The following is a 60,948-nucleotide window of genomic DNA, read 5'->3' on the forward strand; positions in this document are numbered from 1 at the left end:
CTGATCTTTTGTGCCCCTGCTCCTTCTTTTGTTGCCTTTTTGCTCTACTGGCAAGATGTTGTTTGTTTCCAAATAATCCATCATGTTATCTGCAATAATGCCTGTGAGTAATTTGAAGATTGTTGGCAAGCATGTTATTGGTCTATAGTTTTCAGGTGTTGTTCCTTTAGTTGGATCTTTCTGAATCAAGTATGTTTTTCCAGTTGTCAACCATTCATCAATTTGTCCCTTTTGTAAAATTTCATTCAGTTGCCTGGCCAATATTGCATGTAAACTGGTCAGATATTTGAGCCAGAAACCATGTAATTGGTCCTTTCCAGGTGATGTCCAATTCTTTACCTTTTTAACTCGATTTTTGACCATCTCAGTTGTTATTTCTAATACTTGCATTTGTTTGTTGCCAATGCTTTTCTTAAAGTCATGTATCCACTTTGCTTCCTTGTTGTAGTCCTTTGCATTTTCCCACAATTCTTTCCAGAATTCAACTGTGGCCTTTTTTTCTGGTTTTTCACTTTTGGTGTCCCCATTTACATTAAGACTTTGATAAAAACGCCGTTGGTCTGATCGAAATTGCTGATTTTGTTTATATTGGATGATTCGTGCCTCATATCTTTCAATTTTTCTAGCTGTTGCTGTTATCTGCTGTTTTACAATCTCTACAGCTTCATTGGTGTTTCTTGTATCCAATCTATATCTCCTGATTAGCCGATCTATGATTTTGTTGTTTTTAAGCCGTTGCTCATGCATGTTCTTTAAGTTACTAGCATCTGCCCTTAATTTTTTTATTTTTTGTTCTAAACGGATTTTCCACTTTGGCTTTGATGCTTTTTCTGTTGTATGACTAGGTACTTTAATTTTAATGCCTAGTTCATTAGTGACTATTACAGCTGCACTGTACATTAACTGGTTTGTTTCCAAGATGGATCCCGGTTCAATTGTTGAAAACACTGCATTAACCATTTTCATGATAGGGGCCAAAATTTTCTTCGGCACAGTTTTTAGTGATGGTAAACGTTGCCTTTCCTCATTAAGCAGAAAATGCTCCATGATCTTATCCTTCAATTCTTTTTGTTTTTGAGTTAGTTCATCAGTTGGTTCAGTGATAACTGGTTCTAGTGGTGGTGATGTTATTTCCTCCCCAAGAGCTTCTTCTGGGAGTTCTACTATAATGTCTTTAGTTGTGTCTTGAATATCAGTTATTTCCGCTTGTGATATTGTTTTGGGGGTTTTGCAATTTGCCTGAATTTCCTCATGTTCAACTTCACTAATCACTTTATTCCGTATAATAAATCGCCTTTGATCTGCTAGTCGTTGTTCACTAACATTTGAATCTGGATATTGTTGTTTCCATAACTCATACATTCGCTTTAAATAGCCTATTTTTTCTGGCTCTGAGTTGTAGTAACAGGCCATTATGGCACGGTTTTCATCTGCACTATATTTTTGTCGTTTTGTTGGCTGGTCCACTTGTAGCCCACTTGTCGATGGATATCCAGGGACCCCAACATCCGCCGCGGCCCTTGTTAACCCGCGCGACGACCGATGCGGTATGGAATTCTTATTTGTTTTTTTCACCATATTATATGGGTTGGCGGGGGTTTTTTACGGGACCAGATGCCAACCTGATCCCAACCTTCCTCCTTTCTCATCCGGGCTTGGGACCGGCAATGGCGGATTTGTTGTTGTTGTTGTTGTTGTTGTTGTTGTTGTTGTTGTTATTATTATTATTATTATTATTATTATTATTATTATTATTATTATTATTATTTCTGGCTCAAATATCTGACCAGTTTACATGCAATATTGGCCAGGCAACTGAATGAAATTTTACAAAAGGGCCAAATTGATGAATGGTTGACAACTGGAAAAACATACTTGATTCAGAAAGATGCAACTAAAGGAACAACACCTGAAAACTATAGACCAATAACATGCTTGCCAAAATCCTTCAAATTACTGACAGGCATTATTGCAGATAACATGATGGATTATTTGGAAACAAACAACATCTTGCCAGTAGAGCAAAAAGGCAACAAAAGAAGGAGCAGGGGCACAAAAGATCAGCTTCTAATTGATAAAATGATATTAGAAAATTGTAAGAACAGAAAAACGAACTTGAATATGGTCTGGATTGATTACAAAAAGCATTTGACTCACTGCCACATAGTTGGATCATAAAATGCTTAGAAACAACTGGCATTAGCAAAAATATTACATCCTTTACTGAAAAGGCGATGAAACAATGGAGAACTGAGTTGGCAGTAGGGAATGAGATCTACGGAATGGTTAATATCAAGCGAGGAATTTTCCAGGGTGATTCACTTTCACCTCTTCTCTTCATCATCGCAATGATCCCACTATCAGTAATTTTTAAAAAAATGAAATTAGGCTACCAAACAGCCAAAGAAGCTGAAAAAATTTCACATTTACTATATATGGATGATTTGAAACTCTATGGAAAGTCAGAAATAGAAATCCAATCATTGACAAACACAATCCGAATATTCAGCACCGATATTTCAATGCAGTTTGGCATGGAAAAATGCGCCACTGTATCCATAAAAAGGGGCAAAATCACTGCATGTGAGGGAATTGAAATACTCAATGGCCAATTAATTAAATGCAAAGAAAATGAAGCCTACAAATACTTAGGCATTCTGCAGTGGATAACATCAAGCATGGAGAAGTAAAAACTATTGTCAGGCGAGAGTACACCAACAGAGTTAGGAAAATTTTGAAATCTAAATTGAATGGTGCAAATACAATCAAGGCCATAAATATCTGGGCAATACCAGTTATAAGATACACAGCTGGTATAGTTAACTGGACACAAGCTGATTTGGACCTTTTGGACTGAAAAACCAGGAAACTAATGACAATGCACTACAGTTTACATCCACGTGGTGATACTGATAGAGCCAAGGTGGCGCAGTGGTTAAATGCAGCACTGCAGGCTACTGCTAGATCAGCAGGTCAGCAGTTCAAATCTCACCAGGCTCAGGGTTGACTCAGCCTTCCATCCTTCCGAGGTGGGTAAAATGAGGACCCAGATTGTTGGGGGCAATATGCTGACTCTCTGTAAACCGCTTAGAGAGGCCTGAAAGGCCTATGAAGCGGTATATAAGTCTACTGCTACTGCTACTACTGATAGACTCTACCTGCCCCGAAAATCAGGTGGCAGAGGATTATTGCAAGTGAAGCAAACAGTTGAAGAAGAAAAACATGCACTGGCTGATTATTTAAAAGAAAGTCAAGAACATCTATTAATCGAAGTAAAGAACAAAAATCTACTGAAGGCCCAACAGATGAAACAAGAATACAGAAAAGAAGTGATAAAATCAAGACTGGAGAGTTGGCAGAACAAAGCACTGCATGGCCAATTTCTGGAAAAAATAAAAGATAAAGTGGACAGTGAACAAACTTGGTTATAGTTAACAACAGGTGCATTAAAGAAAGAAACAGAGTCACTAATCCTGGCTGCGCAAGAACAAGCTATCCGCACAAATGCCATTAAGGCCAAAATCGAAAAAACCTCTGATGATGCCAAATGCAGACTTTGCAAAGAAGCTGATGAAACTGTTGATCACATACTCAGCATTCTGCACAAAATGAGCTACAGGGCTCAGCTCCCTCTGCTAGGCAACCAAGGCATGGAGCTGACAAGCTACTGAAAGAAAAAGTGAAAAAAAATCTGGACTGAATATGGAAAGGGGAACTATGTGGATGGGGTCCCACTCCCACCAAGCCACATCATGCCCACCAAACCATGCCCACAGAACCGGTAGTAAAAAATTGAATTTCACCATTGCCTTGGAGGTCTTCCGGTTCAACCTCCTACTTACATAGGAAACCCTACACCACTTCAGATAAATGGTTATCCAACTTCTTCTTTAAAACTTCCAGTGTTGGAGCATTCACAACTTCTGGAGGCAAGTTGTTCCATTGATTAATTGTTCTAACTGTTAGGAAATTTCTCCTTAGTTCTAAGTTGCTTAGTTTCCACCCATTGATTCTTGTTCTACCCTCCAGTGCTTTGGAGAATAGTTTGACTGCCTCTTCTTTGTCCTGAGATATTGGAACACTGCTATCATGTCTCCTCTAGATCTTCTTTTCATTAAACTCGACATACCCAGTTCCTGCAAGTATACTTCCTGTGTTTTAGCCTCCAGTCCCCTAATAATCATTTCATTTAACAATTTCTATAGACAAATCAGATATGTTTTTTCTGTGCATCTTTCTTGAAAAGTATATTTTACCTGTGGAATCTTGTAAATGCTGAGAACATTTGATGTGGACTGACAAATGAAAGCAGTAGGTCCAACAAGAACAGCTAACACATTGTCCTTGAGATCACACTTGTAGTTTGGGATCAATTTTCCCTTTGAAGAGAGAAGTTCTATGGAAGCCAGATAGATCAATCTTGCCAAAAAATAGCTACTACAGTCATGTATGCCCAATGTGATATTAGGCAAGATCTGGAGATTTTCATTGATTTCTTTGATAGCAAATTCCAAGGCCAGGATATGCTGAAAATTCTGAAGCTGAATTCTGAAATGGGATTTGTTAACAAATGTTATTTCTTTTACAATACTTATGATTCCAAATAAGAACTTTACTATGCTCTGGTTTATTTTTTTAATCAAATTCAGGAGGTTTAATTTTATTGCTGTAAATCAGGGAAAACTCTATACAGTTTTAATAAAGCTAAAGCCTTATCTGAATATAATCTAAGGACAACATTCATTTGAGAGCCTCATCTTTTCAGATTCTCAATGCTCAAATTGAATTTTCTATCCCTGTACATATTTTGCTTTCTATCCTTGTACATATTTTTTAACATGCCAATGCTATAGATGAGAAAATATGAATCAGATGTACCTGGATTTTCCATACCATGTGAAGAGCTAAATTCTGATGCAAAAATGCAGGAAAGGAAAGGAAAGGAAAGCTATCTAAACTTTTAGATGGAAAACATTATTTAGAAGAAAATACTAGATTGAAGAGTCCATTCCTTTAATATGTTATAATCTGTCATCACTCATGCAAGGATTTATTGCAATTCAAAAATGTAACCTATGTTTAATAGAATTATTTTTAATTATATTATCCTCCCTTATCTTTTCCACTATCTTACTACCTTTTCATTTCACAATTTTTCATCTATTAACACTATTAGTAATGCTATTTGTTATCTAACATTTAAAAAGTTACAATTCCAGGAAAGGGAATGGCATGTAAATTCAGATTCCCTTCCTGCACTTTTAAAGCTATTCCCTTGTGCTGCAATAGTTTCTACCACCCATCCAAATCAATTCCACTCTTTACTTTTATATATCAAATAACTGGGAAGAATGAGCCAGTTATCACTTAGCTACATAATAAAAATAATTACGTTAAATCATCAACAATTTCCTTAGATGGCTTCTTTATGAATGTTATCTTGCTGAAAAATATATAAATCTGAGAAGTTATGCCACCAATAACCAGATCTTCTGAATGGTATTTCTTGTGATTAAAAAGGAGTGGGTCCCTCATAGTACATTTACCAAGAAAAATATTGCAGGTGACATGAGGCAATAACATTAGTAGGGTTGCAAGGAATAAAAGCATTCTGCAGAATAGGCTGCAACATAATGTGCAAAGAATAAAACTGAGAGCATCTTATCTCTCTACTCTCATCCTACACAGAAACAAGGTAACGTATAGTGTAGTTTTAATTCACTGCCATAATCTATTTCTTGTATCCCTTTTGGGGCTTGGAGTTAATAATGGAGAACTTGATAATGATAGGGGAAATCATCCCATACTTGTGGAATCTTTGGCATGATGTGCCTGGGGAATATGCTTTATTTTATATTGATTGTTTTAAATAAAAATGTCTGCCAATTTTGCAGTTCCATGACAATTGAAGTCTGCAACTAAAGGCAAAGTATTTGAGGGTGTTTTGGGAGGGGGGAGACTTAGAAAAGGTCAGCTCCTTCTCAAATTTGTAAAAGTGAAAACTCAAAAGGTGAATGAAGAAATACTACAATGTTACACTTTTTTCCCAATTGAAAGAACGTCTATGTCAGATCTGCAGCCATATTCCTTTATGGATCTCTGGCCTGCCACACTTTCTATTATATTACTATGCTGTTTCTAATGGGGAGAAATGGGAAGGGGGATGATACAGTGTAAAATGCTATGTAGCCAAAATAAAATTCCTTTCTAGAATCCAAAGTCATTTTTTGTCTCTACACCACACTACGCCTGCCACACTTTCTATTATATTACTATGCTGTTTCTAATGGGGGAAAATGGGAGGGTGGATGGTACGAAGTAAAATGCTATGTAGCCAAATTAAAATTCCTTTCAAGAATCCAAGGTCATCCTTTTTTTGTACACTTCTCCACCTGACAAGAACTGGATGGGTGGAACTGCCAGCATTGCAGTGGAAGATTGGACCATGTGATGGACTTGTGGGTGTGGGGGCAAGATCATGAACTTTCAACTGGGTGGAGGAAACCCAGGAAGTTCAGATTCATGTTTTCTCATATGTGCCAACATGACTCTCTTAATAAATTGGAACTTTGAGCAATACTTTGCCTTGGACTCTGATTTAATTTTGGATGTTATTTGGAACACTGGCAGTCTAATTACAAATGGAAATGTCCAGTATATATTTTGAATAGAATGGTATAACAGAGTTGGAAGGGACTTTGGAGGTCTTCTAGTCCAACCTCCTGTTTAGGCAGGAAACCCTACACCACTTTTGGTTATTCAATCTCTTCTTAAATACTTCCAGAGTTGGAATATTTACAATTTCTGGAGGCAAGTTATTCCATAGATTAATTGTTCTGTCAGGAAATTTCTCCTTAGTTCTAAATTGCTTTTCTCATTGATTAGTTTCCACTCATTGCTTCTTGTCCTACCCTCAGGTGCTTTGGAAAATAGTTTGACTCCCTCTTCTTTATGGCAGCCCCTGAGATAGCAGAATACTGCTATCATGTCACCCTTAGTCCTTCTTTTCATCAAACTAGACATACCTACTTCCAGCAACCATTCTTTATATGTTTTCATCTCCAGTCACCTAATCATCTTTATTGCTCTTCTCTGCACCCTTTCTATAGTCTCAACATCTTTTTTACATCGTGGTGACCAAAACTGAATGCAGTATTCCACGTGTGGCCTTACCAAGGCATTATAAAGTGGTATTAACACTTCATGTGATCTTGATACTCTCCCTCTGTTTATGCAGCCTAGAACTGTGTTGTTGTTTTTTGGCAGGTACAGCAAACGACTCTTCACTAGTACTCCAAGATCCCTTTCACAGTTACTATTATTGAGCTCACATATTTCTTTTTCTTTTTAGATATTCCAAACCAAATATATGCAAGCAGTTTCTTGGTGCATGGAGACATTAAATGGCAATTCTAAATAATATACTTATTTCTCTGAAAGACATAGATGTAAAGATCTAGCAAGTTCCTCTCTATTATTGGATCCATATATAACTCTTCGGTGGCATGCTTCCTACAGAAAAGCTTACGTACTTTGTAAGAAGTTTTAAAAAATCCTAAATAGACCCTTCAATATGGTGGTTTTGATTGAGCAGTCTGATAAAATATCTGAATGTACTCTACCAACAAATTAAGGAAAAGACCCTGAAGTGGACAAAATGGAATAGGGACAATATTTTTCAATTGGATGAATATAGTATGCAAATGTATTATAAAGTCTTCGTGAATATGAATTCAGAGTGCATTTCTGTAGTAAATGGCACATTAGACATGGATGTCATTAGAAGGGGAAAAATCATTCTTCTAAGTTTATTTGCAGAGTATTTTTCTAGTCTATAAACATGATTTCTGGCAGCCTATTCTATTTGTCATGGGTTCTTTGGTTTTTTTTAAAAATACAATAACCACTTAACAAATTTTCATGGATGGTCAAATTCTGTTTAATATTTTAGTACATTAGCATCAGTTCCTTTCAAAAGCCATTGCTATAAAGACAAGAAACCCAAATAATTAATATTGAATTTATGGCATTTTTCTTCATGGTAGATTCCTCATTTGAAGTTTATTTCTGGTATCATGCCAAAATTTCAACAAATCTTACTCTTCAGAGAATAGGGAGAGGCGTTTCAGATTAATGTTACTTATTTCATGAATTAGAGAATTCCAGGATGAAATTTATGTATTATACTTGATTGTAAAAGTGAGCCTTTCTTCCCGAAGTGACTGAAGCTCTATTGCAGTGAATAGACAGCAATATAAACTTCATAAAACATACAGTATGATCCAGTTTATCTTTTTATCAGCTGTTCCTTTTTGTTTAAATCAGGTCTCAAGAAAATAATGTAGCATTTAGGGGAAAAGATGCAACACAACAAGCCAGCTGCAGAAGCCAAAATGGAGAAGATCTCCACAGCTACTGTATATTTGCCTTTGGTGCTCAGATAGGTTGGAACAAATGATATCCAGACACTACAAAAGACCAGCATGCTGAAGGTGATGAATTTGGCTTCATTAAAGCTATCAGGTAGCTTCCTAGCAAAAAAAGCTACAGTAAAACTGATAGCAGTCAATAGCCCTAAGAAGCCAAGAACAGTATAAAACATAGTGGTTGAACCTTCATTACATTCAAGGACAATTTCTTCAGGCATTGAGTGCATATCAGAATCAGCAAATGGGGGGGAAATTGTAAGCCACCCAACACAAATCATAATTTGTAGCAGGGAGCAAGCAAGGACAATAGAGATAGCTAGTCTTTTTCCTACCCATTTCCTTATTTGGGATCCTGGCTTGGTGGCCATAAAAGCAAGAACAACAATGGTTGTTTTCCCCAACATACAAGAAAGGGCTACAGAAAAGAAAATGCTAAAGGCAGTTTGTCGCATGAGACATTTCACTTGGTCAGGTTGCCCAATGAAAAGCAAAGTGCAAAGGAAAGAGAGGAGGAGAGCAATGAGAAGAATGTAGGTGAGGTTTCTGTTGTTGGCTTTGACGATGGGTGTGTCCTGGTATTTAATGAAGATCCCCAGCACCATAGCTGAGATGACAGAACAGAAGAAAGCAACACTTGTCAAGGTGATTCCCAAGGGTTCTTTGTAAGACAAAAATATGATCCGTTTCAAAATGCAACGGTTTTGAGCTTTGTTTGGATATTGATTGTCTGAACATTGGGAACAATCACCTGCATCTGTAAAACAAAATGGTTGTGCATCAAGTATAACAATTATATAACCAGAACATTAGATGGACTGAAATGAGTTGATGGGATTTAATTAGTTCCTAAACATTTTATAGCAATTTTATTTATTATGGAATATTTTAAAGAAGGATGAAGAATATATGTGAATGTACTAATGCATACATCTCTGTATTTCTCTCTCTCCTCCCACTCTTTATGTATGTGTTCATCTCTCTCACTCTGTGTGTGTATGAGTGTGTGAGAGAGAGAGGGAGGGAGGGAGAGATATTTGTGGTGCTGGTAGTGATATTTATAGTTGTTATTTTTAACCATTTAGTTGTGTCAAACTTTATTCTATTCTTTAGAATAGAATAAAATAGAAAAATAGAGTTGGAAGGGACCTTGGAGGTCTTCTAGTCCAACCACCTGTCTAGGCAGGAAACCCTACACCACTTCAGACAAATGGCTATCCAACGTCTTTAAAACTTCCAATGTTGGAGCATTGCTATCATTTCTCCCCTAGTCCTTCTCTTCATTAAACTAGACATACCCAGTTCCTGCAACTGTTCCTCATATATTTTAGCCTCCAATCCCCTAATCATCTTTGTTGCTCTTCTCTGCACTCTTTCTAGAGTTTCCATATCTTTTTTATAGGCAATTGCTTTTTCATTATAGGCAACTGTTCTCCACACTACCTGTCAAGCATAGCTTCTTTCAATTGTTGTTTGTTCAACTTTGCATCAGATTTGATGTTCTTCTTTGTCTACTAACCATAATCATTGCCTTATTCAATGAATTCACACACATAGTATGACAAAAGTAAATCAGATGTAGTCTTGTGATTTTAGCTTCCACTGTTGTGTCTGGTTTTATATGATTTAAGAGCTCTGACATTAATATGTATTGGCCAATAACCAAGTATACTTTTTTCTCATTATCAATGTTGTAACTATTTTATCTTAGATTTTAAAAAATAGCCTTTGGCAAAATCCAGGGCTTCTAGCACCATAGTGTAATAAAGAAAAAAATAGATGTTAACTATTCCAAAGTAAAAGAAAATGATCTTATTCACTAATTTTGGGGATCACTGTATTGAGACTGTGGCTTTTCTCAGTTGCTATATTTTTCATTTTTTTTATTTGAGATGTCATGTTTTCTATTTTATTTATTTTCAGTGAACAATTGTTCACTGCTTAGTCACTTGTTGAGATGGGTGGTTTTACAAATTTATTAAGCAAAGTAGAACACTGGGTAAAAACTTATTTTCTATTTCCAAATGTCAGAAGACCATGTAGGCTGATGAAATGTTATCATAGGAGTAAACACTTTGCAGTTGCTTCCTTTGTTACATCTTAATTCAGACATATTTTTTACTGGAACTGAACAGCTATTGGATGATGCCAAACAAAGATATAGATTCGTTCAAATGCACAGATAAATAGTAATTCTATATCAGTAGCGCATTCTCAATTCAGAGCAAAGAACTGCACACTTTTTTGAGATTAGTGCTCTGATCACAATACATACAAACATAAATACAAAATATCTACAAACTTATCAGTGGTGAGATTCAATTTTTTAAAATACTGGTTCTGTTGGCATGGCTTGGTGGGCATGGCGTGGCTTGGTGAGCGTGACTTAGTGGGTGTGGCAGGGGAAGGATACTGTGAAATCTCCATTCCCACCCCACTCCAGGGGAAGGATACTGTAAAATCCATAATTCCTCCCAATTAGCTGGGACTCAGGAGGCAGAGAATAGATGGGGGAGAGGCTAGTCAGAGGTGGTATTTTCTGGTTTTCCAAAATACTTAAAATTTCCACTATCATTTCTCTAGAACTGGTCAGAATCTGCTGAATACCACCTCTGAAACATACACACAATACATACACAAATGAAATTTCTTACCTGTCTTGTTTGAAATCTTCCCTTTTGCACATGGAAGACAATCATAGCAACAAAATGGTCTACCTTCTATTTTAAACTTGCTGTAACCTGAATGGCAATTGCCATTGCAAACCGAAAGGGGCAGTGTCTGTTAAGAAATGAAGTCAGAATGTTGTTATTGTCATACTTGTTGTTATATAAAGTCTGATTAATTTAAAATCTGCACTTCTCTGTAATTTGCTAGTATAAAATAAACCACATAGATTGCTTAACCACATAGCTACATTTCAGAAAATTTAAAAATATATTTGGTATGTATTTCTACTGGGCAAATGTTCTGCACATCTAATATATTTAAGAAATAATGATCCCATATCAAAGTCTAATTTGTTCTGATCTCTGGTCTAAGACTGCAATAAATTGACTGATTGAGTCATATTGTGTCTCTTTAGTGTCAGTGAACATTAGTGAATATGTTTCTGAACAGATATTGGTAAAGTAAAAAATTGTGTTAAATCCTAGCCATGAAAGCTGCATTCTCTTCTATAATCAGATTGATTTAATCATGGTGACTCAGATGGATCATATCTCTCAATCAGTAAGAAGAAATCAAATTGTATTGATACTTTTAAATTCTCTGCATTTTTTTTACTGCCAACAATGGTAACCTTTTGGAATATCTTTCAATATGGAATTAGGGACGAGATTGCAAAAGTTGAAATAACTTCCTTCTTGTTTTTGTTTTTTTTTAAAAAACACGAAATGATCCATCAAGGATTTGGAACTGGGATGGATGGTAGCAGAAGAGGACTGCAGCATTGATATATCTCTTTCTGTGTTTTTTGCATAGTGGTGAACAATCAGTTCTTGTGCTTGAAGCATTGAGAACCTGTGATTTCTTGTGGCCAAAACCTGTTGAGTCACCCATTAGATCAACTAATTGCCTTAGTGGACTATTGCCTATGAGAATAAGCATAACAATAATATTAGCACAACTGGAGTTTTTTATGTAGGTCAGGGATGTCAAACTCAATTTCATTGAGGGGAACATCAGGGTTGTGTTTGACCTTTGGGGGCCACTGCAGATGTAGCCAGCTTGATGTCACTCATTCCCGGGGAGCCTATGGTGACCTTAGTGCTCTGCTCACAAAAATGGGCTTCCAAGTTCCGTTTCTGTTGCGACGGTCTCCCGCAACCCTCTGCCAGCAAAAATAAAGCTTAAGAGTGCCACCTGTGGCCCCTATGAGCTCTGTTTTCAGCTGCAACAGCCTCCTGCAACCCTCTGCCAGTGAAAATAGAGCTTGGAAGGGGCCACATACAACCCTCCTAAGCTCCATTTATACCAGCAGAGGTATTGCAGACCAGTCTTTTGCTGTTTTCAGGGAGGTCTTGTGGGCCAGATCTAAACACCCCTAGGTCTCCAGGCTTTGAGTTTGATACCCCTGATGTAGGTGACCAGTTCCATAAATTGACTAAATGATGAGGCAATCTGATGACTGGTAATGGTAGTATTGGAAAAGGAGTATCTCATTTTGAATAAATAGCTTTCAATAACAGGAATACAGACGGTACACCTGGATGTCACTGGATGGATATTATTAGAATCATATTTCAGAAAAGGAGTTGTAAAGTGGAGAAATATCATATAGTCAGCCAGTTTTTTGCTTGTGGAATCAGACCCTGAATTCGCGGTCTCGGGTTTGCTTGATTTTCAATTTTAATCCCTTTGAGTTGTTTAAAGCAGGAGGATTTGGGTACTTAAGCTGTTAACAGCTGTGTCATGAAATAGAGGGGAGGGGGGACAATTGATCTTCAGCACTGGAAAAGATTAATATGTGCCTGTGCTGAACAAAGGAGATGAAAGAAAATGCATGCATTTCTTTAAACTCTAATGCAATAAAAAATATCTTCTTTTCCAAAGGAAGTAAATGTTTTAGTTCCACAAAAGAGTTGGCTAAATAAATTTTCTTTTAACATTTCTAATGCCCTGAAGATAATTTTTGATCATGTAAGCTTTAAATAACTAATGTAAGCTTTAAGTAACTAATCAAAACTCAGTAATTCTCAGCCTCTCAGCCTCATCACTAGACTGTCCAGATATCAAACTTTGATACCAATCAGAAGAAGGAAATAACTACTTTGACACCAGAGCTGCTAAAGACTATTCAATACTATAATTGAAAAACTGACATAGAGACACAATACACATAATGCAAACTAATATAGAATCTGGACATTCAGCTTTAGGTAAATCAATGTCATTGTTGAGAATTGAACTCAGGACCTTTCCAGATGCCCCCTGTAGGTGTAAAATTCTCTCAGCACATAAATATTGTTTAAATTTGGCCATATTTCAAAAAGGTCTATTCTTAAATCCTGTCTGCTTTTTAATTATTTAACTGCAATCTCTGAAACAGTTGCCAATCTAGAAATTTTACTAGTTTTCAGTTAAATAATAATGACTCAATGAAGGATAGTACTGTACTTGTTCATAGTTTCTTTCAAGAGTCTGCTATTTCTTTCTTTCAAGAGTCTCCTAAAGGCATGATAAAAAATAGAGGGAGGAATTATTTCATAAAATGTATCAATTGAGTAAGAGGCACCTTGTTAAACTCATTTGGCCAGGTCATGTTCTCCACAGAAATGGTGAGCAGCTTATCCTGGGAAGCTGTGGGATCTACCCTTCCAATTTTGACCTTAAGGAAAGTCTGGTTTGGTAGTGCGATCCAGTTGAGGATATCAAATCCAGTTCCTAATTCCCCATTTTTGTTAAAGACAATTTCATCTCCAACACTGTTGTTAAATGAAAGTGTTCTCAAATAGTGATGAAGCTAAATAGAAAGAAATCATATGAATGAATGCACATATAATATACTACTATTTTATACCCTGTTTCCCCCAAAATAAGACCTCCCTGAGTAATAAGCCCAATCGGGCTTTTGAGCGCATGCACTAAAATAAGCTCTCCCTCAAAAATAAGCCCTCACCAAAATATTGCAACACAGAAGCACACATGAGGTGACCATGCTCGCAGCCACCTGCACTTCAAAAATAATAAGACCTCCCTGAAAATAAGGCCAAGTGCTAATTTTGGCTGAGGTGGTGCAGTGGTTACAGTGCAGCACTGCAGGCTACTTCCGCTGACTGCAGTTCGGCTGTTCAAATCTCACCGGCTCAAGGTTGACTCAGCCTTCCATCCTTCCGAGGTGGGTAAAATGAGGACCCGGATTGTTGGGGGCAATATGCTGACTCTGTAAACTGCTTAGAGAGGGCTGAAATCCCTATGAAGCGGTATATAAGTCTAACCATTATTGCTATTGTACCCCCCTTCCCTGATTTGAATTGTGAGCCGCCCTGAGTCCCCTTCGAGGGGAAAAGGCAGCATATAAATATAATAAAATCAATCAAATAAAATCAATCAATCTATTGCTATTGGAAGTCAAAAGAAAATAAGAATGTCAAATAATGTCATATTTTCAGGGAAACATGGTATTATTGCAACCTGTGGGTAGTGATCCTTTTATTTATTGTGATTGGTCAATGTAATAGCAAGTTGACACTGTTTTATCAACTTACTCTTTGAATCCAAGGTGGCGCAGTGGTTAAAAGCAGCACTGCAGGCTACTGCTAGATCAGCAGGTCAGCGGTTCAAATCTCACCGGCTCAGGGTTGACTCAGCCTTCCATCCTTCCGAGGTGGGTAAAATGAGGACCCAGATTGTTGGGGGCAATATGCTGACTCTCTGTAAACCGCTTAGAGAGGCCTGAAAGGCCTATGAAGCGGTATATAAGTCTACTGCTATTGCTATTGCTATCAATTTAATGATTCATATCAAAACAATGCTTTATACTGAATCAAGTCAAGTAGTTGATTAGATATAAATCAAGTTAAATAAATGATTCCAATCACACCTATAATCTAAATAAGATCTAGTCTGACTTTCAAAATACCCACAGTGCAATAGTTGCAATGACACACATTATTGCAAAATTAAATGTAATTCATAAAACTATGAAGATACTAGATTAGGAAGTGGCCTGTATAGCACTATTCCTATATTTCCATTGGCTATGTTCTCAGATCAATTGTTCATTTCATCAAAAGAGAAGATCAGTAAGATATATGGTACCTGCCAGGCCTCTTGATTCACAGTCACTAGTCTCTCATTGGCTGCCCTAACTTTATATTTGAATCTGGGCGAAAGAACGGCTCGCAATGCATTTCCCACAGCATAGACTGCATTATAGATGCTGTAACTTTGCCCAGTCATGGTGGTATCAAAGATAGCATTAGGAAGACTCTCCAAATTCTCTTCTCCAGTGCACATTATCTCAATGTCCTTATCCAAACTGGGGAAAGAACACAAAAATGCCTGTTCCCAGAACAATCTTGTTAAATGGTCTTCCTTTTCTGCAGTTGGCTTTCTCGTTTGTACAAAATGTTTGAACCCAGAAATCTCCTTGGAGGACACTGCAAAAGATATGGCCCCATGGAAGAAATCCATCCCTCGCATTCTTTGAAAGGAAAGGGAGGTGAACTCCATCTGGGCTGTCATTATCCAAACTTTATCTTTCCTCTGGATTGGTATCTCTTCAAAATCTGAAGCATAGGGGAACATTCTGAAAATGACCGTGACCTGGTTTTCACAATGTAAGATCACAACGTTGGAAGTGCCGTTCATGATAACCACGAACATTTTAATCAATTCACGAAATGTAACTAAAATGTCGTCAGAAAATGTCTCCATGGCCAACTGTTCCATGAACTCAAAGCACACCCCTTTCTGGGGAAACGTAGTGACAGCATTCTTTACAAACCTCTCTCCACTCTCGGTACGTTGAAAAACCAGCCCAATCCATTTCCACTTTAAATACAATAGCAGGCTGAGAATCCCTTTAATCTCAATGCTCTGATCTGGGAAAACTTGATGAAAGAAAAGAGCATGTATATTGTCCTCTTTTGGGGGGGCAGGTCCATAGAGGAGCTAGATAAATGAATTAAACAGATGATAGATGTCCAAAATGCAATACTGATGTTTTTCCTAAACATTTATGAGTTTCGGTATTTGAAATTAAACATTATCATATGTCCAGCCCAGAACTGAGGACATCTTTTTTAAATGTATAAAAGCGAACATTATTACAAAGCCATAGTTCTAGATTTAACAAATAAGTTCTTCATTCTTGATTCAGGAAAGATTATAATGAAACTGCATCACACTTGGTAAAATTTTGTTGGGCCTAAATAATGGAATACAAAATTATCTTCTCCTTCATCTGGTTCCCTGCTTATATGCCACAGCATAGAGGAGGTAGATAAATGAATGAAACAGATGAGGGATGTCCAAAATGCAATAGTCATGTTTTTCCTAAATATATGTGAATCACAACATTTCCAATTAAACAACAACATACCTTCTGTCTAGCCCAGAATTTGATACAATTTTTTTTTCCCAATGCATAAAAGTGGAGATCAAAGATATAGAACTAGACTTAAGAAATAAATTCTAAATTCCTGATACAGGAAATGTTGTAGTGAAAATTGACTACATTTTGAAGTCCTATTTCCCCTGAATAATTGTACACAAATTAGTTCATCGTTCATTTGGGTTCCTGCTTATATGGTCCAGCGAAGGAAGTTAGAAAATCAAAGAATGGCCATATAAAGATCAATGCAACATCATTGTGTTATGTTCAAGTAATTGCTCCTAACTAATAATTTTCTGAATTGCTAAGTCTGGTTTCTAAATCCTTAATAGTCTCAATATTAAAATATAGTGAAAACAAGTTAAGATGGTCCACATTTTTATATCAGTGAAATGTTTATGCCATATGTCAGTGAAATTAAAATGTTTAGTATGGATTTGGATACAAATTTAGGCATTGATCAAAAGCATGCACAAAATAAATAACTAGAAATATCCTTGCCTCTTTATTCATGTTTTGAAATTACAACAATTTCCAAGTCAACTTAATATAAGAGAAAAAATAGTTTCCTTCCTCATTCCCTCCACCCTCCCTCTTTTCTCTTTTAAGTAGAACTTACCTGGGGCATCTTGTAAATATTCAGAATGTTTGACATAAAGGAACAGATGTGAGAGTTAGGTCCTGCAATAACAGATGTTGCCGTATCCTTTACATCACACTTATAGTTAGGAATCAATCTGTCCTGTGTGGAGAGAAGCTCAATTGAAGCAAAAGTGGTCCCTCTTGCAGTGAAATAACTATCAGAAATAAGAATCCCCAGAGTTATGTTAGGTAACATGAGGGTCTTTTCATTGATTTCCTTTACAGCAAAAATTAAAGCTAAGACATGGTGGTAATTCTGTAGGAAAAACCTGCAGTGAGATGTTTAAAAAATAAAAACAAAATTCACATATTTTATAAGTCAGCTGAAGACAATGAGCCAAAATAAATGGACAATAGCAAACATACGATATGTTTTTCACAATAGAGAAAAACATACGAAGAGATTTGAACTCAGGCCTGATATCTTTACTGTTTGAATACCAAACCAATCACATCACATCAGTAATTTGCAGCTTATAGATGTGCCAAGATACACAAATATGAAAATGGATGCTATACTTCTGTGGCAAGTGGAATTGAAATGTTTCCAAAGCCATTTCAGGATTTCTCATGAATTTCAGGACAATGAATGGTGGTGTGATGAAGAGGATGGGAAACTCTTTACAAATGGTGCTTAGTTTTAAAACCCTGTTCAGCTATTATGAATAGTTTTCAATAAAGATACATTGGTTAAGAAAAGAAATTTTCACCAATAATATTAAGATATTCAGTTAGTAGACTTAATAGTACTATTTCCTATTATGGAATCATTAAAACCTTAAATGTTGGCTTTCAGCTATTTGCAAAAATGGTCAAATAAAATGCATCATTCATGATCTACAGAAAGAACAATTGGCAAAAAAAATCAACCAAATATGAAATATATAGACCTCTAAATTTAGAAGTAATTAAAATGAAATCACTGTGTTTAACTTTGGTCTCCTACTTGGAAAATGTTGATGTTGTTGAGACCAATGGCAGTGGCCATCTGCATCCATGAAAAAAAAAATCTGAATTGATAAGAAATAAAACTGATACCCCTACTGATAATAATAATAATAATAATAATAATAATAATAATAATAATAATAATAATAATAATAATAATAACAACAACAACAACAACATCTGGCAGAGTCTGCAAACAACAACAGCAACAACAATAATAATAATGCAGTAATAATGTGGCAATTGGGACAAAGGCTTCCCTTCAGTTCGGTACTCCATTCATTCTTTACTAAAGTTATTATAGTATCACACTTTTTATTAAATACAGAATCTATCTATATCTGTATCTATCTAAATCTTTATCATCCATCTATCTATCTATCTGTCTGTCTGTCTGTCTGTCTGTCTATAATCTTTCTATCTCTATCACCTTTCTATCTCTATCTTTCTATCTCTATCATCCATCCATCCATCCATCCATCCATCCATCCATCATCCATCATCCATCATCCATCATCCATCATCCATCATCCATCATCCATCATCCATCATCCATCATCCATCATCCATCATCCATCATCCATCATCCATCATCATCTATCATCTATCATCTATCATCTATCATCTATCATCTATCATCTATCATCTATCATCTATCATCTATCATCTATCATCTATCATCTATCATCTATCATCTATCATCTATCATCTATCATCTATCATCTATCATCTATCATCTATCATCTATCATCTATCATCTATCATCTATCATCTATCATCTATCATCTATCATCTATCATCTATCATCTATCATCTATCATCTATCATCTATCATCTATCATCTATCTATCTTTCCCTCCCTCCCTCTCTCTATCATCTATCTAGCTAATCTATTTGCACCACATTTAAGACCAATATTTCTATACATGAAGTCATTGATCAGTTCTTCAGATGGATGCTTTTTAAACTTCATTGATTCAGACATCATGTAGGACTGGGGCATAATGCCAGCAATGATGAGATCTCCTGAATGATAGTATTTATGCTTAATAAGATGAAGCTTGCCCATAGAACATGTTGTGCTCCTAGGAGAAATATGGCAAACAATGTCTGGCAGTAGTGCTGTCATCACAGTCATGAACAGTAACATCTTTAAAAGAAGATATACACCAGGTACCGATTCCTTGTGTACAAACTAAGCAAAAGAAGTCATTGATTAGAACATCCCACATATATTCTTCTTGTCTTGTTGGATCAGAAGCTAGAATGTTCAATGTGAAGAATCACATTGCCAGTTTCATCACTCTATTCCCAACCATGAAGGAAGCAATGGAGTCCCCTTTAATATTAGTTAATTGTTGTTATTTTCTATAGAACTATTCAGGGATTTGAGAAAATGTTCAAGTGATTCACACTCTTGGTAGCTACAGGGGAAATAAACATGATACTTACTGTTATGATCGGAAAAACAAGTAGAAAATAAATGATGACATAAACCTAGGTTTCATTGATCTGTGAAATAGTAAGAAAAAACTTGCTGCAGTAGAATTCGAATTAATTAGAAGTAACATGTAGTTTTGAAGTTCTATAGTTGTAAACAAGGAATATCAGTGGGAACCAGGGAGGATTTCAAATTTTTACGACCTATTCTGTGGATGTGGTCTATTTTATGGGCGTGGCTTGGCAGTCATGTGACTGGGTGGGTATGGACAACTTAATGTCACTCACCAGGAGATATCATGGGTTGGGTAAAATGTGGTGAAGCTCACTTAACAACACCCTTGCTTAGCAACCAAAATTTTGGCCTCAACTGTAGTCATAAGTCAAGGACTATCTCTGCCTTCCTTGGTATGGCAGCCTTGTCCTAGTAAACTCCTTCTTCTTTCTGGCAATTTTCCTCTCTGTTAGAGGCACCAAAATAATCCAGACAATGTAAGGTTTCCTGCTGCAGCAGGGTTTGACTAGATGACCTCTGAGTAGCCTTCTAGTCCTAAATTGCTGTGCTGTTTTTCTTCCTTTCTTCCTTTCTTCCTTTCTTCCTTTCTTCCTTTCTTCCTTTCTTCCTTCCTTCCTTCCTTTCTTTTTTCCTTCCTTCCTTCCTTCCTTCCTTCCTTCCTTCCTTCCTTCCTTCCTTCTCTCTGTGGGAAGTGACCAACCCCAACCCCCAAAAAATAAAATATTACTCCCAGAAAGGCTCATTCCACATTCCTGCCAGATAGAGATAATGAGATAATGACCCTATAGAAAGTTTGGCTCCATTTACAAGCAGGGAATCATAAAAACTCTTTTAGAAACACAAGCCCATATTGCACAAACCCAAAACTTCAAAAACATAGAACCATATAAGAATCCTATCTTTTATCCAGTTTGTTATTTAGCTGGCCAAATGTCATTTTGCAAATCTTCTTCTGAATAGCTTTTCAATTTAAAGCATCTTTCAAATTAAAGTTTGCAGCATTAAGACTTGTGGACTTCAACTCCTAGAATTCCACAGCCAGGCATGTTCAGTTCTGATTTAAAGTGACAGCATTTGTTTTTCTCCTTTGCTGAATCTCCCAGCTGCAAAGTGAGTTCTTTTTTTTCTCTCTTTCTTTCTCCCTTCCCTTCCCTCTCTCTCTCTGCCTCCCTCCCTCCTCGCTTTCTCTATCTCTATCACTTATTTTTAAAGTTTTTTCCCTTGCCTGAACCAGCAAAAAAAAAAAACAACTTCAAAAAAAGCTTCTGACAAAGTTTGGGGGCATGGCCAGGCCACCATTACTACTGGTCCTATCTGGTACGCCAGATTTTTACCACCTCTTCTGGCACACCTTACCAGGAAGATCCCACCTCTGATTGGGGACAAGATCTAAACTGAGCTAAAGAAAACCTCAGAAAAGAACCATGAATAATCAGGAAGACACAACAACCTGTAACATTTATTTTGCTAAAGAGTAAAGAGTACTTGTTTTCCTTTATTTAAAATTATTTATAAATCGTATTATTTTTCATAATAAAATATTTATATTAAAGTTGATAAATAATTAGAAAATATAAAATATTTGTTTGTTTGTTTAACAATTTATATGAACCCCCTGTGCAATTTCTAAAATTAAAAATCCACAATAACAACAGCACAGCAGTAGCTGCAACAACAAGAAAAGTCTTTATACTGCCCCCCCTCCACTCCAATATTCTATGGCAGCATTGACACAATAAAACACTCATCTGATCTGGTGGAATTTCCATGTAGAGTAGTACAGAGAGTAAAGAGGAAATCCAGCATTAGAGGTAGGAAGAGAATGAAGCTAGAGTCTTGAACCTTTTATTTGCCTGTTTGCAACAGTGTGCAGTATGCACCCCGCCAACAGAAGTGTGTATAGTCAAGGCTATGGTTTTCCCAATTGCAATGGATGGCTGTGAAAGTTGGACCATAAGGAAGGCTGAACGCCAAAAACTTGAGGCCTTTGAACTATGGTGCTGGAGAAGACTCCTGCGAGTCCCTTGGACTGCGAGGTTATCAAACTGGTTGATCCAGTAGTAGATCACACACACCCCCCCCCCCAGCTGCTTTTTAGAAGGCCAGATCCTGAAGATGAAACTCAAATACTTTGTCCACCTAATGAGAACAAAGGACTCACTGGAGAAGAGCCTCATGCTGGGAAAGATTGAGGACAAAAGAAGAAGGGGACGACAGAGAATGAAGTGGCTGGATGGAGTCACTGAAACCATCGGTGTGAGCTTAAGTGGACTCTGGGCGATGGTAGGAGGAATATTGTCCATGGGATTGCTATGAGTTGGACACAACTTTACAACTAACAACAACAACAACAACAACAACAAACAGTAGGCAGGTAGTTGTGTTGAGATTCCTACGAATAGAAGAATAACAATAAAAAAAACCTACGGCGCCATATTCACAGAGTTGTTCTGGTTCCTTGTACCTGACAATTCCATCACCATTCGTGTTCATATTTTCAGAGAGTTTTAGAAAAGCAACAAGGTGGGGATCAATTGTATTTCATGGGGAATGATGTTGTACACTGAAAAGGTCATTTTTTATTATCATCTAATGAGCTTTGCATTTTGTGTTGCTGTAGGATGGAGACTGTAATGTACAGAATCAATCAGCATACCAAACTCCATATTCATGATTATTTGTTTATTAACAGTTCCTTTTTATTGGGATTGGGTCTCAAAATAATGAATTGGCATTGGAGAGAAAAGATTCAGCCTTGTAATCCAGTTATTGAAGTAAACTTGGAAATATCTTCATTGCACTATGTGTTTTTAAGCCTGCAAATGAAAGTGAACTGACCAGCCCTTGATCCTATGGAGAAAGTATGCTGGATCTCAGATTTACAGAGGAACAGAGTTGGAAGGGACCTTGTACGTCATCTAGTCAAACCCCACACCCAAGCAGGAGACCCTACACCATTTCTGACAAATGGTAGTTCAATCTCTTCTTGAAAGTTTCCAGTGATCCACAACCTCTGAAGGCAACTTCTGTTCCATTGATTGATTGCTCTCACTGTCAGAAAATTCCTCCTTATTTCTAGGTTGAATCTCTCCTTCATCAGTTTCCATCCATTATTCCTTGTCTAGCTGACAGGTGCCTTGTAAAATAGCTTGACCCCCTCCTCTCTATGGCAGCCCCTCAAATATTGGAACAGTAATATCATTTCTCCCTTGGTCCTTCTCTTCACTAGACTAGCCATGCCCATATCTTTTAGCATCCAGTCCCTAATCATCTTGGTTGCTCTTCTCTACACTCTTTCTAGAGTCTCAACATCTTTTTTATACTGTGGTGACTAAAATGCAGTATTTTAGGTGTGGGCTTACTAAAGCATTATAGAGTGGTATTAGTACCTCATTTGATCTTGATTGTATCCCTCTGTTAATACAACTTAGAATTGCATTAGCTTTTTTGGTTGCTGCCGCATACTATTGACTCATATTTAATTGGTTGTCCATTAAAATTCTAAGATCCCTCTCACAGTTACTGCTATTAAGCGTAATATATTTGTACTTTTGGTTTTTGTTGTCTAAGTGTAAGACTTTACTTTTCTCTACATTGAATTTCATTTTGTTAGACGGTAAGCAACTGAATCAATGAGCAAACTGAACTCCATATTCATTATTCATTTTTTTACCAATTGCTTCTTTGTATTCAAATCAGGTCTCATAATACTAATATAACATTTGGGGGGAAAGATGCAGCCCAGTAATCCAGCTGCAGAAGCCAAAATGGAAAAGATCTCCACATCCACCATGTATTTCCCCTTTATACTCAAATAGGTTGGAACAAAAGATATGGGCTGGCTTAGAACAGGCAGCAAAGCTGGCCTCACCCACACTCTTCTGGTTGGGGGGTCTCAAAAATTATTAAACATAGAAAATGAATAAGTGACCCAAATATTACTGCAGTAAATTGGGAGAGGCATCTGACCACTCCAGCAGTAGCGGAATGTTCTGATGACATGGTATCTTCTCTGAGCCTGAAACAGGGATATGAAGCCTTACCAGGGGTGTGTTCCTGCCAGTTCTAACCTCCTCTATAGAAGAGGTTCCACTAATCTATGGTGCCATTTAGAACCGGTTCCAGCTCCCTCTCCCCGCACATCCGCACATCATCAAAATGAAGAGCGAAAGGAAGAATTCTGGGAGTTGAAGTTCACAAGTCTTAAAGCTATCAAGTTTGAATACTCCTGGGGATTTTTTCTAAAGAGTTAGGGGTGCAAGGGTCTTGTAACTTGACAGCTTTAAGACTTGTGTCCTTCAAATGACAGAGTTTCTGAGCCAACATTTTGGTTGCTAAGCAAGAGCATTGTTAAGTGAGTTTCACCACATTTTACAAGTTGGCCACACCTACCCAGTCATATGGCCAGCAAGCCACTCCCACCCAGTCACATAACCAGCAAGCCACTCCCACAAAGCAGGCCACACCTACAGAAGAGGTTCTAAAAATTTTGAAACCCATCACTGAGCCCTACCCAATGGGCAGAGGTGTCAATCATGGAGGTGAGGCATTTAATTTCTTCCCTGAAGTCAAACAAAGCTCCAGGACAGGATGTGCTTCCGGCATCTTTATTTAAAGAAAGCGTAACCTGGTGGGTGCCTCTCCTGGTGGGTCTCTTTATTTTTATTAATGGAACAGGGCAAATTCCTGCTAGTTGGAGCACATCAATAATTAGTCCACTACATTAAAAAGGCTCTAGAGATAACCAAGATAATTTCCGGTTAATTAGTCAAATCGATATTTCAGCAAAAATTTATGCTAAGTATTTGGTTCATAAATTAGAAGATTGGATAAAGAGAGATAACATTCTAGCTGAAGAGCAGATAGGCTTCAGGAGTGGAAGATCTACTATAGACAATTGTTTGTATTGGACCATCTAATAACAAAATTTAAGTTTTGGAAAAAACCACTGTATGTGGCATTTATAGACCTCAAGACTGCCTTCAATACAATTAATAGACAAATTTTATGGGATAAATTAGAGGCCATGGGAATAGAAAAGAAATTGCTATATTTAATTAGATTGTTATACATGGAAGCCCAAGTTAGAGTTCAAGTGAACAGGACAGGTAACAAACGCAATCCCAATAAATAAGGGCGAAAGACAAGGTTGCATTTTAGCTCCAACACTTTTCAATTTATACTTAAACGACTTGCCAAAATGTTTGGAAGACATATCACTCCATGGGCCTAGTATAGGAACAAGACAGGTACATTGCTTGTTATATGCTGATGATATAATTTTGTTGTCGGCCTCACAGGTGGGGCTACGAAGGTCACTCAGGAATTTGGCAGCATATTGTATAAAGAATCACTTGATAATTAACATAGAGAAATCAAAGGTAATGATATTTAGCAGGCAAAAAAAGATGAGGAGATGGATTTTAAATGGCAGATGAATAGAACAAGTTCAGTAATTTACCTATTTAGGGATAGTATTCCAGACAAATGGTAAATGGAATGAACATGTAAAAGCTTGAGCTCAGAAGGTCCTGGCTCGGACGGATCAATTAAATAAACTTATCTTAGAGAAAACTCCATCTTCATTAACCCCAGTGTTAAAGGTCTTTCAGGTGAAAATTGAACCAATAGCAATAGCAATAGCAGTTAGACTTATATACCGCTTCATAGGGCGTTCAGCCCTCTCTAAGCGGTTTACAGAGTCAGCATATTGCCCCCAACAATCTGGGTTTTCATTTTACCCACCTCGGAAGGATGGAAGGCTGAGTCAACCCTGAGCCTGTGAGATTTGAACAGCCGAACTGCCGAACTAGCAGTCAGCTGAAGTAGCCTGCAGTACTGCACTCTAACCACTGCGCCACCTCGGCTCTATCCAAGTACTTACCTATGGGGCAGAAATATGGTGATTAGCTAAATTGCCTGGGTTGGAAATCCCTCAAAATAAGTTCTTGAGGAGAATCTTGGCAATGTCCCCAGGAACCCCAGAATGCATAGTGAAGACAGAATTGGGAGTACATGTGATTGGCACAAGGGCCATGTTGAATACCATTTATTACTGATTAAGAATAATCGAGATGGAGGAAGGGAATTGTGCTAATGGAGCAGATTAGCTCAAGTAATAAAAATAATTGGTTATCAAGAATTTTGAAGTAGGTATCAAGCTTTGGTATTCCTTTAAACTGGCAGCAGCACGATCTTAGGCAGATCAGATCTTGGATTGCACAGAGATTTATGGACATAAGTGCACAATCAGACATTGCACAAGTGACAGCAGGAAAAGTTTGCCCCTGGTTATCAGTAAACAAACAAAATTTTAAAATAGAGTAATATTTAACTTTGCCTTTATCTCCCGTCATAAGGAGATTTTTTTTTCAAATTGAGATTGGACCAACTTCAAACAAACATGCTTTGGGGCAGGTATAAGGGAGTCCCTGCAAGTGAAAGAGTCTGTTTATGTGGGACGGGGGAAGTCGTAACAATATCCCACGTGATTTTTGATTGCCCCCTGTACTCAGATTTGAGGGAACACCAGTTGGGTAGGATCTTTTACACCCCTAAGTCTAAAGAGCGCTTTTTGCAACATTGTTTGTTAGGTACTAATTTGCAGTTGGTGAAATTGATTGCCAAATTTACTGTAAAGTTGATGGAAATAAGGACTCAGTTGGTGCAGCAGAACATGGTAGATTGTAGGAAAGACGACTTGATGGGGTAGACGTAAGGGTGACATTGTAAAGCAATAGCAGTTAGACTTATATACCGCTTCATGGGGCTTTCAGCCCTCTCTAAGTGGTTTACAGAGTCAGCATATTGCCCCCACAATCTGGGTCCTCATTTTACCCACCTCAGAAGGATTGAAGGCTGAGTCAACCCTGAGCTGGTGAGATTTGAACCGCCGAGCTGCAGAACTAGCAGTCAGCTGAAGTGGCTGCAGTACTGCACCCTAACCACTGCGCCACGTCGGCTCAGTAATATAATTTTAAGCATATTTAATTTGTATCTGAAATTATTGCATTCTATTCTGATTATATTTTACATTGTATTTTATTCCATTTACATTTTGAATTGTGGTTTATTTCAATCTCATTTTAAACTGTAGTTTTTTGTCTCTGGAACTTAGTATTTTGATATGTCCCAAGGGCTAATCAATAAAGATTAATTGATTGAAAAGAGGACACAAAGAGGCCAAAGGGTAGGGGCCAACAGATGGGCAGGGCTATATTCAGAGTATAAGACGCACCCAAACTTTTAGGAGGGAAAAAAGTGTGTCTTATACAGTATACGAAAAAATACTGTACATTGAAAAGTAGGATGAGAGTGCAGTAACCAAGATAGACAAATATTAAACACACCCTAACTGTTCAAGAAATGAAAAGCTTCTTTAGGTTGGAAACAATTATAATAAGAAAAATGGTATGGTATGTGTTGTGACTCAACAGTTCTGCTGAGAGTCTTTTCGGGATACAAGATTCAGTATGCAGCTGGGGCTTGTGGGAGGAAGTTTCGAGATAAAAGGACGGATGCTGCCACACCCCAATCGCTGGAGTCAACGTCATTCCTTCATGCGTGCCTTGGTTTGTATAACATTGCTTGCTTATTAATCGTAATTTATGCCTGTTACACTTGGATAAGTGCTTTGGTGTTTCATGTAAACCTGATATATGAAGACTGTGGAAGAACTGCAGTGCTTATCAGAGTCTTTTGTTTTGCATTCTTGTCGGAGACTTGTATTTATGTTATTTCTGGGGTCGAAGCCAGTTTGAACTGAAAACTGATAAAGAAGGACTTCCTTTTAAATTGCCTGCCTGCATTTGTTAACGAGCCGTGAAGGGGGGATAGAACAGGTATGGTATTGAGTTCCACTTTGAAGGAGAAGGGCAGTACAGAAATGTGATAAACAAAGAAAGAAAGTATGGTTTACAGAGATTAACTTAATTGTTTAAAGAAGCAGCAAGAATTATTCAGTGAAGCCAGAATATATCACAGCTGGTGTATTTATAAATTGTTGGAATGATAAAATTTGATCAAAAGAGTGAAGAAGAAACACTGAGAAGAATGACATAATCTGAATGCTTCTATCAATTAATTTTATTTCTCACCAAAAGGCTCTAAAGCAAGTTACAGACAATTTAAACCTGGTATAGGATAAAACAATTCAACAACTAAAATATTTAATAAATATTACATAATAGATTATTTGTTAAAAGATGTGTTTTTAAAAGCCATATTTAAAAATCTAGCTGTTGCAATTGTAATCTTTGGGTTTTCATTTGCAAGTAAAATTTATATACTCAAAAGTATCTCTTCCTCATTTAGATATTAAAATTGGCCAGATAACATCCTATCAAAGACTGTTATAAAATTTGCAATACCCTCTATTTCTTTAAAATATTTATGAAGTAGAACCAATAAATAATCGACAAATGACCATTTGTGAACTGCTCAGAGTTGAGTAGGAGTTGAGTGGCTTATAAACACAATATATTATTAATATTGATATTGTTGATATTGGCTGATGGTGGCTCAGTGGCTAAGACACTGAGCTTGTCAATCACAAAAATCAGCAGTGCAGTGGTTCGAATCTCGAGTGCCATATAACGGAGTGAGCTCCAATTACTTGTCCAAGCTTCTGCCAACTTAGCAGTTTGAAAGCATGTGTGGGAAGGTAACAGTGTTCCATGTGCCTTTGGCATTTAGTCATGTCAGCCAAATATCTACGAAGACATATTTGGCTCTTCTGCTTTGAAATGGAGATGAGCACCATCTCCTAGAGTCAACAACAACTAGCACATATGTACAAGGGGAACTTTTACCTTTATTGTTGATATTGCATGAAAAGATGGATGTAAATCTTTAAAGAACCAAACATTAATAGTGTATGTTCACAACAGATGTTTAATCAAATTCAAGCAACAATGCTTCCTGTTGTGGCCCAGGAAGAGTCATTGGAGCTGCCACCAGACTCCAACAGCGAGGAGCCCTATGAGTCGGCTCTGGAGGATATGGAGGACCCTGGACAGGGTTCTGATTCTGAGCAGGGCACAGAGAGGCTGGTTGGCCACCAGGAGGCACTTGAGACTTGGACCAGTGGGGAGGAGACAAGGGAGAGTGATCCAGAAGCCAGTAGTGAGTTGTTCCTGGATGCACGGCATTAAAGAGCTAATACGCATCAGGAACCGTTGCGCAGTTACAGGAGGTAATTGCATTCAGCTGGTGGTCATTAGGCTCCTCTCCAGATTATAAAAAGACTCCTTGTGCACATGCCCCTCTTTGCAGAAGTCAACGCAGGATTGAATGTCGGGGGACATTACTGTGAGCTTGGCAGGCTGGATTGCTGCCAAGCTTTATCTGTGTTTATTGCTGCCCAAGCTTGTCTGTGTCGGTTTGCTGCCAAGGATCTGACTGTCTGTTAATTAAATGCCGTAACTCATCTTTGGCTTGGAGTGTATTTTGGTGTGGAACGAGGGGGGTCAGAACACTTCCATATACATAATGGCTGCCAAATTTTGTAATTGTCTATCAACACAGCTTTAATATTCAATTTAAACAACCTTTTGTTTACTAACATTCCAAAACCATAGTTAACGTTGACATGAATGTGATGAATAAATAGTCAAACCAATATCTTCTAGACAAATATATAATTAAAATCTCTTTCTCTCTCTCTCCCACTCACTTTCCCTTTCCCTTTCTCTTTCTTTCTAGAGGAATACAAAAATGAATTGGATTTCTACAAGACTTAAAAAAGAAACAAAAAACATTCATTTGATGCAACAATTGTAATTGAATAAGAGTGACATCATAATTAAACAAGGTGACAAAGAGATCATGAATAAGGCAAATTATATGAGGGAATTCTCCGCCATCTTCTAACATTTCTCCTCAGTTCCCAAAACATATAATCCAAGTCTTTTATTCCTAAAGGGCAACAAGAAAAGGCAGTTTCCCAATTTCTAGCCCAGCACCTTATCTGCTAAACCAAAGTAGTTCTCAAATTTAAAGAATTGGGGCAGGGATATTGGTATGGATTCTTCTCTATATTTAATTAAATGATTGTGGAGAATATTGGGAGAGTTTTTCTTTAGGGAAGGGGGTATTATGAAGTTCAATTGCTGCAAGACAAGAAACATTTCATTTTGAGACTAGAGTACATTATAACATTAACAATTGATTTCCATGCACCATTATCTTCTGAATTATCTATTCCTTAATAATCCGATCAGAGCTCAGAGCAATTATCTAACGTTTGAAAAAAGCTCTCTAAGTTCTGAATTGAACTTGGAACATGCTGTCTAAGATATTTTTTGTATGTCACCTTCACGTGCTAAAGGAGGGATGATTGCAGAACCCCAAACTTAAGAAAAAAACTTTATGTTGAAAATCACCAACTTGACTACCTTCAAGGGATCTGATGTAAAAACCAGTTTCATTTCTTTATTAGTTGCTCCTTCTTATTCAGATGAGGTCTTAGAATAATGATATAGCATTTAGGCACAAAGATGCAACCTAGTAAACCAGCTGAAGAAGCCAAAATGGAGAAGATCTCCACAGCCACCATGTATTTCCCCTTGGTGCTCAGATAGGTGGGAATAAATGACACCCAGACACTGCAAAAGACCAACATGCTGAAAGTGATAAATTTGGCTTCATTAAAACTGTCAGGCAAATTCCTGGCTAGGAAGGCCACAGTAAAACTTACAGCAGTCAAGAAGACCAGAAAACCAAGCACTGTATAAAACATAGTGGTTGAACCTTCATTACATTGTAGAACAATTTCTTCAGCCATGGAGCGCATGTCAGAATCTGGGAAGGGAGGAGAAAATGTAAGCCACAACACACAAATGCAGAATTGTGTCAGGGAGCATGATAGGACAATAGAAATAGCCAGCCTTTTCCCTACCCATTTCCTCATTTTGGAGCCAGGCTTGGTGGCCATGAAAGCAAGGACAACTATGATTGTTTTCCCCAATATACAAGAAAGAGCTACAGAGAAGAGGATGCCAAAAGTAGTTTGTCGCAAGAGACATTTCACTTGGTCAGGTTGTCCAATGAAAAGCAAAGTGCAAAGGAATGAGAGGAGGAGAGCACTGAGAAGACAATATGTGAGGTTCCTGTTGTTGGCTTTGACAATAGGAGTTTCCTGGTTTTTAATGAAGATCCCCAGAATCACAGCTGAGACTAAAGAAAAGGAGACGGCATTCACTACCAAAGAAATCCCCAGAGGTTCTTGATAATTCAAGTAATTTATGCTTTTTTGAAGGCATCTATCTTGACCTTTGTTTGGATATTGATACTCTGGACATGTGAGACAATCATCCAAATCTGGGGGGGGGGGAATGAAATAAAAATAAAATCATTTCTTTGAGCATCAATCATTACTCACAGATTAAATCCACTAAGATTCTATGACTTATATAAGGATTTTGTTTGCTTTCTTCTTAAAGTAATTCATAATGCAATTTATAATGTGCTTGTAACCAGGTCCAAATTCAAAGGGTTCTAATTTACTGATTTATTGCTCAAACCTTGCACAATGATCTTCTCAACAAGTGGTTTGCACCTGGGCAAAGCTAGACATTGAGTTTAAATGGACTCCAGAACATGGTAGAGAACAGGAAGACCTGAAGGAACATTGTCCATGGGGTCATGATGAATTGGACACGACTTCATAACTAACAACAACAATTAAAGGTAGATAGGTTTAATGCCATTCAAAGGGTGTTGGACCTTATCTTGTTGTCACTATGTAAAGACTCTAAACAGATTCATCATTTGATTCCTCCCCTGGCAATGACAGCCTGTCTCCTACATTGCTACAGTGAAATCCTTGGTAATCTCTGAGCTTGGTTATTTGTTATACAGAGATAAATCACTTTTACTCATTTTAAAAAAAAAGAAAGCTAAAAAGAAACAAAAAGATAATGAAAAGTGTGCAAGCCAACAACAAACGGACTGCACAGTTCAAATCTGAGCTACCTGTATTCTTTTCTATTGTGCTACAGTGTTCAATTTCAATGTGCCCTGATTTTTATACCATTCTCTAACCTTTGTGAATTCACAACTAGATTATTGGACTCACTCTACATAAAGACCATTTGGAAACAGCAACAGGTCCCCAATGCATGTCTCACCTGAGTTACATTACTTCAGGCCGAGCAGCCCTAGCTCCCAGTTGATTTCTGGTTGCAATTCAAGGTCCTTTATCACCTTTAAAGCCCTGCATGTCATCAGGCCAAGTGATTGATGAAATCATCTCTCTTCAAGGCTATCTGTCTATCACAGTAAGTTGGCTAATTGGGCTAGACTCCTAGATTCCTCAATCATCTAATGACATTGTGGAGGTGTATCTTCTCTGTAGTTTCCCCATGCCTGTGCAATACTTTCTCACAGTGAATAGCAAGATGGGCAGCAAATGAATCAATGAATCAATCTAACTTTCAAAGTATTCCTGCTCTTTCAGTCATGCAGTAGCCAGAATATTTGGCTAGTCCCTAAAGTGTTGTGCTAGGATGAGAGTTGAATCAGGAATCTGAGTCATCCAGTTTCTGGTGGTGAGGCTGGTTCAGGTTTCATTTGTGTTTTTATGGGTTGGGGTAAGCCACCTACAATCATCATATGAGATAGTGGGCCATACAGGTTCTATAACATAATCAGTCAATATCTCTAGGTGAAACAGAATGTAAAAACAAAGAGAAACCAGTGCAAAAACATAATTGCCAAGTTTCTATTACTTCCACAAAGAAACTACACAGAATGTGTTTCAGATAGTCTTCCAACAAATTTTAGTTTCTGGAAAGACTGTTTATAATTTTCAAGGAAACCCAAGGAGGACAATCCAAATCTAAGCAATCTATTCATCTTCCTAGTTAGAGTTAACTGCATGGTTTTATGATCAAACATATTACTGAACATTCAATTAAAATATTTCATTGCTGAACTATTCAATATGATATGAAGCTCAAAAATTTCAGCCACCATAATATTGATGAAAAATTTAGTCCCTATTTATATTTATAAAATCATTTATATATATTACACACACACACATATATCTTTTACACACACAGAGAGACATCTTTTGCTTACCCAGTTGGTCTGCTATCTTCCCTTTAGGACACTGTTTACAGTCATAGCAGCAAGATAATTTCCCTTCCACTTTTATCTTGCTTTGGCCAAGAGGACATTTCTTGTTACAGATGGAAAGAGGTAATGTCTGTTTACGAATAAAATAAGAAGTCTTTCAAGTGAAGAATTTATGTTTCATGATAGTTTATTTTCATCAGCCATGATACAAAGAGGATCATAAGTGGTTGCCTAAAATCTACTCCTACTTTCTGGCTCCCCATCTTGAGCCACATTACACCACCACGAAGTGCAGGAAGCCTTAGTGAAGGAGCACAACAAAATTATGAGAAACCCACTTCTTCCTGTGCACACTGATCTTCCTCATCTATCAATTGGCAGGCTTAAATCCAGGAAGCCCTTTCTGGCACTCGCTCAACAGCTATCAAACAACTATAATGTCAACATACAGTGGAGAGCCAAATAGATACAGGCAATTGCATAGATGAATTTACGCAAAAGGTGTCAGGCTTTGACCTTCCTTGCCAGCATTGGTCAACTCTGAACAGGATCTGTACCCAACATGATGTCTGCCAAGACTCATTGTTTAAGTGGGATCTTGTCTCTAATCCTCTTTGTGACTGTGGTGCTCCTCGATAAAATAACCACAACATTGTGCCTGAACATCCATTAAGAGCTTATACCCACCCTATGTCTGATATTTTTCAACATAGATCACCCTGTCCTTGAATGGCTGGGTGGACAGGACATTAATATTTGAACTACTGTAAGTCCATGTATTTGCCATATGCTAAATAAAAATAAATCATCAGTTAGACATAGCCACACTCTTTATATCTAACTCAAAGGTTGTTTGGTTTTCTAGATTTATTTCTGTTTAAATTCTCCTCTGAATCCCTCAACTGATCCGCATGACACATCTATTAAATTCATGGATTGATTGATTGAGTCAAACCTTATATTCTAAAGATCTGTTCTGAAGAATCAGAACCAATATCGGATGATTGTAGAGCTTTTTATTCTCAAATCCTTGGAACATATAGTACTTTCCTTGAGGTTTTTTTAATTGGAGTCCTACTTTTGCTATAGGTCTTTCAAAACTGGGTTGAATTTTCCATTTTCCAAATACAGCTCTTAGTGAAAGATTTGTGAACATTTCATAGGGAAAAATCCAATTTTTAAAATCTGAGTTATTTTTAATTTGGCTGCTTATAGATGAATGATGTTTGTTTGTTTTCACATTGAAAACAAAGCTCATATTTAATTATGTGCAGGTAATTCTAACCATTTTCACACATTCTTGTTTCCAAAAGATGTTTACATTGAGATATATCCATCAAATATTAAAAGAATTCTTTTTTATCTACAAATTTAAAAATTTGTGGGAGTATAGTTCTATGAAATTATCACATTGAATCAGGCTATAATGTTTCTAAATCAATATTCATCATGAATTTTATAATTAGTGTGAAATCATATGGCACTGTACTAGATAGATAGATAGATAGATAGATAGATAGATAGATAGATAGATAGATAGATAGATAGATAGATATAATAAATAAATGATGAATAGATGGATGGAGCTTGATCCAATTATTTATTTTAAATCATTGATTGATATATGGTTTCCTAGGGAGTGAAAAATGAGACATACCTGGTTAAATATGAGTGGCCAAACAGCATCTTTGGCAGAAATGGTGAGAAGTTTGTCCGGGGAAGCCATAGGGTCTATCTTTCCGACTTGGACTCTCTGAAAGGACTTGTTTGGGAATGTGACCCAATTGAGAATATCAAATCCAGCTAGTAATTCCCCATTGGGGCCAAAAGAAACTTCTTCTCCAACACTGTTGTTAAAGAAGATTCGTTGCAGAAAATAGTGAAGCTACAGAAAAGAGAAAAGAAAAGAAAGAAGAGGAAGGATAACAGCATTCCTTAAATGGGATCAGAAAATCTCAGTTTAATCCTTTTGATTTTGACTGTGCTTAACAAAAATAACCTGTTAAATGTTGCTTCAGTCTATGCTATTAAAAACTGGAAGATAAATATGTTGTCTGTCACATGCAATTTTTACTCTGTTGTCCAACAAAAATACTATATTTGAAAATATTTAAAATGAGAATTCCATCACAAAATTGAGGAAGTGAAAAACCCAGCAGGTTGTTTGCTCTCATCAATTGAGTAACCCATTACTGTTTGCATGATCTGATGACTATCCTGAACTCTTCATTGTCCAACATTACCTGCCATGATGATCTCCTCTCATCCATTATTTGAATTTCTTTGAGTTTGGAGGAGTGCATGGCCCTCGGAGCATGTGCCACAGCATAGACTGCATTGTAGATGCTGTAACTATGTCCATTCATGGTGGTATCAAAGACAGAATTAGGAAGAATCTCCAGCTTTTCTTCTCCAGTGCAAACGCTTTCAGCATTCTCATCTGTAACATCACTGGAGAATGAGCATTCAAATACATCTTTCCAGAAATCCCTAATGAAGCCATCTTCTTTGTCAATGTTTGGGTTTCTCTCCTGCATAAATTGTTGGAATCTAGTCAACTCTTTTGAGTGAATTGCAAATGAAAGAGCACCATGGAGAAAATCAATGGGCAATTGTCTTTGCATCTGGATGGCAGTGAATTCCATCTGGCCTGTCATGATCCAAATTTTGGATTTTTTCTCCTTGGGAATATCCTCAGAATCTAATAAATAGATCATTATTCTCAAAGTCATGATGGTCCAAATTTCACCTTTCAAGATTACAGCACTGACAGTACTCCCCATGATGACTTGATATACTTTATCTGTCTCTTCAATCATTTCAGCAGCTTCATTACCATACTTCATTTGGTTGATACATTCCATAAAGTCAAAGCAGATTCCTTTCTCAGAAAACTTGGGAATCCATTTTTGAATGAACCTCTGTTTACTCTCCTCATCCATTGAAACTATCCCAACCCAGGTCCATCCAAACTGTAATAGTAAGTGTAATATTCCATTAAACTGATGGACCTCATTTGGAAACATCCAACTGAAAAAACCCGCATCTGCTTCATTATTCATTATGGGAGCTGATCCATATGTGATCTAAATACAGGAGGGGGATAATAGATTTCATCAAAGAAATAATTCCAATATGAAATAATATAATAATCCAAAGTTGGAGCTTAGAACTATCTGGTCAGCTTTAAAGAACAGTAGAGGTGATCATTTCCTTGTGATAAATTGATCAACTTCTTTGCTCAAGATTTCAAGTATTTGAATTATTTCTGAGAAAAATGCATTTGAGGCCCTTTGAGATTGTAAGTGAGCAGAAGATGGAGTGATGCACAACAGAGGAGAAATAATGGAGAAAAGGCAGAAAAGAACCAATCATTGAAGACCTGTTGAAGGAAGTAGGAGGCATAATACAAAAATAACTGCATTATTTAATAAATCTTTCCAAAACTCTTCAGAAGAAGATGAATTATACTACTTTACTTCTATTATGCTACTTTCTGAAATGACATCTGAAATCAATATATGAAAATGCCATCAGGAATAAATTCTGTAGTCTGTATTCTTTGGCTTGATGAAATAAATAATAATTTCTCCTCTTTTAATCCATATTTGTATCTCACCTGTGGAAACTTATAGTTGTTCAATATAATTGCCATGTTGAGACAGGTCTTTCTCTGTGGTCCTCCTATCACAGCTACTGCACTGTTCTGGATATCACACTTGTAGTTTGGGATAAATCTGTCTCTTGTGGAAAGAAGTTCCATTGCTAAAAGATATGTTGTACTTTCCAGAGAATTGTCAGTGGTGATATGGAAACCAACGGTAATGTTGTGTAAGATCCCAGAATGTTCATTGATCTCTTTTACAGCAAATGCCAGAGCCAAAGTGTGTTGGTAATTGTGAGTGAGGAACCTTCAGTGAGAGTAATAAAACACATTGGTATATGTCTATGGAGATTCTCAATCATCCAGTTGCCCCAAAGGTGCTTTTTTTTTAAGAAGAAGCTTCTTAGATAAGAAGTGAGATGTCTTCAAAGAAAAACCAGAAAGTCCAGTTGCCTCTTGAAAAGAAAAAGTATCTTTGGGACAGCAATTCAATTTTCTTGCTTTACACCATATAGAGTACAGAATAACAGCATTGGAAGGTGCCTTGGAGGTTTTCTAGTCCAATCCCCTGCTCAGACAGAAAACACTATACCATTTCAGATAAATGGTTGTTCAATCTCTTCATTAAAAACTTCCATTGTTTTTATGTTGGAGCATTCACAACTTCTGGAGGCAATTTGTTTCACTGCTTAATTGTTCTAACTATCAGAAAATTTCTCCTTAGTTCTAGATTGTTTCTCTCCTTGATTAGTTTCCATCCATTGTTTCTTGTCCTACTTTCAGCTGCTTTAAGAGCCGAGATGGTGCAGTGGTTAGAGTGCAGTACTGCAGGCTCACTGCTAGTTCGGCAGTTCGGCAGGTCAAACCTCACCGGCTCAGGGTTGACTCAGCCTTCCATCCTTCCGAGGTGGGTAAAACTAGGACCCGGATTGTTGGGGGCAATATGCTGACTCTGTAAACCGCTTAGAGAGGGCTGAAAGCCCTATGAAGCGGTATATAAGTCTAACTGCTATTGCTATTGCTATTGCTTTGGAGAATAGGTTGACTTTTTCTTCTTTATGACAGCCCTTAGATATTGGAAAACTTCTACCATGTTGCCCCTAGACCTTCTTTTCATTAAACTAGACATATCCAGTTCTTGCAACCGCTCTTCATATATTTTTAGCCTCCAGTCCCCTAATTATCTGTGTTGCTATTCTCTGTACTCTTTCTAGAGTCTCAACAACTTTTTTGCATTTGTGGTGATCAAACCTGGATGCAGTATTCCAAGAGTTGTCTTGGAATCACAACAGTGGTGGGTTCTGGCCAGTGTCAGTGTACCCGGTACAAGTGTACCGGTGCCTGCTGGGAGCAGCAGGCGCCATTCTCATATAGTACTTCAGAGGGCCCAACAGACTTCCCATATCCCTTACCTGTTTTTTACCCAACCAAGCCATTTGTGCATGCGCATGCAGCATACGGACGGGTTGCAATGAGATCTGGAACCCACCACTGAATCACACCCTCACTGCATCACATTTAGTGTTGTTTTTGTGGACTCCTGGATTATTATGGTTACCAAATAATAGTTCAAAATGTATGAATTTCAATAAGGCATTTCAAATGACCTGTCTAGGGTTAGTTAGAAAAAGAAGAATTGCACCCAGATCTATCATCTCTTTAGCTGTCTTAATCTAATGAACATCAGATTGATGGTAAAATTGTGTTTGCAAGATGTAACATTTGCAGTAACATCCCAAAGAGTCAAGTGAAGGGAGGCAGTTATGTTTTAGTGACAGTACATTCCACAATTAGCTTAAATTTGAATTTTGTCTTAATTTCATGGGTTGTCAATCAGTTCAGATATTCCACCAAATTAAGGTACATGGCTATTTTCAAAGACATTATGTAAGGAATGTTAACAATATGGGAAAGAGTGAAAGGGAAATATTATTTAGAAATACCCATGTGGCTTTCAACAATGGAAGCATTGACACATCCAAATATTAGTAGTATGAAAAATATCATTAGATATAAAGATATTTTAACAGAAATGGGGGAATTAAAACAAAAACAAGAATTAGAAAAACAAGTGATTGATATAGGATGGTTTCCACAATTGCAAATACAAGCTAGATATGAAAAAGATAAAGGGGAATACGGTTTTAACTTAGGAACTTCAGAGCTGGCTAAGATATTTATGAGAATGGAAGAAAAAATAACTAAGAAACTATATAGCTACCTATTAAGAACTAGCTTAGAAGAAGAAATGGTTAAAGATACAATTTTAACTTGGGCAAAGACTTTTGGCCACACGATTGAGCTAGAAAAGTGGCAACAGCTATGGGAAAGGAACTATAAATTAACTATGTCAACAGCCTATACAGAAAACTTATACAAAATGTTTTATAGATGGCACATGTCACCTGGAAAATTAGCAAAGATGTCTAAAAATCAGCAAATTGTTGGAAGTGTCAACAAGCAATAGGCTCCTACTATCATATGTGGTGGACATGTGCAGAAGCAAGGGAATATTGGACTAAGATAAGAGTATGGTTAAAGAAAATGTTACAACAAGAAATAGAATTTAGACCAGAGATATTCTTATTAGGTATTATCCCAGAGAAATTCAAGAAAGAGGATACCTATTTGATTATACACGTAACTACAGCAGCAAGAATTGTATCTGCTCAAAATTGGAAATCAAATAAGTTACCAACAGATGAAGAGATAATAAAAAAAGATATTAGATTGTGCAGAGATGAATAGGTTGACAATGAAAATAAAGGATAAAGAGGAATCGGAGACATGGGGAAGATTCTATGATTGGCTAGAGAAAGGAAACTAGAAAAGAAAAGAGGGAGAAGATACAGAACTCAGACAAGGCACTGTTAAATAGAAAAGGGGGGGGAGAAGGAGAAAACAGAAAAGAAAATATTAAATATGTAAATATACAGCCAAAAGTGAGATATAAAGCGGAGGAAAATATAGCTAGGATAGATTAGCGAAGATAAGGGAATAAGAAATGATATCAAATTATATTTGGGTCTGCGGAAATATCATCCCAAGGAAATAAAAACTGAGATCTGAAAGAGACACCTACAATAATAGAAAAGAAAGGGAGAGAGAAGGAGAGAATGAAAGGAAGATAAGGGAAAGAAGAAAGAGGCAAGGAGAGGAGGATGGAAGGGAGAGGAAGAGAAGGAGAGAGGGTAGGAAGGAGAAGAGGAAGCGGAGGAGTGGGAGAAAGGCAAGGGAAGAAAGAAGGGAAAGGAGAGGAAGAAGGAAGAAAGTAGAGAAGGGAAGGAGGGAGAAAAGAAAAGGAAAATGAGGTGATGTTACAACAGGAAGAAGGGATGGTAAATAAAGCAACCCAAAATGTATATCATAACCTATTAAATGAAATAATAAATGTATAAGAATGATAAATGTATAGGAGAATAACCACTGTGTGAATGTATACTTAAAATGCTATGTAAGAGTAAAAAATTAAATTAAATTAAATTTAAAAAAAATCTGGAAAATAAATATATTCCACCAAAGACTTGTGAAGATTGAAGTAGCTTCTCAAATGCCTTTGAGAAAATTTCTGCTTCATTTGTTGATGAAATAAAAGATAAAATACAAGTTGAATCAAAACTCATATAGTTTATTTTTAAGTCAACTGCATGGCTTACACAGCAGTTTGCAGCTCATGAAAATAATGATGGGGAAGATGATATGGCAGACTTTGAATTTTTCAAGTAATTGCATATATATATATAAAATCAACAAGGTTTGCCTCAATGTAAGCTCCAGTGTCAAAGTAAGTCAGCTTGGCAGAAACTTGACAGCAGCTTCTTCATTTAATTTGATTATTTTGTTATATTATGAACTTCATATATGTATACATGATGTTGAACACAAGGTTGTCTTTGTTTGATTCTTATTATTCTTGGCTAACTAAATAGACCTTATTGGGGGGAAAGTTCCATTGAATATCTACTTGGGACAAGTAACTAATCTGTGTTGTTTAAAGAAATAAATGCAAGGTGATTACCAAACAAATATTTGTAAGTAATAAAGAAGATGGGGGAATCCTATTTCAGAGTCATATATACGGTGTTAATCTTCTCAGATAATTTCAAGTCAGTTTTAGCTTATTATGGAACTATGCCATCTTCATTCATCATAATGTCTCTACTACCCAAGGACCTTGATGGAGTGAGTATGGAATATCACCTTGAATTTCATGGAGACATTTCATTCCTTATCCATGGCATCTTTGTGGATCACCTTCAGACACCTCCACTAGAATCATTCCAATCCTTCTGCTTTGTCCATATTCAGAAAAAATTGGGCAAAATATGATAATAGGTCGTTGCTTCATTTTTTGTGATATTTACCTGAAAACACTTTCCAGAGCATTCGATTTCAGAAGGAACTAAATATGACAATTGCTAACATCAGTAGAATAAGCCATAGTGTAGCACCAATGTGAAAGAAGGAACATACAACTAAAGCATATGATCTATAAGGTACCATTGAAGAGGAGGTTGAAGGCAATGATGAAAATACTTACAGATATTGATCAAGCAATTCATGAGAAGGAAGACTTTGAAAAGTGATCTCAGATGAAAGAAAAATGATCTGATAAATGATGGCAGAGATGATGAGATCTCCAGGCTGATAATACTTGTGGACACTTGGAAGAGGACTACTACTGATGTTGCAGATGGGGAGAGGAAAAATGGGTATTGCTTTAAGAAGCTCTAACACCACTACAATGAAGATCAACATCTCAACATAAAATGTAGCTGTTTAAAACACCCAGCAGTAATTTTTATCCCGGTTTTGAGGAGCAGGATCTCAATTAAACAATCATTCCTTAATATAACATAAGGTGTAGCCAGTAAAGCGTTCAAGTTGAAATACAGGAATCTTTCATTATGCTTTTGCCTTCATTTCTGGTTTCCTGAGTGGATATTAATGAGTGGGTTTTAATCTGGTTGTTGGGATTCTCTTGAGAAGTAAAGAAGTGTTAATGACTCTATTTAATGTAATAGTTTCAGGGCATGATTTCCCTAAAGTAGTAGCTTCTTCACAGCATGTCAAAAGTTAGCATGTTTAGCCATTCTCAGTAAACACCACTTAACTTCTATGAATTTTGCAACCTAATTTTTTTTTCATTTTTTTTCCAAAGTTAAAATACTAATTCTAAAAGAAAATAAGAAAAAAGCAAAACTAAACAGAAACAGAAAAAAATGTGCAAAACAAAGAAGAAAAAAAGAAAAACAGATACATTGATTGTCTATTACCCCCACCCTCCAGTAAGATACTTATAAATACATTTCAACAATAGTCATTTCCCCCTTGCAAAACAGTCCCAAAATTTATGAACTTCTAAATTCTATGGTCCAGGGGTGTCAAACTCAAGGCCAGCGGGCCATATCCAGCCAATGGGGTGCTTAGATCTGGACCATGGGGCCACTCTGGAAACAGAGAAGGACCAGCCCATGGTGCCTCTGCCAGCAAAAATAGGCTCCCAATCTCTGTTTTCAGCTGAGATGGCCTCCTGCAACCCTCTGCCAGCAAAAACAGGCTTCCAGTCTCCGTTTTCAGCTTGGATTGCTTCCTGCAACTCTCTGCAAACGAAAATGGAGGTTTGGAGGGCTACATGCACTGCTCACCCAACATGAGTGATGCTAAGCTGGCCACACCCATTCTGGTCCCCCAAGATCAAACACAACCCTGATGCATCCCTGAGGTGGCCCTCAATGAAATCGAGTTTGAGATCCCTGATATAGTACATAGTCTATAGATCCTTTTAAAAATAAAATAAAATAAAATACACTATTAATGAACTATGGGCCCACAAAAGAAGTTGTGCTGAAACCTTAGTTGACTCCTGGAAAAAATTGAGCAAATTTCCTAAAATAGAAGGACATAAAATGAAGCACATGTTTGTACTTTAAGCATAACATATTGAGGAGGAGCTATGCATCGCAGCAGTACTGTGGCTTTCCGGTTATTCTGGATTAGTCATTGAATCCGGATCATCTGAACGGTCCTATCTGGACCCAAGCCATCCTGAAGAGACAGTGAGAGGAAGGGGAACATCCGAGGGATCCAGAGACACCCACAAAGTCTTTGGGGACCTGGGAAAAACCCCTTTTGCTGACGATCAAGAGCCAGCCCCCAGGACTGTCAAAGCTGCTGACAGCTCCCTTAAAGCAAGATCAGGAGAGAGAAGCATGCCATTTCTGAGTTATTCGACCAAAAAAGTGTAGTCTCTCCTTGCTCTTAACATTTGAGGTGGTATCTCTTTCAAAACAATCAGGTCTTGACTGCCAATTTGAAGCTTAGTGTTATAAGACTCTTGTAGTACCATATTTCTCTCTTGTAGTGAAGTATATAACGATGTCTCGAGGAAGCTGCTTCTGCTTTGCCACCCAAGAGTTAACGCAATAAACTTTGTTGATTTGCCAGTCGAGATTGGTCCCTGGTCTTCCCACCAGGCGGTCAAAGGCTTCTGATAGGATCTGTTTCAGGTTCTCCTGTTTCTCCTCACGCAGCCCCCTTACTCTTAATGCGAACTCCATTTGTCTATACTGTATCATAATAATTTCTTTTTCAGCATTTTCCACTTTTTGTTCCACTGCCTCTGTTTTCAATGTCAAGTTGGTATTGGCCTCATTAAGATCCTCTAGATATCTTCAATTCCAGAAACATGTTCTGTCAATACAGATACAAGTCTCAGCATTTCATCTTTAATTTTAACAACCCTGGCATCTATTTTCTCATACAACTCCTGTTTAAGTCCTTTTATTTCATCTTTTATTTCCTCTTTTATTTCTTTTATTTCCTCTTTTCTCTCCTCTTTTCTCTCCTCTTTTCTCTCCTCTTTTCTCTCCTCTCTAAGATCTCTAAGTTTATCTTCCATTTTAATTGTCTGTGCATTAAGAGCCACTCTTAGTTCACTCAAGAAGAATTCTTTCGTTAACAAATCCCCAGCAGGGGGCATAGGGAGCGGAGGCTGCAACCTTGTGCCAGGCACTGGGGATGTGCCCCTAGGAATAGAGGGTGACGGTTTCAAATTAGGATTTGGTTTTGAAGCCATTTCAAAATTTATCTTCCTGCAATTAATAAAACTCTGCTGCCTGACTATGCAGCTTTAAGTAAAGACACTGAATTTCTCCCTTTACTTTGAAATTTTAGGCTTGGCAACACTTTCAGTGAGTAAGCATTGTAACAAGACAGTTCAGCAGATTCATCACCATTTAAATTCCAGATAAGCAAGATTAACGAGAGAATGAAAGTCTTGTAAAAATGAAACTAATTAGAAAGCTTCTGCTGGCCGATTGTAAAACAAGTGATAAGGACGCTCCTTTGAAATTTTAGAGTTCTTGTAGCATTTAACAAAAAGTAATCATTATTACTGGAGAATCCAGCCTGCTCGGCGCCATTTTAAAAGCCTCTAAGTAAATAGATTTTCAGAGGAGAAAAAAAAAGAAGCTAAAATCTTGATAAACAATTTATGTCCACGCAAACGGATTCAGCTCGTGATAAGATCAAATCAATCAAAGCTTTGAACTGAGTGGGGGAGACCTACTTTGTACCGCACAAGGCAGTTTGAAGTTCCCAGCACGGACGCCGTTCTGTTTTGGGCTAGCCCCCCTCTCTCTGCAAGACGGAAGAATCTTGAGGGTGGAAATTATGGACAATGCTAGGAAAATACTTTTAATTGCAATTTATGCACCTAATGAAAAACAAGATGAATTCTATAAAAAACTCCACAAGAAAATTTGTGACCTAGACGTTAACATCTGTATGATGGGAGATTTCAATGGCATTACAAATCAGAACATGGATTATAAAACACATAAAACAATAAAACCAAATAGAAAAACACTCCTGAAGTCCTTCTTCAGGATGATGGATGAAATAAACTTAAAAGATGTTTGGAGAGAAAGAAATCCTACAAAAAAACAATATACTTTCTATTCAAACAGACACTTATCATTCTCTAGAATAGATATGATTTGGGCCTCAATGGAATTATTTGATTATTTACAAGAAGTGGAAATTGAATTAAGTACTTGGGTAGACCATAACCCAATTATAATCAAATGGAGAAGTCAACGAACAAGATCTAGATGGACATTAAATAATACAATATTGAAAGAGAAAGACTTTGTACAGAAAATGGAAAAAGAATTGGCTTTCTTCTTCAAAGAAAATAAAAAGAACATACATCCATGCAGAATCTTTGGGACACAATGAAGACCTTTTCTAGAGGCCTGATAATAGACTACACAAGAATGAGAAACTGAAAAAAAATGTAAAGATTTAGGAAAAAAAAACTATATGACACTGGAAAAAGAGCTATAGAAATTTCCACAAAAGAAGAATATTAAAATAAAAATTGATATAATTAAACACAAAATGGATTAATTGGTAAAGGAAGAATTGGCATAAAAATTAGAGGTGCTAAACAGAATTACTTTGAAAATGCAAATAAGCCAGGCAGACGGTTGGCATATAAACTGAGAAAGGAGAGAGAGGTAAAGAAAATATAACAACTAAAAGATGAATAAGGACAAATGCACTATGGAAATGCTGAAAAGAAGAAAATCATACGAGACTATTATACCAAGTTGTATGAACAAGAGAATATAGAAGAAGGAGGAGTCAAGCAATACTTACAGGATGCCAATCTCCCTCAGATACCAAATGACAGTAGAATTATACTAGAAGGTAAAATAATAAGGATGGAGCTAACTGAAGCTCTTAAAAGACAAAATAATGGGAAGGCCCCGGGATCGGATGGCCTACCAGTGGAATTTTACAAAACACGAGAGGCATCCTTGTCTCTTCCTCTTCTAGAAGTTATGAATGAAGTAATGGTTGAAAGCAAAATACCAAATTCATGGTTAGAAGCATATATCACATTGCTACCTAAAGAGGAGGTAGATCTTATGCAAATTAAGAACTATAGACCAATCTCCTTGCTAAACTCAGACTATAAGTTATTTGCATCTATACTGGCAGAGAGACTTAAAAATATTTAAATGGGTTTATCCACACAGATCAAAATGTTTTTTTTTAACCAAAGAGACAAATTAAGGTAATTAAGCAGTTAAAGTTAGGGAAGGCACCAGGTACAGATGGTTTGACAGCGGTTTACTATAAAAATTTACAGTTAGAAATGGTAGAACCTCTTAGAGAATTATTTAATAAGATTCAAATGGAAGGTAAGGTGCCTCCATCTTGGAAGACAGCGTTTATATCCTCGATACACAAAGAAGATCAAGATACTACCCAACCAAAAAATTATAGACCTATCTCATTACTTATGTAGATTATAATATTTTTACTAAAATACTAGCAAATAGGTTAATGCTGGTTATTCAACAATTGATACACACCAACCAAACAGGTTTTATACAGGGGAGACAGATGAAAAGTAATGTTAGATTAATTATTAATGCATTAGAATATCTGGGAAAGAACAACCAAATTCCTGCTGCGTTCATATTTTTGGATGCTGATCGAGTTAATTGGCAATTTCTGTTGAAGATATTGCAAAAAATGCAGATAAGAGATGCAAGATGCACGCAAGAGAGGAGGCTTGAAACTACCCAACCTAAAACTATATTATGATGCAGTGGCACTATCTGTAATTAGTGATTGGACTCATTTAACTAATGATAGAATATTGAATATTGAGGGACACGATCTGGTATATGGTTGGCATGCTTACCTGTTATTGGATGAATTTTAAAAGTCATATTTTAAGAAATGCTTTACTGCGGGTCTGGAAAAAATACCAATATAAACCCAATGACAAGATACCCATGTGGGCAATTCCTATACATGCAATTAAAAATATGAATATAGCACAAAAACAGGATAGAATTACTTACAGACAGCTTCTCATTTTGGAAAGGGGGGTATTACAACTAAAATCCTTAGAGGTATTAAAATAGGAGAAGGCAGTTCAAACATGGTTCCAGTATTGGCAATTACAGGCCAGGTGGAGAATAGATTAAAAAAACTGGTTTTATCCAAACTGAGGATAATCAATTTCAACAAATAAGAGACCAAAGTTTAATGCATATAAAGAGGATATATAATGTATTAAAACAGATGGATTCGGAAACAGAATTAGTTAAAGATTGCATGATAAAGTGGGCTCAAAATATTGAAGATAGCAATAGCAATAGCAATAGCAGTAGACTTATATACCGCTTCATAGGGCTTTCAGCCCTCTCTAAGCGGTTTACAGACAGTCAGCATATTGCCCCCAACAATCTGGGTCCTCATTTTACCCACCTCGGAAGGATGGAAGGCTGAGTCAACCCTGAGCCAGTGAGATTTGAACCGCTGAACTGCTGATCTAGCAGTAGCCTGCAGTGCTGCATTTAACCACTGCGCCACCTTGGCTCTTTATTGAAGAACCAATAATGTTGGACACATGGGAAAGAATTTGGGTAAGGAATGTGAAATTCACACAAGCCCAAAACCTGAGAGAAAATTTTTACAAGATGTTCTATAGATGGCATTTAGATCCTAAAAAAAATGGCCTCGATGTACTTGAATTTAGAACCCAAATGTGGGAGATGTGGTTCTCTTGATGCTACATATTTTCATATATGGTGGACTAGCCAAAAGGTTAAGGCATTTTGGATAAAAATATGGTGGATTATACAAAATATTCTTTAAAAAAGGATAAAATTTACTCCTCAGTTATTTTTGTTAGGTATAATTACTGATTGTAATTATACCTAACAAAAGATTGCTGGTGGCGCAATACTGGAAGAAGGAAGATTTGCCTACAATCCAAGAATGGATACTGAAAGTCACAAATTTAGCCAAGATGGCAAAAATATCTGCATATCTTAAAGACCATTCAAATGAGAGATACAAACGAGACTGGAAAAATGGATCGATTAGATACAAAATAAATGTGGAACTAAGAAACTCCAGATAGCCTATGCTTAATATTAGGAATGATTTGAACTGTTTAAAGTTAACTTAGCAAGGAGGAGATAAATTCAATGTAAAGAGATTATTAATTTCTTACTTTTATTTTTTATCAATATATTTTAAACTGTGGTTACCCTGTGCATAATCTGGGGGTACTCCTGGACTCCTGCTTGAAGAGCAGGTGATGGTTGTGCCAGGAGGGCCTCCACGCAACTGCAAGTTGTGTGCCAGTTATGCCCTTTTCTGGACCAGCAATCCCTACTCACAGTCACTCATGCCTTAGTCACTTCCTGTCTTGATTTTTGCAACATGCTCTATATGGGACTTCCCATGAAGAGCATCTGGAAGTTCTAGTTGGTGCAAAATGCAGTAGCCCACGTGGTTTTGTGCAGACTCTGATATGCACATGTATCACCTCTTCTGCAGGTTTTGCATTGGCTGCCAATTTTCTTCCGGGCGCAATTCAAGGTGCTGGTTGTCACCTTTAATGCCCTTCATGGCTTGGCACCAGGTGATCTAAGGGACCATCTCTTGCCAGTCACATCTATCTGACCCATAAGAACAGGGAGGCAGGAAATGCTGCAGGTTCCATCCCCGAGGGAGATACACCTCATGGGACCCAGAAGAAGGGCCTTCTCTGTGGTGGCTCCCTCTTTCTGGAACATCATTCCCCTGGAGATTAGAATGGTCCCCACTCTAATATTCTTCCGGAAAGCACTGAAGACCTGGTTCTGCCAGCGGGCCTGGGGAACCCAGAGGAGGATGGAACCCATTATATGGCTTGTGTAATCAGCTTTCACTGGGGTCGGAAGTTGGGGTGATTTTATTACATTGATTTTATTACATTAATTTATTTTTTATTAGTTTTACTGTTTTTAGATGTGGTTTTTATATTCTGTAAGCCACTTTGAGTCACCAAGGGTGAATAGGCGGCAATGCACTGTAAATTTAATAATAAAAAATAAAATAAAATGCCATTTATCCATATAAATACTAGGAGAGAATCCAATTCAAAAGTATCTAATAACCATCAACTAGAATATCTCCTCAAGCAAAGAGATGACAGCTTTCTTCCTATTTTTTTCACAATTTTTTTCAATAGCATTAATATCCTATTATTCCCCTGTTTAAATTAAAAGACAGTTCAAGTTGTGTACATTCAAATAATATCCAGAGTCACTATTGGGAAACAAACATATCCTTCTTAGAGAAATCTCCCAACACACAATAGGCATTAACTTTTCACACAATCCGTATTAAAATGTTACGAATTCCGTCGTATGAAGCTTTTGTTTCTTTAATGCATATCTAAATCTAGATAATCTAGATGATCAAGATCTAGAGCTATTATAATTAGGCAATCTTGAAATGCCAACAAGGAAAGATTCTAGGTATTGGATTAACTTCTGCTAAAAGCATAAAAATATGACTATATATATGTTTGTTTGTGTGTGTGTGTATCATCTTCAGGCTGGTGCCTTCAGGTTCGTGCTTGTGCCGTTTTTCTATAAATGGATCCGATCACTTTCATATAGAAAGACAGCAGCTCTGATCACACTTTAAGCCCAAAACCCAGGCTGAAGATGGTGAGTGAGACCTCACTGAAACGTTGCCAAGACAATCTCAATCTTACCTGGGAAAAGACCAGAATACAACAAGACCAGCATATATACATATACATATACATATACATATACATATACATATGCATATGCATATGCATATGCATATGCATATGCATATGCATATGCATATGCATATACATATACATATACATATACATATACATATACATATACACATACACATACACATACACATACACATACACATACACATACACATACACATACACATACACACACACACACATACACATACACATACACATACACATACACACGCACATACACACACACACACACACACACACACACACACCTGGGATCATGTGATTATCTTTTGGAACTTCTTAACAAGCAAAGTCAAAAGGAAGCTAGATAATTTAACAAGTATGTTACTAACTTAAAAATGGCAGTGATTCACTCACTTAACATCTGTACCATGAAAAGTCATAAAATTGAGCAAAACCTAATCAGTGTCTCAATTAGCAATGGAAATGTTTGGCCTCAATTGTGGTTGTAATTCAAGGACTACCTCTATTTCTTCCTGTTTGGAGTTTTCAACTTGACAATTTGAAGGATTAGATCCATTCAAATCAATAATTCTGGAAGCAAGAAGGGATGTGGAAGAACAAACAATTTGTAATCTGAGCAGGCTATACCTGGTGAAACATGGCGGGCCAGATGATGTCTTGTGCAGAAATGGTGTACAATTTATCTGCAGAAGCTGATAGGTTGATCTTTCCAACTTTGACTTTAACAAAAGTGTTGTTTGGGAAGGTGACCCAGTTGATAATGTCAAATCCAGTCTCTAAATCCCCATTTTCATTGAAGGAAATTTTCTGTCCTGCCGTGTTATTAAATGAGATAGTTCTCAAATAGTGATGGAGCTAAACAAAAACAGAGGTAGACAATTAATGGAAAAGAAGGAAGGAATGAAAAGAAAAAAGAATCAGTAGTATTAAGTTGAAGGTTATTCATTTAATATGATTGGACACATTAACAGAATAATTGTTTATTCAATCCCCATCAATATTTCTTCAGATATATTGAATCTCTGCCAAATACTGAGATGATACTGTACCTTAATTCTTTCTTCCATATTCTTGTGGCATTGTTATATCTTCACAATTACAAATGTTTCTCAAAACAAGAGAAAAATAGAGTGGCAAGAGACTTAAAAATCATCACTTCAACATTCTCATTGGCCATAACCTTTGTAGCACAGCTTATTGCATTAGACAGAACAGCAAAGGGAAATATTCATTTATTTTTTATTACCTGCCCTGGTTTTTGAGCCAACAATATTTCTCTCCCAACTTCTGCCCTTCTCCTGTATTTGGACTTAGATGTAAGCATGGCTTGTAAAGCATGTGCCACACCATAGACTGCATTATAGATGCTGTAACTCTGTCCACTTATGGTGGTATCAAAGACAGACTTAGGTAGTTTCTCCAACTTCTCTTCTCCAGTGCACAATATTCTATCTTCATCCAACGTATCTTTAGGAAATGAACATTGAAAAGCCTGTTTCCAGAACACTCTCATTAAATGGTCTTCTGCTTCTGAATTTGGGTTTCTCATCTGAAGGAATTTATTGAATCCAGAGATCTCCTTGGAAGAAACTATGAAAGCTATAACACCATTGAAGACATGCATATCCATAGTCCTTTGAAGTGCAAGCGAGGTAAACTCCATCTGAGCTGGCATTATTATTTTATCTTTGCTCTCAATGGGTGTCTCTACAAATTGTTCAATGTAGGGCAACATTCTAAAAAAGACAGTGTTTTGTTTTTCACGATAATCACATTGACAGTGCTCTTCATGATTATCAGGTATGTTTTGCGAAAATCTGCAAGGACACTTAAAACTTCATTATAAAATGTTTCCCTGACCATCTCTTTTATAAAGTCAAAGCAGACACCATTCTGGGAAAACAAAGGAACAGCATATTGTACGAAACTCTTTCCAATCACATCAGGTTCGGAAATCAGCCCAATAAATATCCATCTAAAATACAGCAGCAACTGGAGAATACCCATAATCTGTTGATCACCATTTGGGGAAAAATGATGAAAGAAAACAGTTTGTATCTTGTCATCTACCGTTGGAGAAGACCCATATGTCAGCTAAACATAGGGGGGGGGGGGGAGAAGAAGCATGGTTTTTGAAATTGAAACATTCATTGTTTTTTTTTTAAAAAAATCTGCTATTAATTTATGGTTTTCCATAACAACCAAGATCTAATAATGATACAGCATGGGTTGCACAGGTAAACCCACCAGTGGCTAGCCAGGTTAGGTGGTCTTAATAGAATGGACCTTATAGATTCATTTTAGTTTGGCCTTTTACTCCAGTGCCCTGGAGTCCCGAAAGTTGACTTTTAACTTCCTCATATTACAAATAGGGCTGAACAGTGTGGCAAGACTCTGTAGTGGCGCAGTGGTTAAATGCAGCACTGCAGGCTACTGCTAGATCAGCAGGTCAGCGGTTCAAATCTCACCGGCTCAGGGTTGACTCAGCCTTCCATCCTTCCGAGGTGGGTAAAATGAGGACCCAGATTGTTGGGGGCAATATGCTGACTCTCTGTAAACCGCTTAGAGAGGCCTGAAAGGCCTATGAAGCGGTATATAAGTCTACTGCTATTGCTATTGCTATTGCTGTAAAGGAGGGGCACAGGAAGCCAGACGTGGGGGAGAGATAGAACAGAGAAGTTGCAGAAAACTGTTGGTATGAATATCTGCTTTTGTATTTTTCCAAGATGTACTTCCCTGTTCTGAACAGGGGTTTTTACGTTTTGTATGAATACGCCTCTTTAAACGCCCTCTGATTGACGAAGTTTGATTAAAGGTATAAAATCACTGCCCTGGGCGTAGCCAGGCCAGTTCAGATGTTGGTGTGTGAACACGCTGAACTCGATGCATCCAATAAACCTGTTTCTCTCACCTTCGTGGTATCAAGTCCTGGTCTTTCGTAAGTAGATTACAAACCTCAATCTGCTGCAACAATCATGTTCTGAAACAACTGATGTTCAGAATATTTTTTAAACTGTTTGTTATTGTACTATAAGTACAAAGCCAGAGACATGAGAATTGCATTAATTCAGAAAATGAATTTAAAGAACAATTCCCAAATAATAATATATTGATTTTTTTAAAATCACGAATTGCTAATGTGGTTACTAAAACATGGTAAGGAAATTTATTCATAAAATGTATTGGGTGCAATCCCAAAACAGCTAGAGCACCATCTGAACACCATTGGCAAATACACTTCAGCAAAGGGTATTTATAACTCAGTCAAAGAACCAACAATTATTAATAGGCTTGGATTAAGACTGAGAAATTAATCAAGTACAGTATCTAAAATATCTCATCTGGCCACCATATTTTTGTTTTCATTTCTCTTTGAATTGCCAATTATTTATTTCCAAATAATAAACTGTAATATATATACATTTTATATATTTATATATACTATATATACATTTTATGTATATCATTATTATTATTTTGCTTTGTAAACATTAACTTTATAAATGTAACAGGAGTGGGACAATTGTTTTCAAACTTGTGGGCTTCTGTTAATGTAACCCTAACATTAAAATAATGTTTAGTATTCATGATTCTGGTTTTCTGATCTTGCAAGTCCACAAGAATTACTCCCTCCTCTCCCTTTACCTTCGAAACAACAATGAAGAGTCCATTCTGAGTTGCTTTCTCAAATTTCTTTTTCTGGTTTGAACTCTGATGCTTTTGATTAGATCATTGTCTCTAGACTGCGGCTCTTCCACCTGGCTCTCAAGCCTCTTCTCACAGCCTCTTTTACTTAGTTCAAGGGCAAATTTTACTTGGGGCATCTTGTAGATATTCAAGATGTTTGCCATGTAGGGATAGATGTGACAGTTAGGTCCTGCAATAACAAATATTGCCCTATCCTTGGCATCACACTTATAATTGGGGATGAATCTGCCCCGTGTCGAGAGAAGCTCCATTGAAGCCAAGTATGTCCATCTTGCCATGAAATAACTATTGGAGAGGTGTATACCCAGAGTTATGTTGGGTAAAATGTAGTTGTTTTCATTGACCTCTTTCACAGCTAAAGCCAATGCCAGAATATGTTGATAGTTCTGTAGGAAAAATCTGCAAGAAGAGACATATTCTAAAACATATTTCATTTCTCACAGAATGTGGCATTATATATACTTCATTTTCAACTAAACATGCATTTAATTAATCATCTAAATGCCTAAATGCTTGGAAGCTGTAGAATGTTCTAATATAACAATATGAAATCTAATGAAATACTTGGATAATAATTCAAATAGTCTGCAAAAATATTTCTGAGTGTTATAAGCATGATTTTTGATGCAGGGGAAAGTGCTCTTTGGATGTGACATTACATATACTTCATTTTCAACTAAACATGCATTTAATTAATCATCTAAATGCCTAAGTGCTTGGAAGCTGTACAATGTTCTAATATAACAGTATGAAATCTAATGAAATACTTGGATAATAATTCAAATAGTCTGCAAAAATATTTCTGAGTGTTATAAACATGTTTTTTGATGCAGGGGAAAATGCTCTTTGGAAAAACATAAAAGCCATTTTTTTAGACGATGAACACTGATTGTTACAGCTCTCTCATTCATTATAAATAATTTTCACTGAGAGATAAATTGCTTGAAGGGACTTTAATAATCATATTATCATCTACATATAATTCTTAGATATACAGCTTGGTTTATATATTAGCTTATTACTGTTTAGATATGTATGTATGTATGTATGTATGTATGTATGTATGTATGTATGTATGTATGTATGTATGTATGTATGTATCATCCCTTTCTATTTCTTCCAGGGGGGTTGTGTGTATATGTGAAAAAATGTTCAAAGAAACATGCTTGAGGGTAAATGTTGTATATAATTTTTCCCTTGCTCATAATAGACTTATAGTGCTACTATATTGTTCATATGAACAATGTGTAAATTACATGAAAAGTAATGTAAGAGTATGGAATTTAATAAAATTCTTGCATAATAATGGATATAGTCTGCAGAAATATTTCAGAGTGTCCAACATGTTATTTTAGAAGAAAGAGAAAATTCTCTTAGGAAAAACATAAAAGTACAATTTTTTACTAGATGAAGGCTGGCTGTTATGATTCATTCATGTTATAGAATTTTCACGAGGAAACAGATGAATTGCTTTACATTAATAATCTTATCATCTAGCTGTAATGGTTAGACACACTTCTAGTTTTCTATCTTTAAGTGTTCTCTTTTCCCACTGGTTGGTTTGTGTGTCTGTGTGTGTGTGTGTCTGTGTGTGTATGAGTGAGAGAGAGAGAGAGAGAGAGAGAGAGGGAGGGAGAGAGAGAGAGAGAGAGAGGGAGAGAGAGAGACAGAGACAGAGACAGAGACAGAGACAGAGAGACAGAGAGACAGAGACAGAGACAGAGAGACAGAGAGAAGAGAGAAATTTTATATTCTCAAATTAATATAAGGCTGACGAACCTCTCCATAAATGTCAGATAGAACAACTAAGTGAAAAATCTATTTGGAAGCATGCTTGAAGGTAAATGTTGTATATAAGTCTTTTTTTTGGAGCTTCACACAGCTTTCTTATCCTAGGTATAGAGGTATCTCTTACAATAGGGCAGACAGAACCTATATTTGTGCTCCATGCTTGCTGAAACACCTATTTAGAAATCAAGTTCAAAGTGCTATATAGCACTATCATTCCCTAATATTCACATCAACCATTAAATCATGAAATGTTGACATTCAATTGGCAACAAAGGGTGATTCAATACTAAAGCATTGATGATTTGCCCAACAGTAAGTAAATGAGAAAAGCTTAATTTGAATTTTTAATTAACAAAAAAAAAACACCAAGTGTGTTTATTATTAATTTGGCAGGTAAGAAATACTTGTGAGTAGCAATCTATATTCAGAATGAAGGAATTAACCAGCAAAAATAGAAGAAATTATTTATGTTGCAAGTGATAATACTAATTAATTCAGTCCAAGCATTGTATTACAGAAGGATATCTTACAGTTAAAAGAGAAAGTCTTTACATGAGCTCATCAACCAGTTCTTCAGATGGATGTCTTCTGAAAAGCACTGGATCAGATATCATGTAAAACTGAGAGAGTATCCCAGCTATTATAAAATCACCTGTCAAAAAATACTTGTGCTTCATAAGGGGAGGTTTCCTTACAGCACATGCATTAATCTGAGGAGTAAGGCATGTAAGCCCTGGCAGTAACACTACCATGACTTCCGAGAAAAATACCATCTTTTTTGAGAATACATGTGTCACCATATATGAACCAGTTCTGTTTGCAACAATGAAACATGACCAAAAAATAACCCCTCTCACTAGTTTGAATAGCTTCCATATATATCCTTCTTCAAAGAACAGATTATCACATTTCCAGCTCCATGGTCCCAATTAATAACACTTTTCAATCTAACATGTTCTTTTGGATTGTTCCTTAGACATCCCCAAGGATTTAAGAAGAAGCTACATAACTAAGACTCCCTAGGTAATTATAGAGGAAATCAATAGATGTTCAGCTCCCCAGAGACATTGAGTAGGAAAATAGAATGATGACATTCATGGACTTGAAAAAAGGGGTAATAACTGAAAGCAGAATTGGATGTAGAGAAAAAGAAAAAGCAAAGGCAATTCCAGTCAACAAATGCCAAACACGAAACATTTTGCTAGAACTACCCCACTTCACCTTTTTCCAACGAGCCAAAAAGAAGTCAACCCATCATTTTATATGTTCCCCACATCCTTTATTTCTTCCTTTGAGAGTCTTTTCAATACAATTGGTTACTGAATTTGTAATCTAATTATATTGTGACATTGACACTTCTTTTTGACTTTCTTAAAGGGAGCAGATCTTTAAGCAGCTCAGAGTCATTTGGGATGGGAACCATGTTCCACTCCAGTGCATAACCACTGTTAGAAAGAAAGAAAGAAAGAAAGAAAGAAAGAAAGAAAGAAAGAAAGAAAGAAGGAAGGAAGGAAGGAAGGAAGGAAGGAAGGAAGGAAGGAAGGAAGGAAGGAAGGAAGGAAGGAAGGAAGGAAGGAAGGACCAGTAGAGACAAGTTTTAAACTGGGCTACATTTATAAAGTGAATAAATTTCAGAACAGAATATTTTCTAAAATATGGGAGAGCCATATTTTTTTTTACTATTTCAGTGTTGGAGAACCTTTTCAGCAACAAGTGCTAATGCAGAAGTGTGCGCGCAGCTGTGGGGGAGCATTGGAAACCAGAAGAGCAGCTCCCTGGCACACGCATGCATGCCAGGGAGCTGGTCTCCTAGTTTCTGATATTCCCACACATGTGAAGACCAGCATGTGCATGCTAGAACCCGGAAGAACAATGGGTAATGGCTGGCATGCCCAAAGAGATGGCTCTGCATGCCACTTTTGGAACACCGTGCCATGGGTTCACCATCATGGCAAAGAACAATATAACTTGGTTGTTTTTCTCATTCAAGTGATTTTTTTTTCAATCCATATCCTTACAGTTCTTGTAGACACATGTTATGGCCCATAGTGCTGTTCTTTTGCTGGCTTGGTGAGTGACATAAGCCTACATCTGATCAAATGAATCAACTTATGCACAATTGATATTTTGTAGCCTGCAATAAGGTTTCTTGACAAAGGATGTCGGAAAGGAAGTTTAGCTATCATTCAGAGCAGGGATCCCCAACTGTGGCTTTATGTAAGTCCACAGCCCATTCAGAACCGGCATGTAGAAGCAGTGGCTGAGTGTGCAGGTGCACATGCAAACATTTGTGGAAGCAGCATGCATTTGTGTGCAAAATCATTCCTCTTCCCCCCCTGTCCCACTGCCTCCACCAGTCCACCAACCCAGAAAGATTGGAGACCTCTGATTTAGAGCACCTCTTCCTATTTAAGTGTGGAATTCAATTCATGGTACAAGTCTTTGCTATTTTATCATATGCAGAAAAAAATATGTGTGATCAAGGTCTGTTTAATAAAGCTAGGAAGGGAAACAATGCTCAAATGTAACCCTTTAATTCTTTTTTTGTTCCATTCTAGCACTCCTATTACTGCAAATAAATTGGAGCACGTGAGAATGTCCAAATAACAAAATAATACTTGCAGTTTTCTTTTTTTCTTCTCTTCTCTTCTCTTCTCTTCTCTTCTCTTCTCTTCTCTTCTCTTCTCTTCTCTTCTCTTCTCTTCTCTTCTCTTCTCTCCTCTCCTCTCCTCTCCACTCCACTCCACTCCACTCCACTCCACTCCTCTCCTCTCTTCTATCTCTCCAGTTGTTTGATGTGATTTCATATACAGACTATACAGTCTCTGTATAGAGCCTTTCACATCATTAAATGAGAGAAAAGATAACCACAACCTTGCAAATTTTCAGTTTTGTGGAGATAAGGACATTGTATCACTCTAGAACCTAGTGGTCCCAGAGCTAAGCAAATCTTGCTGATTTCTTTATCCTAAAACTCATTGGTCAAGATAATGCTTCCCAAGCATTTGAAGCTCTTACATTTGTCATAAAATAAACTAAAGTATATTTGTCAGGTCTCATTTGAAAGAAGGAAACAATGCTAAATTGATAGAATATTCTTTATTGACCAATTGTGATTGGACACACAATGAATTTGTCTATGGTGCATAACCTCTCAGTGAACATATAAACAATAAAGGAATATAATCATAAGATACCAATAGGAGAAAGTAGTAGGAAAGATGAGAAGGATAATAGCAGTACAGTCCTACTACATTGGTAAATATTCTTAGACATAAGACAGTGCAGTGGGAATTAGTTATTTACTAGAGTTATGGCATGGTGGGGGGAAGTGAACTGTCTTTGTGTTGGCATGCAAAGCCCTAAAGTGACACCCTGAGGGGAGAAGATTTAACAATTTATATCGAGAATGTGAGGGGTCTGTAGATATTTTATCAGCCATCTTTCTGATTCATGCTGGTGTTACTCAATGAGTTAATAATGCCTGCATTTTTTAAAATTAGGTTTACACACACTGCAACTACTGTCATTTTAAAAATTATTTTATCTGGATCCTATTCCATTCCATTCTTTTATTTTATAACTTGTTATTATTATTTATCATTTGTCAAGCATATATAACAGATATAAGTATAAACATGATTATGAATACATGAAATGGAGATGAATAATTGGGGACATTAGGACAGGGATGGTAGGCACTTTAGTGCACTTATGCATACCCTGAATCAGCATTAATCTAATCTAATGTAATATTTTATCATCATTTAGATAACTCTTGAAATCTCAATTAGTTTCAAAAAGCATGGTGGCAGTGGTTAAATTGCTAATCACTGATTATTGACAGGTTCACATTTGAGGCCCAATAGCTGCCACTATTTGGCATGGCTCCCATCATTTGCTTCAGCTCTTGCTGACTCAGCAGTTTGAAAGCAGGTGACAACTAGTAAATAAATGGTGGGCAACTTAATGAGTATATGAAAAGTCCCCCTAATTAGTATCCCTCGGGCAACAGTAATATCACTAGTTGATATTTTCACCAAGAAAGCTCTTTGGTGCTTCTGACATGGAATAAAAAGATATCTACATGTCCAAATAGTGAAGAAAGAAAAGTTTATGGAGGAGAAAATTTCCTGGACTTGGAAAGAACTCTTCCACCATAAGGGTTATCTATATTTTTTACTTTCTCAATAGCTTTCAGCTTCCTGACTTGTTTCCCTTTCCTGGAAATCTTAATGTAGAGTAAAAGAGACATATCCTATTGTCTTCCATGGTGTCATAAAGCAGGAGTAAACTATGAACAAGTATCCTTTTCCATGACATACCCAATGACCACATGATATCTGTGCTGTCCCAACAGTATATAGCTAATGTAGGAATTAAGAACTGTCTCCTTTAAGAAACTATGGGAAATGTAGGCAGAACTGCCTGGTGGGAAATGTAGTTCCATAACATGTGACCACATCTGTGTTCCCTGATTTGATTTGAACTGTAAGTTTTCCTATTAGGAATGCCTGATAATAAACTTGATCTAAAGAGATTCCTACCTGTGGAGTTAATTGGCTGCCTGAGCGAGACCTCATTGCCTGGGACAGAACAATATCAGAGATGTTGTCCCTTCCTCAAAGTGTTTATTTGTATAGGACTGAAGGATTGTTGTGTCTTCCTCCAAATAAAGGAGTATGTTTGTGTGTGTGTGTGAGAGAGAGTGAGAGACAGACAGACAGACAAAAAGAGACAGAGAAAGAGAGAGATGGAGAATGTGAGAAAGACAGAGAAACAGAGAGATAGACAGATAGACAGAGAGATAGAGACTGAAACTGAAACTGAGTCTAAGAGAGATTTGGAGTAGGCATATAATTATTGAGATAAAAATTCCCTCAATAACTGCATGTTAATAAGATATTGTTGTTTGTTGTGACTCAGCAGAAACCTGTGAGTTGTTTCGGGATGCAGGATAATGAGCAGCTGTTGCTCGTTAGGGTCTTCTCCTGCGGATAAAAGATTGATGGTGCCACGCCTTAGTTGCAGAAGTCAATGTTCTGTCATTCGTTCATTTGTTCATTCCATTCTTGTTCTAGTCTAGGTTCCCAGTTCGTGTTAATGATTCAGAGAAACCACTTGGATAAGTGATTTGCTTTATATAAACCTGGTTTTCTGTAAGAGTTTGTTTTTACATTTGCTATATAACTTTTTGCCAGAGAATTTATCTACGTTTATTTTGGGCTCGCAGCCAGCAAGAGCCGGGACTGATAAAGACATTCCTTTGCAAGCTGTGTGTGGTTGTCGTTTCTGAATGAGCAAGGGAGGGGGGTCAGAACAGTTGTTCATGTAAGATTGGGGGAAAAAGAGGAGTAGAAATAGGGATACAGAAATACAGAATTAAATCTATTTCTCCTGCATAAGCTATACTGGTTCCTAATTGCTTAGCATATGCAATTCAAGTTGCTGGTTAGAACCATTACATCCTTAAATGTCACTGGGGCAAGTTATAGATAACAGATAACAAATTAACAGAATTGGAAGGGATCTTATAGGTCATCTAGTCCAACTCCCCACTCAAGCAGGAGACCCTACACCATTTCCGACAAATGGCAGTCCAATCTCTCCTTGAAAGCCTCCAGTGATGAAGCCCCAAAAACTTCTGAAGGAAACTTCTGTTCCATTGGTTGATTGTTTTCATTGTCAGAGACTTCCTCCTTATTTCTAGGTTGAATCTCACCTTGGTCAGTTTCCATTCATTATTCCTTGTCTGACCTTCAAGTGCTTTGGAAAAGAGCTGGACCCCCTTCTCTCTGTGGCAGCCCCTCAAATAGCTTTCTTCAACATCACTTTTTGACATAAGTCAGATTGGTGGATATGATCCATATTTAATCTCAGTAGAGCAGAATTAGATGTCATCCAGGGTTCAGGAATAATAGTAACATCAAAATTAAAGAAGTCACCAATGGTGAGACAGTAGTCATCATGAATAAGACTACTTTCTCAGGTAAGCTAGGAAGCAGTTTCTTCAAACACCTCTCCACAGTTTCCAGAAAAACATACATACTAGACTTTCATTGGTAAAAGAGGGCAAGAGCACAAAGTTCCCTTGTTTCTGGCCCAGAACCTCCCATGATAAACCAAAGGGGCTCTCAAACCCCTGAGAGAGACCGCCTGCTGCCAATTACCTCCAATAGACTGATCAGATCCCACAGATTAGGCCTCCTCCGAATTCCATCCACCGGCCAATGCCGACTGGCGACTACCCGGAGGAGAGCCTTCTCTGTGGCTGCTCCGACTCTCTGGAACGAGCTCCCCGTGGAGATTCGAACCCTCACCACCCTCCAGGCCTTCCGCAAAGCCCTAAAAACCTGGCTGTTCCGACAGGCCTGGGGCTAAAGAGCTTTTGCCCCCCTCCTTGAATGGTATAGTTGTTTTGTGTTTTAAATTGTGTATTGTTATGTTCGTCTTTTTATCACCTGTCTGTACCCCCTTCCCTGACTGAATTGTGAGCCGCCCTGAGTCCCCTTCGGGGAAAAGGGCGGCATATAAATGTAATAAATCCAATCCAATCCAAACTTTCAGAATTGTGGAATTGTACTCAAAAAACAATTAGAGGGAATATTGGAATATCTTTAAGGAGAAAAT

The 60,948-nt window shown here is 37.1% G+C and overlaps 3 protein-coding genes and 1 pseudogene across 3 annotated transcripts in view; all 4 read right to left on the reverse strand.

Annotated features, from left to right (window-relative positions):
* The window catches only part of LOC148046567 (vomeronasal type-2 receptor 26-like), a 20,083-nt gene extending 14,548 nt beyond the window's left edge, over positions 1–5,535 (reverse strand). Inside the window, exons 1-2 of the mRNA XM_087714847.1 lie at positions 5,393–5,535; positions 4,257–4,434 (exon numbers count right to left, since the gene is read on the reverse strand). Of these exons, the coding sequence (XP_087570973.1) occupies positions 4,257–4,434; positions 5,393–5,535 (321 nt within the window). The remainder of the gene's footprint in view (positions 1–4,256; positions 4,435–5,392) is intronic.
* Positions 5,536–8,287: 2,752 nt separating this feature from the next.
* LOC106552414 (vomeronasal type-2 receptor 26-like) lies at positions 8,288–19,204 on the reverse strand. Its single transcript, XM_014070677.2, has 6 exons — positions 19,002–19,204; positions 17,105–17,282; positions 15,189–16,043; positions 13,663–13,890; positions 11,081–11,207; positions 8,288–9,183 (listed from the first exon to the last, which is right to left on the reverse strand). Exons 1-6 carry the CDS (start codon positions 19,202–19,204, stop codon positions 8,288–8,290), a joined length of 2,487 nt encoding a protein of 828 aa, XP_013926152.2.
* A 9,931-nt stretch (positions 19,205–29,135) lies between these two features.
* Positions 29,136–40,973, reverse strand: LOC106552415 (vomeronasal type-2 receptor 26-like). Its single transcript, XM_087714848.1, has 6 exons — positions 40,756–40,973; positions 36,231–36,522; positions 34,855–35,697; positions 34,269–34,496; positions 32,615–32,741; positions 29,136–30,850 (listed from the first exon to the last, which is right to left on the reverse strand). Exons 1-6 carry the CDS (start codon positions 40,971–40,973, stop codon positions 29,955–29,957), a joined length of 2,604 nt encoding a protein of 867 aa, XP_087570974.1. The 3' UTR covers positions 29,136–29,954.
* An 8,467-nt stretch (positions 40,974–49,440) lies between these two features.
* Positions 49,441–55,070, reverse strand: LOC148046568 (vomeronasal type-2 receptor 26-like; annotated as a pseudogene).
* Positions 55,071–60,948: the final 5,878 nt, after the last annotated feature.

Source organism: Thamnophis sirtalis, unplaced genomic scaffold, assembly GCF_051295495.1.
Source record: "Thamnophis sirtalis isolate CommonGarterSnake01/CBP01778 unplaced genomic scaffold, rThaSir2_p1.2 scaffold_4, whole genome shotgun sequence".
Classification (NCBI taxonomy): domain Eukaryota; kingdom Metazoa; phylum Chordata; class Lepidosauria; order Squamata; family Natricidae; genus Thamnophis; species Thamnophis sirtalis.

Bases quoted from the DNA above. Each gene is read 5' to 3' on its own strand.
- LOC106552414 (XM_014070677.2), bottom strand. From the start codon at position 19,204: ATGACAGCACTACTGCCAGACATTGTTTGCCATATTTCTCCTAGGAGC. The intron at 16,044-17,104 runs GTAAGTTCTACT...TCATTTATCTAG, and splicing joins ATATTTACAAGATGCCCCAG to CTCCTCTATGGACCTGCCCC. The intron at 9,184-11,080 runs GTAAGAAATTTC...TTTGTTTTACAG, and splicing joins GAAGATTTCAAACAAGACAG to ATGCAGGTGATTGTTCCCAA.
- LOC106552415 (XM_087714848.1), bottom strand. From the start codon at position 40,973: ATGTTGATCTTCATTGTAGTGGTGTTAGAGCTTCTTAAAGCAATACCC. The intron at 36,523-40,755 runs GTAAGTATTTTC...CTCTCACTGAAG, and splicing joins GAATTGCTTGATCAATATCT to GTTCCTCACTCACAATTACC. The intron at 35,698-36,230 runs GTGAGATACAAA...TCCTGTATTTAG, and splicing joins ACAACTATAAGTTTCCACAG to ATCACATATGGATCAGCTCC.